Here is a 68,853-nt window from a genome sequence, read left to right as displayed (position 1 = left end):
CCTTGTGTGACAAAGGGATCAAAGTAACCCAATAAGTCTTCTATATTGGGTTGGGTCGACATCATCTTCATCTGAATCTTTCGACAGTTGTAATCTGGGCTCAGCTGGAGTCGAAGTTGGGTTGAAATCTTGTATCTCAAATTTCTTGAGTATTTCGCTCGCATACCTTCTTTGGTGCATCATCAAACCTCTACTACTCTTGTAGAATTCGATACCAAGGAAATATGAAATGTCACCCAGATCTGACATATCGAATTCCTTGTTGAAATCACCTTTGAAGTCTTCAATCTCCTTCTTGCAACTACCTGTTATCAACAAGTCATCGACATATAGGCATAGTATAAGCAATTCGCTCTTGCTTCTTATTACATATACTCCATGTTCGGATTTGCATTTCACAAATTCCTTCTCCCTTAAAAATCCATCTATCTTCTTGTTCCAAGCTCTTAGAGCTTGTTTAAGTCCGTACAGGGCTTTATGCAACATGTACACCTTTCTTTCTTCGCCTTGTTTCACAAATATAGTTGGTTGTGCAACATAAACTTCTTCTTCTAAGGGGACATTAAGTAATGCACATTTCACATCCATCTTACACATCTTCTAGTTGTTCATGTTTTCTAGACCAACAACCAACATGATTGTTTCGATTCTAGCAACAGGTGCAAAATCTTCGTCGAAGTCGATTCCTTCTTTCTGAAGAAATCCTTTCTCCACAAGTCTCGCCTTGTGTCAAGTCACTTCTCCTTTGGGATTAAACTTCACCTTGTATACCCACTTCATATTGATTGCCTTCTTGTCTTGGGGCAATTCGACAAGTGACCAAGTGTTATTGACTTCGATTGACTTCAGCTCTTCTTTCATTGCTTTCATCCATTTCGAATCTTTCAATGCCTTAACTGCATTGACTGGTTCGACATCTACGTAGAAAGAATATCGTACTAGCTCACCTTCTTCATAGACCACATCATCTTATGTAATCACACATTCTTGCAGCCTTGCAGGCATGTGTCTTGTTCTTTAAGGTCTGCTTGGGCTTGCTTCACCTATGACTTCTTGTCGAACTTCTCTTTCGACGTCACTAGCTGGTTCATCACATAAGATTCTCACTGAATCCTTATTAACATTATCATCCAATCCCATTCCTTAAGCTCATCTATGATCACGTCCCTGCTGATCACCACTTGCTTATTCACTGGGTCGAAAAACTTGTATCCTTCAGTCAAATGATATCCTATCAGGATCATCTGACTCAACTTGTCATCAAGTTTTCTTCTCAACTGATCTGGCACATGTCTAAGTGCTATAGATCCAGACACCTTCATATGACTCAAGCTAGTACACCTGACCAACATTCTTCTGGCGTGATTCCTTCTAGCTTCTTCGTCAGGCATCTGTTCAGGATATATGTCGCAGTCGACGCAACTTCTCCCCATAATTCTTTGGGTAGATGCTTGTCTTTCAACATACTTCTAACCATATTCATAATGGTTCTATTCTTCCTTTCTGCGACTCCATTCTGCTGTGGAGTGTAGGGTGGCACCACCTCATGCATAATCCCTTCTTTCACACATAATGCGTCAAAGTCTTTCGACACATATTCTCCACCACCATCAGTCCTAGAAATCTTGATCTTTTGGTCGCTTGTATTTCGACCATAGATTTAAACTTGGCAAATACCTCGATCACTTCACTTTTTTTCTTGATCAAGTAAGACCACAGTTTTCGACTGAAATCATCTATGAATGTAACAAAGTATTTGTTACCTCCAATTGAATCCACCTGGAGAGGAGCACATATATCAGAGTATAGACTTCAAGAATTGCCTTCGACCTACTTCCTGCATCCTTACTAAAGTTGTTCTTATGTTGCTTCGCCTGCACACATTCTTCACACACTTTGTTTGGAATGTCAATTTCTGATAATCCTGAAACCATATTTCTTCTCTTCAAATCTTTGATGTCTTTGAAATTGAGATGGCCAAGTCTATAATGACATATTCATTCATCTATGTTGGATGCTATTGCAAGGCACTTATGCTCCATCACATTAAGCTCAATCTTGAAGGTTCTATTATGGGACATTGGAGCCTTTAAGATCAGCCTTCCATTTGATTTAAGAACTCTCATCATCTTGTCTTCGATCGATACTATGTAGTTCTTTTCGACTAATTTCCTTATGCTGAGCAAATTGCTCTTCATGCTTAGTATGTACAACACATTTGAAATTACTGATCTCTTGCCATCTTTCCTCATAATCAGAACATCACCAACACCTTCAGTTGCTAGAGTATTATCATTTGCAAATTTCACCATGTTCTTCATTGAGGTCTTTATGTTGACAAACCAATCTTTCCTTCCAGACATGTGTGATGAGCATCCTAAGTCCAAGTACCACTGGTCCTTGAATCTCTCTTCATCTCTTATTGTAACCATCAACAACGTCTATTCTTCTTCATGTTTCGCCAACTTTGCATAAGTTTCTTGATTCTTCTGTTTTTATGGACAATCACTAGAATAATAACCATACTTATGACAATTGTAACACTGAATGTGACTCTTATCTGACTTTTGACCATGACCTCTTCCTCTACATGCAACACCACCTCTTTGGTTGCCTTGGTTCCAGGGTTTTCTTTGATTCGACCAGTTTCCTTCTTGCTGATTTCGATCGGTCGGATTTTTGTAGCCTCCTCTGCCTTTGTTGCCATTCCAGCTTCCTTTGCCTTTCCTTTCTTTTGCTGATTATGTCTTCAAAGACATATCACTCTTCAACTTTCCTGCAAATCTTTCATCCATTCTTTGTTCATGAGATTCAAGCGTTCCTTGAAACTCTTCCTTTGTCAGTTTTGACAAATCTTTCGACTCTTCTATGGCTACTACCATGTGGTTGAACTTTGGAGCCAACGACCTTAAGATCTTTCCAACAATAGATCTTGATGTCAACACTTCTCCACATACCTTGATTTGATTCACCAGTTTCGTAACCTTGGTGAAGAAATCAATTATACTTTCATTGTCTTCCATCTGAAGCAATTCATACGTTCTTTTGTGAGTTTGTAACCTCACCTCTTTCACCTTCTCCGCACCTCCAAACGACTTCTCCAGAATTTCCCATGCTTCTTTCGCTGACTCTGCATCACTAACCTTTTCAAAGTTATCTGCATCAACACATTGATGGATTATAAAGAGAACTTTATAATCTTTCTTCTTCAATTCTTTATGTGCATCCTTTTCTTGATCTGTCGTGTCTTCTGCAAGCGTTGATACTCATTCCTTCACAAGATCCCAAAGATCTTGATAACATAACACAATCTTTATCTGCTTGCACCAATTCTCATTATTATTGTTCTTAAGGATCAGAAGATTTGTTGAAAAATACCCGTTTTGATGATTCGTTGCCATGATGATTTTCTTCCCATGAATCGTTTAAACTGGAGCTCTTGATACCAGATGTTGGAAATCCATCACAACCTATGGAGAATTTCAATCAATCTTGATGAACAAGATTTTTATCACCCACACAATAACAATGAAAAGAGAAGAACAACGGAGAAAGAAAGAAAGTAAAGAACAATGAAGGAGAAGAAGAATTAAAAATCTGCAGAGTTTCTCTCTGCCCACAAATTATGAAAAACTTCTTATTCACTTTGTAACTGTAAAATACTATGAATACAATGTTATGAATACTCTATTCACTTCATTACAAGAATTAGAGTTACTCTCTCTATTTATAGATTTAAGTTAACTTATACCCCAAGACAAAATCCAAAATTATAAAAGCCAAAATAGCTAACACTACTAAAATAGGCATAAGTCAAAATTCTGTGTGAAACAACATACTTCGAGACTTCGACACACTAACACAACTCAACACTATAGGTGATTCGACATTTTCTTGTTCTGTCGAGCAACCTGTTTCGACATAAGAAATTAGAATTTAACAAAAATCTTAAGGTAATATGTGTGTGGATTTTCCCACTTATAAATATTTAAGTATTTATATTCTTAATCAAAGTGAGACTTCCTTACCTTACTTATCCTTATAGTTGTAGTTCTTTTTCAACAAAGAGAAACAAGAAGATTAATTTCACCAAATCATAGCAGAGACAATGGATAGTTATAGAGATAAGAACGACTACAAGAATGTAGAATTATGAGAGATATGCTACAATGGGTATGAGTCTAATGATGGTTGTAAGAATCCTTAGGCGTCATGTTTTTCCATAGAATCAATATGAACTCATTGATATTACAAAATCGAAACACACTCATAATGATATAGAGATGTGAATTTACTTTTGTAATTAAGTAGCTTCTCTATAAGGTCGACATTGGTCATAAGAATACGCCTACAAGAGAATCTAACAAGCCCCAAAGCATCAAGGGCATCTTTGCAAACCAAGTACCATTATTTTAATACTATTGTATGTAATTTAAACCAACATTTCCCAGGAGATAAAACACTGAAATTAGAAATGTTGTTGTGAAGAAATCTAGTAGATATACCATGATATCTAATAAACCTAAAGGGTTTGGGGGCAGATCAACATTTTGATCACATTCTGGAAAGGTATGCCAAATGCGAACAAATTATTAATTTATGACCATTGTTTAATCTCAAAAATGCTGCAATAAACAGAGTCTAGTAGTCTACCCAAAGTTTTTATACTACCGAACAAGTTTTTTATATCTCGCGGTGGAGTTTGCAATAGTGAAAATATTGAAAAGGGAATAATGAGTATGAAGTACACAAGTAATGTATATAGTAGCCATCAATTAAAACTACAACAATGTTATTCTTAAGGTATCATCGTACACTACAGTGAGTATTGTTCGATGGTGAAGAGTGATATGAATAATGAACATGATATGCAAGTGATAGTACCGTGAACAATTTTCATGAATAATGTATAAATAATGATTTTTAGTAGTAAAATAATATTGATTAATAAAATATAAAAAGTTGATTAATTCAGTAATGAAATTGGTTAGTAAACTATCGGATATTAAACTTCAAACATTTCAAGTTCTGACAACAAAACAAATTTGAACATATCAATAAATCAGAACTTCAAACATTTCAAGTTCTGACAACAAAACAAATTTGAACAGATTATACGTTGACACTAATTTGTTTATCCTCGTGCTTTCAATAAGCCATAAACTAATATATATATATATATATATATATATATATATATATATATATATATATATATATATATATATATATATATATATATATATATATATATATATATATATATATATATATATATATATATAAATAAACTCCTATTCTATAAGCACAAGATAAACTTCTAAACTATAAACACTTATATGATAAGCTTAAGAACTTGACTCAGTTGCATATGGCTTAAGGAGGAAACCTTCTGACCGATCTTTTTATTAAATTCTCAAGAATGGAAGAAAGCCTTCAAAAATGTTCCGAATATGAAATGACACATAATATATGGCAATTGGAATATATTCTAATAAAATTTCTTCCACTAGAGTGATGAATAAAAATATGTCTAAGAATGTTTCAATTCCACTTGCTTTTAGAAAAATCCATAAAAAGATAAATTAGTTTGCCCAATATGGATACTTGAAGAATAAGAGCTGAATTTGGGACAATTTTGGTATTGAACCAATAACTAATGAAGATGTTTCCATTACATTACAGAACCACCAAAAAAGGTGCTCGATGCATCTACAAAGAATCAGTTTCTTTTAATGTTAAAGAGATTTACCATTGATAATGTTATTTTAAATAGATTTATAATATATTTTTCATATCTATAACAATAGTAAACTAATTTAATTATAAAAAAGTTTTACAAGACGACTTTTTGTTATCCTTGCTTCATTTCTTTGTTACCTGTTGGGGGCAGGTTGACAGAGGGTGGTGGTCAATGACTAGTGGTATCGATGTTCAAAATAATATCTAATGGTTAATTGGAGAGAGAATGAAAAAAAATAGCTATTGTTTTGTTGTATGAAATTGCTGTGTACAAAAAGGAGAGATGGAGGTATACCATGAAATCACAGATAATTTGGTTATTTAAAAAGATGTTAGATGATGAGTATGAACATAGAATTTGTTTTTTCATTAGAGGAGATGGTAGCAGAAAATGAATTCTAAGAAAGGGAGAAAGAGCCACTTATAAGGATTTACTACGTATAAGGAGTTAAAGAGACGAGGAGAAGAGAGTTTGTTTAGGTTATTTTTTAGTGTAAGGAATACTTCCCTCTTCCCTTCCACTAAGATACAAGGATAAATGGTTCAAATGCTGGGATACAATTACATTTTTTTTTCAAAATACTTAAACTTTGAAATTTTTAATAATTTAGGTTTATATTTACTATATATAAAGAACTTTTTTTTAAAAACATATATTTTTAAATTATTATAAAATTTTATTCAAAGAATATTATTTTATTTGAGAAGTATAAACAAATTTAGGCTGACATACTTTTTGTAGTAACTACCATCATAAATCATTTCAATGTAACCTATTATATATATTATATATGTGATCATTTCAATGTAACTATTATATATGTGATGGTGCACATTTATTCAAAATATTCTTTTTATAAAAAAAACTAATAGATGTGAATACAAAATCTTTACACTTAGTATTTTAATAAAGCTAAGGTTTCTTTACCTCTTCACTTCAGAACGGGAATTTGATTTCTAAAATTTTGTTACTTTTATTTTTAAATTTTGTAGAAACTAAAAATATATAATTTAATTTTATAAAAAATTAAATTTGATAATTTTATTAAAAATCAAGATATTTAATCCTTAATGATAATTTGAATCATTTTTTACTTTTACTATTTAGTATGATAAATTAGTTCTTAAAAATTAAATTATCAAATAGATTTTTTATTATCTCATCCCTAATTTTCTTTTAAAGTTATCTTGCTAAATATTTTTTTTTATTCTAAAATAGTTTTAAAAAATTATATTGCAAATTTTTTTATTATCACATTAACAATAATTATTTAAAATAATTTTTAAAACTAATTTTTAAAAAAATTGAAATTAATTCAAACAAACTTAAGTTCACTCACGAATAAATTTAATCGAAAATATCCTAACCTTTAAAAGATACATTTTTATCTATTCAATTCCACTCATTCAGTGTCCAATAAAAAAACGAAATATAATTTAGACAACAACCAAAATGACTCCAAATATATCTTTATTATCACTCAATATTAAAGTAACATGTGAATCAAAAACATATGTATAATCCAAATTTTCTAACCACTCTTATTTTCTTTTCTCTCTCTCGTTCGTATAAAGACTTTTTTTTAGGAGAAACCTTTTTTTACTCAATAATACTCATTCTAAAATTTGTATTGTGCTGATTATTTATAGAGAAAATGATGTGTGCTTGATGTGAGTTGAATTTCATGTTAAACTGATGGACAATTTCGTGTTAAACTGATGGACAATAGTGGTCGTTGGTAGTACACAGGAGGTGTGGCCAGAAACACAGCAAAATGCTGAGACACAAGAATTAGGCCTCCGTAAAAATGCTCCATCTTAAACTTACCTACTTCTTTTATCCCAAACTAAATGATCTTGTTTTTATCAATTCAAACAAAATAAAATATACATAAAAGTAAAGAGAGAAAATATTAATATTATTAGATTTAATTCATATTTAAATTGTGATATTTTCTTAGCCCCTAAGTTTGTTAGAGGGTATTTTAGTATTTTATCCTATTGTAGTAACCCTAGTTTTTAGCTTATAAATAGGGTGTCAATCATTGTAACTTTTAATCCTGTTTGTAGCCGTCATTCTCTGAATAAGAATATTTCCATTCATCATATATTCTACCTTTGCACCAACAATTGGTATCTAGAGCTCCGGTTCGGATTCATTGGGAAACACGGGAAACACGAGTGAACGTGAGGTCTTGTGTGTTTGATTTTGATTCTTAGATTCGTGTTGAATCTTGAACAAAATCTGATCAGAATTTTAATTCTGTGGGTTGGGAAACACTGTGTGAGAAATCTGAGTGTACTGTGCAAGGTAGAAAGATGAACGGAAACGGCAACATGAACACCAAACTTCCAGTATTTGACGGTAAAAACTGGAATCGTTGGATGATCCAAATGCGTGTACTGTTCGGTGCTCAAGATGTTCTAGATCTTGTCACTGATGGTTATGTTCCGGTAGCAGCAGATGCGACGGATGAACAGAAAAACGCGCAGAAGGAAGTAAGGAAGAAGAATCAGAAAGCATTGTTCTTCATTCATCAATGTGTTGATGTAAATGTGTTTGAGAAGATTGCAGATTCAATGACAGCAAAGGCTGCGTGGGACACACTAGTTAGATGTTATGGTGGTGACGCATCAGTGAAGAAGGTGAAGCTTCAGTCCTTGAGAAAGCAATATGAGAATCTCAACATGAAGAATAATGAGAAAGTTTCTGAATACATCTCCAGAGTGATTCTGATCACTAATGAGATGAAAGCGTGTGGAGAAACTCTTTCTGAAGAAACAATCATGGAGAAGGTATTGAGATCCCTTACCTCTCAATTTGATTACATTGTGGTAGCAATAGAACATTTTAAAGATCTGAGCACCATGAGAATTGAAGAGCTGCAGAGCAGTCTAGAAGCGCAAGAGTTGCGTTTGACTGAGAGAACTTCTGAAAGGGAAGTAGAGCAGCAGGCTCTGAAAGCAACTTCTGATAGGAGGTATCAGAAGCAGTCAAAAGCCAGGAGAAGATCTGATGGTGGTCAGAAGTCAGAAAGCTCAACCTCTGATAGACAAAAGAATGCTCAGAAGGGAAAAGAGAAGTATGACAAGAAGAAAATCCAATGTTACTGCTGTAAGAAGTTTGGTCACTTTGCTAGAGACTGTTGGTCAAACAAGGAAAGAAAATCAGAAGAAGCAAATATAGCCAGAAGTTCTGATGACGAATCTGTGCTATTAATGGCCTCTGAATCTGATGATATGGATCTGACAGACTGATGGTATATGGACACTGGTTGTTCAAATCATCTTACTGGAAACAAGAAATGGCTGGTTGACTTTGACTCTGAAAAGAGGACAAAGATCAGATGTGCTGATGACAAATATCTTAATGCAGAAGGTATGGGAAATGTCAGAGTGACTCTGAGCAATGGGAAAACAGCATTGATTCAGAACGTGTGGTATGTACCTGGCATCAGAAGCAATCTGATGAGTGTGGGATAATTAATTGAGAAAGGTTTTTCAGTTACCATGAAGGACAATCTTCTGAAGCTGTATGACTGCAATCAGAAGTTGATTATGGAGTCAGAACAGGGAATGAATAGAACATTCAAGGTGAATGTCAGAACTGCAGACTCAGAATGTCTTAGTGCAACAAGTGCTGAGAAGGAGAGTGAGCTGTGGCACAGAAGATTTGGTCATTTGAATTTCAGAAGCTTAAAACATCTGAATTCAAAGAAGTTGGTACATGGAATTCCTGCAATTAAGAAGCCTGAAAAGTCATGCAAAGTTTGCATGGAAGGAAAACAACCACGATTGCCATTTGCGTCAGAAAGTGCTCCAAGAGCAAAACATGCCTTGGGAGTTGTACATTTTGATGTGTGTGGTCCATTTCCAGTAGCATCGATTGGAGGGAATAAATACTTTGTGTTATTTGTTGATGAATTCACAAGAATGACATGGGTATCCCTTATTAAGTTTAAACACGAGGTGTTTGATGAATTCAAGAAGTTCAGAATGAAGGCTGAAAATCAGAGTGGTCAGAAGTTGAAGATTCTTAGAACTGACGGTGGAGGTGAGTATAACTCCAAAGAGTTCCAGAAGTTCTGTGAGGAGAATGGAATTGAGCATGAGGTTACTGCTCCTTATACTCCTCAACACAATGGTCTTGCTGAAAGAAGAAACCGCACTTTGCTGGATATGGTGAGAAGCATGCTAAAGGAGAAGAAGCTTCCTCAGAAGCTCTGGGGAGAGGCTGTTGCCACCGCAACGTATGTACTCAACCGATGTCCTACGAAGAAGTTGAAGGAAATAGTTCCAATACAGAAGTGGACTGGAGATAAGCAAAGTGTTAGTCATCTGAAGGTGTTTGGTTCTGTTTGCTATAAACATGTTCCAGGAGCCAGAAGACAGAAGCTGGATGATAGAAGCAAAATGATGATTCTGATAGGGTACCACAGTACAGGTGCATACAAGCTCTATTGTCCAGAAACCAATAAAATTGAATTCAGCAGAGATGTGATTGTGAAGGAATCAGAAGTTTGGAATTGGGATAAGTCTCAATCTGATTCTGATGTTAGAACTTCTGAAGAAAGGTCAGAGTTCAGAACTTCTGAGGTTGGAGTAAACTCTGACGTTGATTCTGATTCTGATAGTGATTCTGACTCTGGAGAAGACTCAGAAGATGAAGGTGACTCTGATGATCCAGACTCTGATGGTAATCCAGATTCTGGTGGCAACTCAGACTCTGGAAATATGCCAGACCCTGAAGATGGTCAAAGCTCTGGAGGAAGTCAACCATTTGAAGCTAGAAACTCTGAAGCTCAAGACTCTGAACAAGTTCAGAGACCACAAAGAATCAGAAACATCCCCAGAAGATATGCAGAATTTGACATGCTGCAAGACACTGAAGTAGACTCTGAAGGAGAAGTTATTCAGTGTGCCATGTTAGTAGACTCTGAACCCATAAGTACAGAAGAGGCTCTTAAGAAGAAGCTCTGGCTGAAGGCCATGAAAGAAGAACTTGATGCTATAGAGAGAAACAAGACTTGGAAGCTGACAGAACTTCCAAAAGACAAGAAAGCCATCAGCGTCAGATGGGTTTTCAAGCAGAAGTTAAAGCCAGATGGTTCAATTGGCAAACATAAAGCAAGGTTGGTAGCCAGAGGATTTCTACAGAAACCTGGGCTGGATTACTCTGAAGTGTTTGCACCTGTAGCAAGACATGAAACAATCAGAATGGTGATTGCAATAGCTGCTAACAGGAATTGGCCTCTGATGCATTTAGATGTAAAATCTGCATTTCTGAACGGTCCATTAGAAGAAGAAGTTTACGTGTCACAACCTCCTGGATTTGTGAAAAAGAATCAGGAAGGGATGGTGTACAGATTATACAAAGCTCTATATGGACTGAAACAAGCGCCCAGAGCTTGGAATAAGAAGATTGATTCATTTTTCAAGAAGCAAGGCTTTCAGAAATGTGAGATGGAGTACGGTGTCTATGTTCAGCATACTTCTGAAGGAAATATGACTCTGGTATGTTTATATGTTGATGATATACTGCTGACTGGAAGTTCTGAACAGGAGATAGCCAAGTTCAAGAAAGTTCTGATGAATGAATTCGAAATGACTGATCTAGGCAAAATGACATACTTTCTAGGGATGGAGTTTAGATACTCTGAGAAAGGTATTATTTTGCATCAGCTCAAGTATGAATTAGAACTTCTGAAGAGATTTGAACTAAAGAATTGTAAGATTGCTGTCACACCTTCTGATACAAATCAGAAACTGGATTCTGACTCTGATGGAAAGGATGTGGACGCTACAACCTTCAAACAGTTGGTTGGTTCTCTGAGGTATTTGTGCAATACCAGACCTAATATTTGCTATTCAGTTGGGATGGTTAGTAGGTTCATGAGTAAACCTAAGTGGTCCCATTACCAAGCTGCAGTCAGGATTCTGAGGTATATCAAGGGAACTCTGAAGTATGGAGTATTATTTCCTTCTGGAAGAAAGGATGAGTCAGAACTTCTGAGCTATTCAGATTCTGATTGGTGTGGAGATAGAGTTGACAGAAGAAGTACGTCTGGGTACTTATTCAAATTTCTGGGAGGTCCCATTTCTTGGTGTTCCAAGAAGCAACCTGTTGTGGCGTTGTCAACTTGTGAAGCTAAATACATTGCAGGTGCTGTTACTGCGTGCCAAGCTGTGTGGATTCTGAATCTATTGCAGGATCTGAAGATTAAAGTAAACAAACCTCTGAAGCTGATGATTGACAACAAGTCTGCAATCAATTTTGCCAGAAACCCAGTGTTGCATGGGAGAAGCAAGCACATTGAGACCAAGTATCATTTTCTGAGACATCAAGTTCAGAGGGGAGTGTTAGAAGTTGTACACTGTAGCACTCAGAAGCAGTTGGCAGATGTTCTGACGAAAGCTATCAAGACTGATCAATTTCTCAGATTAAGGGATGGAATTGGTGTTACAAGTTTTGATGGAATATGAATTAAGGGATGGTATTAGATTTAATTCATATTTAAATTGTGATATTTTCTTAGCCCCTAAGTTTGTTAGAGGGTATTTTAGTATTTTATCCTATTGTAGTAACCCTAGTTTTTAGCTTATAAATAGGGTGTCAATCATTGTAACTTTTAATCCTGTTTGTAGCCGTCATTCTCTGAATAAGAATATTTCCATTCATCATATATTCTACCTTTGCACCAACAAATATCGTATTAAGTTTGAAATGAATGAATGAATTCAAAAACTATTTCTTATAAAATAGATCAGCTATTTTAAAATAGAATATTTTACAATAATTTTTACATTCAACAAACTTTTTTTGACTTCACGTATTCACATTTTATTACTTAAACATATATTAATAAAAAAAATTACTTAAATATAAATAAACACCAATTTATACATTAATTTATATATATTTATATTTCCTCTTCTATTGAAAATTTCTATTAACTAGAGATAATTCAATACAAACACAAGTTTGAATCGCATATAACAAATTGTGCAACATATGTGAAAACTGTTGGATGAGATGTGCAAATTTTCTCTCTAAATCCAACAATTTTCACAAGCACTATAAAAAAAAAGTTCTCCAACGCACCTAATTTAGTGACATGAAATTCACGTGGTTAAAAAATAGCACACTGATGTGAAAAACATGTCATTAATTATTTAAAATAATAAATAATAAATATGAGCTTGAGGAACATTGAAGTTTCCAAAAAAATTCTTTGTGTGGCGGTCCATATCAGGTAAGTTATTCAAATTTTAAAAAATAAAATTTGAATGTCACTGATAGATGATAGAGTAGATTTGACTGAAATTTTTAAGGTAGTTTCATAGTTCCCACGTCACTAATAACCAATTATATTTTATGTCGCAACTCCAACTTTAAAAAAACTAGTGACCTGATCTTAATGACGCAATAGACTCAATTTATGAAACAGCGGAAGCTCTGCCATGACAGGTATAGTTACATGAAATTTACGTCACAAAACCAACAATTAAAAAATTAACAATAGTTAAAAAATTAACAACATAAATTTCATGACGCAATAGACTATTTATTAGAGTTTATCGTTTTCCCCCACGTTATGCTTCCAATGTCATTTCTTCTCTCCATTTTTTCAATCCTCTCACTCCTTCCTTACACGTTTTTTCCTCCCTATTTTCTTCTTCCTCCTACTTTTTCTCCCCTCCACCATTATTCCTCCACGAAAAAGAGTGTCTTTATTCCCCTTTTCCTCCACTCCACCATTTTTTGCAAAGTTTAATCTTATATGGGTTTCATTAAGGTATTATTTTTAATTATGTTAAGGTTAAACTGTACTTTTATTTTTTCTATCATTTGATTTTTTTGTTTATTTATTGACATAGACTAAAAAAAATTGATCAATACTTGAGCTCTATTGACGGATGAAAACTTTTTCATTTTTATTTGATTTCTTCACTAAAAGAAGTATGAATTATTTTTTATTCTCATATATATATATATATATATATATATATATATATATATATATATATATATATATATATATATATATATATATATATTTTTTAATTTTTAAAATAAAAAATTATTAAATCTATTTATATATTTTATTATATATATATATATATATATATATATATATATATATAAATATATATATATATATATATATATATATATATATATATATATATATATATATATATATATATTTATATATAAATAATCAGAATAAACAATATATACTATTTGTTTATATTAATTTTTATATATAATTAAAATCTGAAAAATATTTAGTTTCTTCTATATTTCAAAACAGAAATAGATATATTATTTTACGTTTAAATATATTTGATTATTAAATATTTTATTATAAAAAAATAATATATATTAAGATAGAGTATATAATATATTATTTTTATTATTATTTTCACAGTTAAAGAAAGAATATATATAAATATATTAAAACATACAATTTTATATATTAAAAACATATAAGTAAAAATAGAATATAAAGATAATATTATATAAAGTTTCACCTCAATCAAAAATCATGAAGCTTTGTAGGACGTTAGTTTTTATGTATATCGTTGATATATCAAATGATTTTCGATTGATATTAAATTTTATATGCATGATCTATATAATAATAGGTTTCAATTCAACTATGAATTTTGTTATACGAATATGCGATAAAAAGTTATCAGAGGTGTTATGTTAATAAGTTTGACATCCTCTTATATATACTTGTTCACATTGACTCACATGCTATTTATACGTAGACACTGCAATATATGCTGTCTCTTTATTAACGACGTGAATTTCATGTCATAAATTAGTGACATGTTTTTCACGTGGCAGTGTTGCACAATTAATTTTATATGTAGCGACATGAATATCATGCTACAATGAGAAGAAATAGTACTTACTTTCCAGTGTCGATAAAATCATCGAATGTGATACTATTGTTTCTCCAACAAGTGAGCCCATGAAGATTTCAATCAACAACACCATGAACTTCTCTTGAAACACCGAGTGTTTTTCGATGTATGATCCATCAATATCTCAGAAATAGATCAAGCAAGTAAAGTTAACAGTCAAACTAATAGAAGAAGAAGAATTACCAACTTGTGCATGTTCAGGTTCAAAATTTGGTTGAAGTGTATTCAAGACAAATAGGATCATGTCTTGAAATACATTATGTGTCCTTCAATTTTTAGCAAGAAAGCATTGTAACCTTGTTCCTTAATAAGTTATTTGTTCGGAATATGACGATTTATATCACAACATAGTTATACCAAAATTCATACTTATCGTTTCACTTGCATATTTGTTTTCTTTTTAATTATACAAATAAAAAGATACAACACTTATCAAATAGCTAATCAACAAAAAATGGATTTAATTTAATTAACCTAATCACCTAAGCAAAACATGCCAATGATAAAGAATTTCAACTGAAAAGAATATTCAATAGAGATCCTACTAAAAAACAATACAAAATCAGTTTAAAATCAATTTGTATTGACTGAAAGTTACAACATGCTTAGGGAAAAGAAATGAGATAAGAAGAATCAGGAAATCAAAACTCCAAGGTTGACACTGAAACATACCATGAATTAAAAATCTCTAACTCATCTATGCCTAGGCGGAATGGATATGGTGACTCATGGAGTTCAGGAAATCACTAAGTTACAACACTTAGTGATGATGCTGAGGAAATCGCAGAATGCAACGGAAGCAACAAAATGGATACAGTGACTAACAAAGTTTAGGGTTTGAGAGAGAAATTTTTGGAATAGTGAGATACGGTAAACGAAATAACTAGGTTTTTAGGAAATATTCAATACGGAAAAACAAATAAAATTGTGACAAATTATCTTAAAATTGGATTAAGACACTTTACATTAAGAGATCATTTTTATATAAATATATATTTTAATGATTATAATAATAAATCAAAAGAAGAAATTCAACAAAAGAATGTGAATTTTTTTAAAAATTGAAATACGAGAAGGAATTAATATCCTAAAAAGAGAAAGTTAAAAATTGGATGGGAATTACTAACTTAATAAAGAAAAATAGAAAAAAGGTATTAAAATTAGTGACCGAAATTTCAGTCGATAGTATTTTTTATATTAATAACTATGTGTATATCAGGCTATATATCATTGAGCTCCCATGATGTCGAACTTTGGTGGATAATTTGGTGGCTAGAGTGACCAAAATATTTCAGTCTCTAATTCGGTCACTAATTACAAATTTTCTAATACTGTCAACCACAACAACAACAACATCAACAACATCAACAACATTCACTTATCAACAACAACAACAACACAAACCATTTATGAACAACAACATAACACATCAATATTTATCAACAAAACGACATCACCATACCTTTTATTGAAAAGATTTGTGGAATAATCTGAAGTTGATCTACTTTGTATTGCTATGAAGGAAAAATACAAGTCAGATGAAGCTTCTAAAATAGCTTAATACTTCCTATAGTATGAGTTCTCTTGAACCAGATTTTGAAATATAAATAACTTTCAGAATGTTAACCTGTTTTGAAACATGACACAAAAAGGAAGTAAATCATACCAAATGAAAAAAATAGTTTTTAAGAAGAACTAGTGTCATACATGGAAGAGAGAAATGTTAGGGTTTTGTTTTGAGAAAAAGGAAGAAAAACGTATCAATAGCATGGAAGAAAACATATGAAGAAGAAGACGAAAGAGAAAGCGTATGAACTTGATTACCTTTAAGTTTCAAGATGCTAATGAGGACGAGTTCGCTGCATGTGGAAAACACAAGAAAAGGGGGTTTGAATTGGGTTTTACAAGCAAAAGCTTTTTCCAAAACAAGAACATCACTTAACAAGTTAATAACAAAGAGATAAAAATGCAAGTATTTTTATTCTGGTTCACTTGAAACTCAAAGCTACTCCAGTCCACCCGTCAAGGTGATTTTGCCTTATACACAAGGACTTAATCCATTATAATTAACATGTTACAATAATCACAAAGAATAACTTTCTTTGTCTTTTCAAGGATCCAACTACACCCTAGTCTCCTTAAGGACTCACAAAGAATAATCTTCTTTGTCTTCTCAAGAATAACCTTATTAAGGAATCAAACAAACAGTTTGAATAATATTTTGTATTTTACAAGTTGCTTCTATACAAGTAAATTTTACACAAATGATAAACAATTACTTAAAGAAAAACTGTGTACAAAAGAGTGATAGCTTTTCACGAAGAAACAGACTTGTCAAAATGTTGTATCACCGGCATTTTCTTCAAGTCTCCAAGTCTCACTTATATGGAATAAGAAGAAGACCGTTGGAGGGAAAAATAGGGAAATCTCATTGAGTGGTTGTCTGCTATTGGATGGTGAAAGGAGTGATATTGCGAACTGTCCTTCGCCCACAAAATCAGTGACATGTGTAATGTGTAGTACTTTCCCTTGCCCACGATATGAGGTAGTGGAGATATTTAATTTGTACTATGTATTATTTTGATCATGTTCTCATTTGATCTTATCTTTAAGTTCATTGGCTTCTGATGAAAGTTGATGAAGCATGAAATGAAGAAACATAGAGTTGGATTCAGAAACTTCATAATCTTTGGTCAGAATCTTGACAACGTCAGTAGTCTGGCTTGAGATCTTCAGTATCTTTAGAATCTTCAGAGTCTTCAATATCTACAGTCAGAACCTTAATAAACTCAATTGTCTGGCTTGAGATCTTCATAATTTTCAATTATGTAACATAACTTCAGAAGCTTTCCATTCTTCAGAAGTTTGGTGATCAGAGTCACGTCCAGAAGCACAAACTGAGAGAAAGTTGCAACAACAACTTAGTGTCTCCTCAGAAGCTTCTCAGAAGTGAATTAGCATAGAAGTAGAAAGATCATTGCAGCAACAACATTGAACATATTTCAGAACTTCTAAAAGCTGGCACAAAAACAGATGTAGAACTCATTGTTCAGAAACTGATGACGTTGTACGTCATATACTCAGAATCAGAATTGGTTGTTAAAGCTACACAATAATAAACCATTAGGGTACCAAAATTGTTCTCACACAAATACAATATTGTTATCATCAAATTTCAAGGTATAAATGCAGGATTAAGCCTTGTTATAACAATCTCCTCTTTTTGATGATGACAAAACATGTATTTTGATGAACAGTTTTGTACAGGGTAATCATAGAAGAATACATCTTACAGAAGCACAAATCTCCCCCTGAGATGTATAATCCTAAAAGGATAAAATCAGAATGAAAGAACACTTTCATGATTAAACTTTTTGAAGTACCAGAGTAAATTTTCAATCAGAATCTGGTTTATCTTCAGAAGTTGATTGATGTTGTCCAGATCATTGGTTTGTTAACATCAACATTCTGATGAGCTTCACTTCAGAAGCTTGATTGATTTCTTTTGAGAAACTTTAAAGCTATTATATTCAGTAAGAACTTGAAATCTGGTTCTCTTTAAAATTCTCTTTAAGACCTAGATTGCCTTTGAAGAGCGGAACTCTTGAAAAGAACTTTCAGAACCTGGTTGAGAATTCTTCTCAAGAACTTGATTGCCTAGTCTGATTACTATGGAGGAGACTCTTCCTCGTAGCTAGATGCCAATTCCAAAATTTTCCAATTCTTCAGAACTTGATACCAAGTATCCAATGTTCTAAATTCAGAACATGGTTATTAATTCCTTGAATATTCATGCGCTTGAATATGATTCTCAATCATCATCATGAAGGTTTTACAAACTCAGATAGAAGACCATTTCATCAAAAATTGGTAACTTGTATTCTGATATTTGAAATTTCATAAGAACTTATGATGTTTGAACATAACCATTTTGATTTTTGAACATAACCCTGCAAAACATTTAACAGACTATTCTTCGAAGTAGTTATTAGCAGAAAACATTAAACAATGTTTGGGTGCTTAGTTAGGAATTTAGGTATGTCAAAATAATTATGAATGTTCCCCATATATATGTTCCCCCCCCCCCCCCCCCTTTGTCATTAATCAAAAAGACATAGACAAAATAATAAAAGAATTAATGAGAAACAAACACACTTTTCATTGATAAATGCCAACCGGCAGAAAAGCTACAAAAACTTTAAAAAACGAAAATACAAAGGGAAAATAGTAAACAGGAAACAAGTATTATAACTAACATAAAGGGCACACACATACACACACACACATGCGAAGACTATTTTAGAAAACTAAGGGTTTTGAGAAGGATGAGGAGGCAGCGAAACAACTGGGTAGTCACCCGGTAGATTGAAAGGATATATCAACGGATCAACATCATCTCCGAGACAGATCTCCATGTAGTATGCCAAAACTTCAGGTGGATCGATCTTTGTGAAGATAAGATAGTTATTCGACGGGATATGACTACCACTGGTTTCTTCTCTTTTGGATGGAGTAGTGTTTTCACTGGTAATACATCTAGGAGGAGATTGAGAATGATTCAGTTGCAGTTGTTGAAACTGTTATTGAATTTGTTGTTGAGGAGCAACCATTGTTGAAGATGAAGGAGATGATGAACAGTTACATAGAGATATTTTAGTTTGAAAGATGAAAGTGTGGGAATAGTGTGCGCGTAGTGTGAAAATGTGAGTGAAATGGGTTTATATATTTTTTTTTTGCAATGATGACAAGGTAAACAATACCCAGTCATAAGGGGAAGCGTAAGAGTTTTTAACCTAATTCCAATAATTGTGAAACCCAATGTGTCACACTTTTATCACGCATGCTCAGAAAGTGGGACAACTGTCACCACTTAGAACCACATGAACTCAAACAATATGACAACTGTTTAATGCAACAATTGTTCAGAATCAGGAAGACAAATCAATAAGATTGCTTCTGATCAGAACCTTTATAATTCATGAAACTTCCTTACTTAGGAAGCTCATGTTTAAGAGTCAACAAATACATTCTTAGAATCTAATATAGAATCCTGCTTAAACATTCTGAATTACATCCTTTCATTCTGGACAAAAATCCATAAATAAGTTTTTCAGAATGAAAATGAATCTATCTTCAGCAATGGGTTTTGTAAAGATATCAGCCCATTGATGGTCTGTATCAACAAATTTTAGATGAAAAATACCATTCTGAACATAGTCACGTAAAAAGTGATGTTTAATTTCATTATGCTGAGCCCTAGAATGCAAGATAAGATTCTTAGATAAACAAATAACAGAAGTATTATCACAGAGAATATGAATGTTACTCTCAAATATCTGATAATCTTCCAGCTGACTCTTCATCCAGAGTATCTGAGTGTTGCATCCAGAAGTTGCAATATATGCAACTTCAGCAGTTGAAAGCGCAATTGTTGACTATCTCTTGCTGGACCATGAGATCAGATTATCTCCCAAAAATTGACAACTTCTAGAAGTACTTTTTCTTTCTATTTTGTCTCCAACGTAGTCAGCATCACAATAGCCTACTAATTTGTATTCACTTGATTTTCTATAAAACAAACCAAGGTTAATAGTACCTTTCAGATACCTAAAGATTCTCTTAACAACAGTTAAGTGAGTTTCACTTGGATCTGATTGAAAGCGAGCACATAAGCAAACACTAAATAAAATATCAGGTCTAAAAGTGTTTAGATAAAAGAGAGATTCAATCATACCTCTGAGTAGCTTCTAATTTACCTTACTGCTTACCTTTTCTTTCTCTAGAATACATGTAGGATGCATTGGAGTCTTTGCTTGCTTGCATTATGTTAAGTTAAACTTCTTCATAAGTTCCTTTGTATATTTACTTTTATGAATGTACTTTCCTTCTGATCATTGATCAATATGGATTCCTAGAAAGAACTCGAGTTCTCCCATCAGACTCATTTCAAATTCTGCTTGCATAGACTTAGCAAAATCCTTGCACGACGAAGCATTAGCAGAACCAAAAATAGTATCATCAACATAACTTTGCACATCCAAAATATCATTCTTAAAGCTTTTGCAAAAGAGAGTTGTGTCCATTTTCCCTCTGGTAAAATTATTTTCCAAAAGGAAGTTACTTAGTCTATCATACCAAGCTATATGAGCTTGTTTCAGACCACTTAACGACTTTTTCAGTTTAAAAACAAAGTCGGGGTTTTGAGAGCTTTCAAAACCAGGAGGTTGATACACATATACTTCTTCAAAAATATATCCATTTAAGAATACACTCTTAACATCCATCTGATTAAGGATGATGTTATGATTGACAACAAACGAAGTTAAAAGACAAATAGACTCTAACCATGCAACTGGAGTAAAGGTTTTTGTATATTCTATACCTTCTTGCTGACTATAACCTTGTGCTACCAGTCGAGCCTTGTTTCTAACAACCTCATGCCTTCTCATTGAGCTTGTTTTTGAAGACTCATTTGGTTCCAATGACATGGAAGCCTTTTGGTTTCTGAAGAAGATCCCAAACGTCATTTTTGGTGAATTGATTCAGTTCTTCTTGGATAGCTAGAATCCATTCATTATCCAGAAGAGCTTCATCAGTTAAAGTGGGTTCTATCAGAGATACCACACCTAGAAAAGTTTCTTCAGAAGGTTTGAATGAAGATCCAGTTCTAACTGGAGCATTTTTATCTCCCATAATCAGTTCTATAAAATGAGGGGTTCTTGATCTATTCTCCTTCTGATGAGTTGGACCAACGAAAACTTCTGGTTGAGTCATTTGCTTCAAATTCTTTAGCTTTTCCTTTCGAGTCTTTTTCTCCAGAATCAGTACCCTTGGATTCTGATAGATTGATCTTCAAATCTGAAGATTTCTCAACTAGCTTTGACTTTTCAGGGTCAAGTTTATCATTGAATCTAACATGAATTGATTCTTTAACAATTCGTGTTTAAGTGTTAAAGGTTATGTAACCTTTGGAGCGTTTAGAGTATCCTAATAGTAAACACTTTTGTGCTTTAGAATCAAACTTGTCAAGATTCTCTTTAGTGTTCAACATAAAACATTCACATCCAAAGGGTAAAAGTAAGAAATGTTGGGCTTTCTGTTCTTCCACAATTCATAAGGAGTCTTACCCAGAATGGGTCTAATGGAAATCCTGTTCTGAATATAACATGATGTGTTAACTGCTTCTGCCCATAAATGCTTAGCCATGTCAGTCTATTGAATCATGGTGCGAGCCATGTATTGGAAAGTTCTTTTCTTCCTTTTACAACCCCATTTTTCTATGGAGTTCTAGAACAGAAGAAACCATGGGAAATGCCATTTGAATCAAAAATATTTTCAAAATGTTTATTTTCAAATTCGTCACCATGATCACTTCTAACTCTGACTATTTTGAAGTTCATTTCTGTTTGCACTAATGAGTAAAAAGTGGAGAACTTGAATGTGACTTATCCTTGTGTTTCAAGAACTTTACCCATGTCCAACGACAAACCATTAGGGTACCAAAATTGTTCTCACACAAATACAACATTATTATCATCAAAACTCAAGGTATATATGCAAAATCAAATCTTGTTCTAACAGAGAGCGTTATTAGGGTTTTGTTAAGAGAGTGACGACTATTATGAGGAAAAGGTTGATAACTTTATTATATCTACACACACACACACACACACACACACACACACACACACACACACATATATATATATATATATATATATATATATATATATATATATATATATATATATATATATATATATATATATATATATATATATATATATATATAAAATTGATGATAAGATAAACCGTGATAATATGCGAGTAATATTCACAACGATTTCTGGTATTAACCGTGATGGTAAAGATTTTTATTTTAATATATTTATAAGAGTATGATGACAACTCTTTTTTGTAAAGAAAATAAGAAAAAAAAATTGGTGCTGAGAATCGAAGGAAGTAAGCTTTAATATATCACAACGATTGTGTTGATGGACCGTGATAAAATGTATTTTAATAAAATATTAAAAAATTAAGGCGAGCGAATATCAGTTATTACTACGGTGATTTATGAGACCGTAGTAATATGTTTTTTTCTAAAGGTATATTTTATAGTAGTGTATTGTTTTACTTTCAAGAGTGTGATATTCTTCAAGATTTGAGTTTAGTTCTTGATATCAACCATTGAAAATCTTTATTTGGCTATAAAAAAGCTCTTTTATTGTTGGGGGATAAGACAATGTAAAATTTCTCGATTTTCCTGTATCATGGTTTATGGGCATAATCTATAAAAGCTCAATATTACAATGAAATATCAAGAATATCATTTAGGAGTAGGAGTAGGAGTAGGTAAACGTTTGGCCGAACCTAGATAATTCTATGATGTCATCTTTCTAACCTTGTCACTTTAAATCATGTCATTTAATTTATTGTCTTATTTTCTATCCGCTTCTTTTCTCTCTGATTTTTGTGGATACTAACACATTTTTCTTTTTAAGTAATAAAATCCTTTAAGTAAATCACGAATTTTCCTCGATGCAAATGGTTAAACAAAACAAAATTCAATGTTGAAGGTTTATTGGATAAATACAAGGCTCAATTGATTTTCAAAGGGTACATTGAATAACCATGCCTAGATTTCATACACATTTTCATTAAGGGAAAAGCTCACATCTATCAGAATTCTACTTAGTCTAGTTGTTGCTCACAAATGGAAACTTACTCAGCTAGACATAAACAATGCCTTCTTAAATGGTGATTTAGTTGAGGAAATATACATGGATTTTCCATTTGGCTAACCAATTGAGGGGGAGAACATGGTGTGTAAACTCAATAAATCATTATATGGTTTAAGGTAAGCTTCAAGTCAATGGTACCACAAGTTTCCACAATAGTTATAGAATATGGCTTCACACAATCATCAACTAATCACTCACTTTACACAAAAGTAAGTGGTACATCTATAGTTGTCCTTTTGGTTTATGTAGATGACATTGTACTTGCAAGTCCTAACTTAAAGCTAGTTTAAGACACTGAAAAATGCTTCAAAGTGACCTCAAATACTTTCTTGGATTGGAAATAACATACTCAAGCAAAGGAATTCACATATGTTAGAGAAAATATACACTGCAACTTCTTATAGACATTGGTTTTAAAAATGCTAAACCATATTCCCTACCTATGGACGCTAGTGCAAGTTTCAATGATGAAGAACGACCCTTGCTTGAAGATCTATATCAATACAGGAGAATCATTGGTAGATTATTTTACCTAACCATCTATAGACCCGACATTTCCTATGTTGTAAACAAACTTAGTTAATACATGTCCAAACTAAGAAAACAACATTTAAATGAGATTAATCAAATTATGCAGTACCTAAAAGGTACAATAGGTCAAGGAATAATGTTCTCATCAAATCCTTATCTACATATTTTTGCATACTCTGATGCAGATTGGGGCAGTTGCATTATAACAAGAAAAGCCACCACAAGATTTTGTGTTTTCAATGGATAATTCTTTGTGGCTTGGAAGTCTAAGAAGCAGGGAAAAGTCTCAAGGTCATCAGCTGAAGCCAAATACAGAGCTTTAGCATCTGTCACATCTGAGTTGTTATGGCTAAAATAACTCCTAAGAGAATTCAACATAAATATTCCTTATTGTAAAGTTTTTCGTGATAGCACATGCATAATTCAAATGGAAAATAATCATATGAGCCATGAAATAGCAAAACATATTGACATATATTGTCACTTCATGAGAGAGCATGTGGTTGCGGATTTTATAAAGTTGATACACATCCTTTCCAAGTATCGGTTAACCGATCCTCTTACTAATGTTTTACCTAGAAATTTGTTTCATTACCTCATTGCCAAGTTGAGATTTTGCAACATATACCTTGCAACTTAAGGGAGAGTATTATGAACCATTGGTTCAATTAGCCAGAAGTAGGTTGCTTGTACTTCAAGTTAGGTGTTAAGTTGCTAGTTGATGTTGTTGTAACTATTTAACTAGAAGTTATTGAAGTATGTATGTATGTATATATATATATATATATATATATATATATATATATATATATATATATATATATAGGATCAAATAACACCAATATGTCAAACTTAGTAACATGACACCTCCGATAACTCTTTACCACACATCCGTATTACAAAATCCACCGTTGGATTGAAATTCAGAAATAGGTCAAACAAGCCAAGTTAACATTCAAACTAAAAGAAGAAGAAGAATTACCAACTTGTGCATGTTCTGGTTCAGAATTTGGTTAAAGTGTATTAAAAAAAATAGGGATCATGTCTTAAAATACATTCAATGTCCTTCAATTTTTATCAAGAAAGAATTGTAACCTCGAAATATTTCCCCTAATCTCTTCTATTCTTCCTAAATACATTATTTGTTCGAAATATGGTAATTTAGATCCACAACATACTTATACCAAAATTCATGCTTATCGCTTCACTTGCATATTTCTTTTCCTTTCAATTTTACAAATCAAAAGATATAACACTTATCAAATAGCTAATCAACAAAAAAATGGATTAAATTTAATTAACCTAATCACCTAAATAAAACATGCCAATGATAAAGCATTCCAACTAAAAAAAATATTCAATAGAGATCCAACTAAAAAACAATACAAAATCAGTTTAAAAACAATTTGTATTGAGTGAAAGTTACAACATGCTTAGGGAAAATAAATGAGATAAGAAGAATCATGAAATCAAAACTCCAAGGTTGGCACAGAAACATACGATTAATCAAAGATCTCTAACTCGTCTATGCCTAGGCAAGAAGTGACGATGATGAGGAAATCGTCGAATGCAACAGAAGTAGCGAAATGGACATGGTGACTCACGAAGTTTAGGGTTTGAGAGAGAAAGTTTGGGAATAGTGAGATATGGTAAACAAATTAACTAGGTTTTTAAAAAGTATTCAATACGGGAAAACAAATAAAATTATGATAAATTATCTTAAAAGGGAGTTAAGACACTTTACATTAAGAGATCATTTTTATATAAATATATATTTTAATGATTAGAACAATAAATAAATAAAAGAAATTCGACAAAAGAATGTGAATTTTTTTAAAAAATGAAATACGAGAAGGAATTAATATCTTAAAAAGAGAAAGTTAAAAATTGGATGGGAATTAATAACTTAATAAAAAAAATAGAAAAAAGGTAATAAAATTAGTGACCAAAATTTTAGTTGCTAGTATTTTATATATTAATAAATATGTGTATATATCATTGAGCTCACATGATGTCAATTTTTGGTGTTAATTTTGTGGCTATAGTGACCGAAATATTTCAGTCTCTAATTCTGTCACTAACCACAAAGTTTTTAGTACCGTCAACAACAACAATAATAACAACAACAACAACATCAATAACATACCCTTATCAACAAAAATAACAGAAATCATTTATGAACAACAACAACAATAATAACATCAAAATACATCAATATTTATGAACAAAACGACAATAATATACCTTTTATTGAAAAGATTCATAGAATGATCTGAAGTTGATCTACTTTGTGTTGGTATGAAGAAAAATACAAGTCGGATGAAGCTTCCAAAATAGCTTCATACTTCTTATATTGTTTCTCCATAGCAACACAAACTAAACAATTTATGAAACATACCCATACTATGAGTTCTCTTGAACCAAAAATTGAAATATAAACAACTTCCAGAATGTTAATCTGTTTTGAAAATATAAACTATCATTAACATAAATGGAAACATGACACAAAAAGGAAGTAAATTATGCCAAATGAAAAAACACTTCTTAAGAAGAACTAATGTCATACATGGAAGAAATATGAAAAGTGTAAGAAAGCTAATGAAAAATATTACCTTTTAGTTTGAAGAAGGTTATTAGGATGAGTTCGCTACATTGGAAGAGAGAAATGTTAGGGGTTTGTTTTGAGAAAAAGGAAGAAAAAAGTATCAATAGTTTCGCACCTCGAAAAAATGAGAACAAGACTTAGCGAAGTGCAATCGCACGCTCGCATGATGGACTAAACAGAGTCGCCACCAAACTTTATTTATTCCTAAAGAGGGAAAGGGAAAATATAGATAAAACCCCTAAAAGAAATAATAAGATATGGTCATCGCAACCAATATCTGGGTTCGGAAGTCGGTTATGTAAGGGGAATGTATTAGCACCTCTCACGTCCGTTGTACTCAACGGGAACCATTAGGTTAGTTGTGTGAATTAGTGTTAACTTAGAAATGTTTGACTTTCTTGAGTTATTATGAGGGAAAGAATAATAGGATCAAAATAAAAAGAGTTGTTTTTTGGATATTTTACAACGAAGGGGACTAAACCTAAGTTTTTTACTAATGGGCCTGACAAGATTTTGCAATCCTACTCCTGCGTATCTCAATAGAGAATTCAAGGCTTACGTAGTTCTAGGTAGAAAATGTTTGTTTGTTGGTCGATTTTAGCGAAAGCTATATTGTATTAATCGACGAAAATATTGTTTTACCCAAAACAAATGAGGAGCGGACGTATACCATACATCGAATGGATTTACAAATCAACATTCGGAAAAACGTCACTTATCTCAACTCAACAATTATGGCCGAAGCATCGCTTTGCATCATCTTAAGACAAGATGTCTTTCGTTTATGAAAAGGGTTTTCTGATCAATCGCACGGCGGCAAAAAATAGTTTGATTGGTTGGATGTATTTTTGGGCTTGAAAGACGAGTATTTATGACTTGCAAGCTCTTACAACTTGGGTCTAATACTCGAGACTACGTCTGGACCTTTCACCCATGTGCTCTTTTTCTTTCAATTTTAATAAGAGAAGACGTTTGAATATTTACAAATATTTTTGAAGAGAAGACGAATACATATGACTTACAAGCTCTTACAACTTGGGCCTAATATTCGGGATTACGACTAGATATTCCATCCAAGTAATCTTTTTCTTCCAATTTTATTGAGAAAAGAAGTTTGAATAATTATAAGTGTTTTGAAAAGAAGACGAATACATAGGGCTTACAAGCTCTTACAACTTGGGCCTAATATTCGGGATTACGACTGTATATTCCATCCAAGATAATCTTTTTCTTCATATTTTATTGCAAAAAATGGTTTGAAAATAATTTGAGTTTGTTAGATTTTGAAAACTAACTTGATATTGATCAAGAATTCATAGTAAGAAGGCCTAAGAGTAAGTCACAGGACTGAAAGCCAATCGAAATCAAGAGCAAACTGAACTTAGCTCTAAGCTAATTTAGGGTGGATTCATGCATGAATCACTCTATAAAGAGCCGTACAAACAAATATATGCATCCGAACGATTCTCGAAAGCCAAATTGAGTTTTAACTCCGAAATCACAATGCAATAAAAGGTAACAACAACCAAAATATTATTATAGCAATGTTACAATTTTTTTACATCAACTCAAAGTAATTGAAAAATAAAAAGCTATACACAAAACACTCGATATCCACAATAAATTTGTATTGCTACAAAATAAAAAAATTAAAAATAAAATATAATAAAATATAAAAATTAATATTAACACATTATATATATATATATATATATATATATATATATATATATATATATATATATATATATATATATTATTTAACCGAAAATAAAGTAATATATATAAAACATGATAGAAATTAAATTAACATATATGTATAAACTATTGAACTATCAGTACATTCCTATAAAACTTTAAATAGACCGTATATATATTTTTAACTTATAAACAAAAACTATATAAATATACAAAACTTAAAACAAATATGTCTATAAATTTAAACTAAAAATAATATATTTATATTCATCTTATTTTGTTTTTCCCTTAAAAAAAAGAAACACTAAATTATTTAGAACAAATGCAAAAATGGTTAATGAATTTAATATAAAGATTAATAGTTTAAAACTTAACTTAAAGTTACTATAATAATAATAACATATACTAATCATAAAATAAATTAGAAATGAAATAATAATTAAAAAATGAGTTTGCATTTACATGGAGTATGTGCTGAAAATAACCGATGTTGTGAGGGAGTATATGACAGAGGGAACAATGAAAATAATAGACAAAAAAAATCACATTGCATTTGAAGAAATAAAAAGGTTAGCTAGTAGTATTTTTCAAAATGAAAGATGTGGTTGGTTATCAAGTTTTTAGTGGAAAAACAAGTGAATTTTATGTGTGGGATGTGGGAGCATATTATGTGAAAGTAGGTATGTGTTATCAAAATGAAAGGAAATGTTCCTATTGGTGTGGTAGTGTGTATAGAAGGAGAGGAATATGAAGAACAATGTTAAGATAACATGTTCAGCCAAGAATAATGAAGGGGTATGCTTTCTTTTTTGTCAATTGAAAAAAAAAACTAAAAGATTTTAAGATTTGAAAATTAGAGGCGCAACAGCTAATCCTGTTCAGCGGTTCCCCTCTTCAATGTCAAGTGTAGCTATATATACGGTGACAAGTAGGGTTTTCTAATTTTAAATGTCAACAATGCCCTTGATGTTTATTTTAGAGACAAAATTAAATTAAATAATTAAAACTAAAATAAAATCCAACACTTAAATATAAATAAAATAAAAATAAACACATTATTAATTCTATTTAATCATTTTAAATATTTTGAAAAAAATAAAAATAAAAAGACTCTAAATGAATAAAAATCAGATGCAAAAGTGCTCGAAAAATTAAAATGAATGCACCACAATGGTCAGTGCGAAATAAACTTATTGGAAAAATACAACGTTCCTTTTAATTTTGAAATAATTTTTGACCGGTTAAATAGGCTCGAGCTAATAAAAAGTGGCCGAAAAATTAGCTAAAAAATAAATCGAGCATACCAGATTAAACTACACGAAACGTAGATTAATAAAGCTGATGTCGGGAAGTTTGATTTTAAAAAAAAATCGTCCACTGATTTGATGTACATCCGTCGATTAATTCAATCGGTTTGTCTGTAGATCCGAAAAAATTATTTCGACTGATATTCTAGGCACTATGCGGTATGGAATGCATGGTATGCTATTTAGAGATGTGACAACTATGATGTAAGTACGGAATCCGTGATTAAGGTTCAAAATCAGGGTGTGACAGTTGCCCCTATTTAAGTATCTTCAACAAGAGAATATGAAGTACGACACTCTTCATATTATCATAGTGGAAGATAGTTAAATACTAAGAAGACCCGAATTTTGATCCTGAATCCTTATGACATGATGTGATATGATATGCGCTGATGCAAGACTCTCTCCTTTTTTATTTTGATCTGCTAGGGATATGATCAGACATAAGATAAACCCTAGCAGGATGCTTTATTATGGATGCAGAATAAAATAAAGATCTATGGGAATGATGTAGACATAGAGTAAAGGTGACCCACATAAAATAAAAAACGAGGGTAGAAATTCACTAGAGATAACAAACCTATTAGAGGAAAGATAAATGGGGAATATGCACAGAGATTTTAACAACAGGTTCATGCATGACCTGATAAAGCCGGAATATTCAAAGAGTGCTCAATTAACAGGTTCAAACATGACCTGGCAGCATTTGGGAACATGCAAAGAAGGTTTGAATGACAGTTTCAGACATGACCTGATGGCAACTTGAATATCAAGGAAAGTTTAGTCAACAAGTTCATACATGACTTGACAACACTGGAAAAAAATCAAAGAATTCCATCAGTTAGTTCATACATGACCTAACAACACTGGAAAAAAATCAAAGAATTCCATCAGTTAGTTCATACATGACCTGACCATTGGGATATTCAAAGAGTTTCAATAACAGGTTCAAACATGACCTGACTATGTTGGGGGATATCAAAAGGTTCCATCAACAAGTTCAAACATGACCTGACAATACTGGAAAACATACAAAGAAAGTTCCATCAACAAGCTCATACATGACCTGACATCGTTGGAATATGCAAAGCATTTCAACAACAGGTTCAGACATGACCTGTCAATACTTGGAAAATTCAAAGTGTTTAAACAGCAAGTTTAGACATGACCTGTCAATACTTGAAAATCAAGGAAAGTTTAATCAATAGGTTGATATATGACCTGACACTTTAGAATACATCTGATAATTCTGGAGATTTCTCATAAGAAATTCATCCGATCAAAGATTTTGGAGATTCTTAATACGGAATTTATACAAAACAAAGATAAACGGGAGTCTTCTTATAAGTAGATCATCCACGCAAAAGGCTAAGATGATTCTTTACAAAGAAATCAAATAAAACCAACATCATTGGAGTTTTCTAACACGAAAAACCTCCAAGCTTCTGGGAATTCCTCAAGATGATGAGTCATACATGACTTTCACGGAACCATCAGGAAAGACAGGGTAATCAAACTCTCTGTACGTGCCAACAACAATTGGACTTTGGCTGTAAGCAATGGATTACAACCAAGTTTTAACAGATATGTGCCAACAACAATTGTACTTTCATCGTAAGCAATGGATTACAACCAACTTTTAACGGTTTTTACCAAGAACAATTGAACTTTGATTGTAAGCTTTAGTAAAACAATTAGTGGCTACAACGGAGTTTGCCAACAACAACTGGACTTGAAATGATGTTGGCAACAACCAAACTTCAGATACCAATCACGATTATATTTACAAACAAAGTGACATTGATGCCAACGACAATTGGGTTTAAAATGAGTTCTAGTAACGACTGAGCTTGGAAAAATGCCTAGTGACAACTGAATTTTAGGAGACACCAATAATGCTTGAAATAATGCCATGGAATGACATAGAGGTTCTGGAAGTGCGTCAGAACAAAAATGACACGTCCGGGAATTCATCGGAGAGTAAAAGAAACAAAGTCAGGAAATGCATCAGAATTACAAGTGATATTCTGGAAATACATCAGAATACAAACACATTCAGTAATACATCGAGGAAATTCTGGAAATACATTAGAATATAAGCAGACATATTTGAGAATACATCAGATAGGTATGCAAACATCTGGAAACACAACAGACAAGTTATGGAAACACATCAATAAACAAAGGAGTAATCCGGAAATTCATCGGATAATCCCAAAAGGAATTGAACCTCATGGACAAAATTGCCAATTGAGTTGGACTTGAAAATGACTGCGAAAACCGGATGATGGTTTAAGGGCACCAAAGACAAACTAGAATTAGAGGTTAACGAATATAGGATCAACAACAAGACCTGGCTCAATACAAAATGAGCACGGAGTACATTTCAGCTATGCATGATTTAGATTTTTTTTATGCATGGTGTATGAATGATCATGATATGAGAATGTTGACACTTGAGTGGAATGGGAGTTTGTAAAGGCTTTTTATGGAAGTCATGATTCCTCAACACCGAGAACTCAACCAAATATTTTGTGATAGATGTTGTCAAAGGAGAATTCTATCAAATCTTGACAGCCACAAACTTAGCCAATGGGATCCTTTTTTAGGATTAATCAATCGTGCTAGCATAATTTTCGGGCACTCATCTTGAACTCAATAGTCATTGACGTATATGGCAGAATTTATTTGGGTAGTTTGAAAGCATAAAGGGGGGTTGCCCCCTCTATGGCTCATCTTGCCCCATTCTGTTGGATTTTTGTAGATGTTCATCTTGAAAGTGAGTTTGTAAATAGCTTTCCATGATGGTACCGAGATGGCTTACCCCAAGTGTTTGAAACTTGCAGTGGTCTGCCCCTGATTAACCAAATCTTGGAATGGTAGACTTCTGATTAACTGTCCTTAGATAGTTGGACTCAATGAGCTTCTGAGATGGCTTGCCCCAGTTTGAGTCTTGAAGCAAATTACTCTTGGCTAACTGAACCTTGGAGTGATTGGCTCGGATTGACTGATACTCAAAGTGATTTTCCCCTGACTGGACTTCTTTCACTTTATCAAGTTCTTTAACTGTATATTTTTGAAATTTCTTTGATGCTAAGTGATGACTCACAAATAAGATTGTTCATTCAAAAATGGTAATTTTAATGCAGTAAATATGCAAAAATTTGAAATCAAAATTTATTGATATGAATAGGTGAAATATAGTGAAGGGTCACCGATAAGAACACAATCGTGATCCAGTCATTCATAGTATGCAAGTTGGTTCCATCAAATGATTAACAAAAATCGTTTGGAGTCAGGTTAACACAACCTTGCTGTAACATGCTTTCAAAATAGAATCTGCCTCAATTAGGTCTTTTAAGGATTGTAACATGGTCTGGTTCACAATTTTTTGAAACAAAAGGATATAAGGCTCAAAATTTAATTCTTACCCACCCCTTCTTCTTGATGATCTCTAGTTCCTACGTTCAGTTAATTCAATACACGCAATCGACTTTGAAGGTGCGAAAGTGAAAATGAGGATTCAAGATGAGATTTTCTTGAAATGACAGTCACCTTATTTTGTTTTTGTTGAGGATTTTGATGACCTATTTCGATTGATTTTCTTTATCCCTAACTTTGCCTGGACCGCTTCTTTGAAGCTTTCGGTCCATCAGAATGCCCTAACTTTTGCCCAAGTCGTTTTGGGGTATTTGACTTAGCGAGCTTTTTTAATCTTTTTTTGAGGTGTTGACTGCCACATTATTGGTGGATAAGGATCAACTAACACTAATTTTAGCTTTTCTCAGCTTATTTGACACTTCAACATGTGCGCGGAGGATAACATGTGGTTGAACCTAATTTGAGGGTGTACAGATGGACGAATTCTTTTGAAAGATCGAATGCACGGTCAAACTATCTGAACACAACTACCCTGCCCCAGGTTAAGAGTAAAGGTTTTAGATCCTAAAGAAACACCAACTTCTAGGCTCAAAGTGGTTGACTAGGGATTAACTCCTTATCTCTTCAGTGTTTGGGGATTTGAAACAAATGCCTTACATCATTGACAAGGTTTAATTCAAAAGCATACCACGACAATTTCAGGTGTTTCGTTTTCATCATCCTCCTTCCAATGTTTGTTACCACAACAATTTGATAAACAAAAGTGAATGAGAGAAGTATTTTTTTTTGTTTTTTTACCATAAATGAAGAACAAGTGAATACTAATGAATTAATTCAAAAGATGCATAAATACTTCATTAATCTTACCAATTCAAAGAAATAAACAATGCTTAAAAGAAACTAACAACCAACATGCAAGGAAATCACAAAAGAAATGTTGAAACAGCCAAATGATTGCCAGCTGTAGGGAATTGACTTCTTCAAACTTGATCCATTAACTTCAGGGGACACCCCTTGAGATCTTCGCACTTATCCGGGAGATAGGTTAATATTCACCACCAAGCTTCCTTCTTGAAAGGCTATGTACCTGTTGTCAATCAGTTGTTGTACTTTGGCTTTGAAAGCATTACAGTCTTCAGTTGATGCCCTTCTGATCCAACATGATATCCACATTTCACATTTGGGTCATACCCGGGCGGGTAAGGTTGTGAAATCGGCTTGAGATACTTGGGAACCACCAACGAGTTTTGAATTAGAGGTTGTAGAAGTTGGCTATATGTCATGAGGATTGGATGACGAGGAACATTTCTTCTTTCCAAGTTATTTTGAGGCCTAGGCTGATTTTGACGTTGATTTCGATATCTCGGGCCTTGGGCTTGTTGATTTGGATAAGGAGCAAACCAAGATTGTTTGTAATAAAGACAAAAAGGTAGTGGTTGTTGGTATGGCACTTTGGGAATTGCTAACTTCTTATTTTCATCCACTTGAAGGTTGGGATCAACAAGCTTTTTGACATTGGCACAACGATCTTCAAATTCTTTTCCTTCAATATCATCGTTAGACGCAACCCTCTTGGATCCACTACTCACTTCTCCTTTACTTCCATTGGCATGGGTGGTGACATTAGAAATCCAAGGAGATATTTGAATGCTCTTACCAGGAAATGATGATATCTCGTTATCCACATCACTGACCTCTTCCTTGTGGTACAAAACCTTGAGGGGTTTCAGGGGTCATTTGCCTTTCTCATTACTTGGCCCAGAAATCAAGATATATATACTTGAGCCTTCCTCCTTGAGTGTTGATGACCTTATGTCAATAAATCTTTGCAGCTTGAACTTATAACTCTTGCATTCCCCGATGGAGTGCCCCATTGTCCCAGTATGGTATCCGCACTTGACCTTCGGGTGATCTTTTTCAAAGACTAAGCTCTTTTTGTTAATCAGTTCTCGTACCAAGGCTTTTAGCGCTAAACAAGAATCTAGGTCATGTCCCACTGCCCCTTTATGAATTCACATTATGCATTTGGATTGTACCATGGCAGGTATGGTGATGTAGGTGTGAGAGCTCGAGGGGTCACCAAAGCATTCTGGATCAACTGCGGGTAGAGCTTGCTATATGGCACCAGAATCAGGTCATTGGGATCTTTGTTCCCCTTATTCTGATTCTGATTTTTGTTTCGAACCTGACTTCGGTGATTTTGAGGAGGAATAACAGAGGATGTTGATGATGACATCCTGAGGGAGGGCCATATATCGGTAGATGAGGAGTTGCCACATAGAATTTCCCTTGACTTGGGGGAATACCAGATGGATGTGGAGCAATAGCTCCCTCTGTTGCAGCAATAGGTATGGGATGACCCTCTTTTCTCAATAAGGCTTATAGGGTTTCCACGACCCATCTTATTTGGATCTTCACAAGATTGAGTTCCTCTTTCAATTCTTGTTGACTTTTCCTTAGCTCGTCCATCATCTCCTAAGACATGGTTCTTTGTTCTAAACGTGTGTCGAGAATCACTTTGTTGATCATGGACAAAGCATGGATGAGTTTTTTTGTATTTTCTCTGGAAAATGACATGCATTCTAATGAGATGCAAATGCAATGGAATGTGAATGAATGCAATGCAAGCCATGCATATTTGTTTTTTTCTCAATACACGGGTTCAAAAGTCTGAGGTACTGATGAATCTGATTGATTTCCAAGAACAGGTTTTCACCGGGTATGATCTAGGGTTTCAAAAAAGTTCCTAGAGTCATGGATCCATTAGACTGTTTGCTGCCTATGGTAACTTACTTTCCGGGCATCAACTTCATCCAAATAATATACTCTAAGTGAGGTTCTCGCATCGATCCAACGAGAAATTCATCTCGCAGACCCACACTACGCAACCATTATCCTAGTTGGCCAAAGGATTAAGGTTTTACAAATGTTCCTCAGAGTCATGGATCCTAAAGAAAATATCGAAGCTTACGACAACTTACTTGCCGGGCGACAACATCCTCCCAAGGATCTACTCTTAAGTAAGGTTCTCGCACTGACCCAACGAGAAATTTATCTCGCGGACCCGCACTACTCAACCTCATCCTATCTTGTGTTTTTACTCGAGACTCGGGTAAAAAGTCCTTCCCACAAGGTTTACAATCAGAGTATCCAAGTACCAAAGCATAATGGAACCAATACAATAGATTTTATCAATATGACAATAAAGATAGCAAAAACAATAAAGAAAAGCCACACAAGTAAACAAACAAAGGCACACAAACGACCTAACTGGGCTTGACTCACTTATGGAAACACCATCATTTCCCAACAGAGTCGCCATCTGTCGCACCTCAAAAAAATGAGAACACGACTTAGCGAAGCGCAACCGCAGGCTCGCATGATGGACTGAACAAAGTCGCCACCGAACTTTATTTATTCCCAAAGAGGAAAAGGGAAAATATCGATAAAACCCCTAAAAGAAAGGATAAGATATGGTCATTGCAACCAATATTTGGGTTCGGGAGTCGGTTACGTAAGGGGAAGGTATTAGCACCCCTCACGTCCGTTGTACTCAACGGGAACCATTAGGTTAGTTGTGCGCATTAGTGTTAGCTTAGAAATGTTTGGCTTTCTTGAGTTATTATGAGGGAAAGAATAATAGGATCAAAATAAAAAGAGTTGTTTTTTGGATATTTTACAACGAAGGGGACTAAAGCTAAGTTTTTTACTAATGGGCCTGACAAGATTTCGCAATCCTACTCCTACGTATCTCAATAGAGAACTCAAGGCTTACGTAGTTCTAGGTAGAAAATGTTTGTTTGTTGATCGATTTTAGCGAAAGCTATATTATATTAATCGACGAAAACATTGTTTTACCCAAAACAAATGGGGAGCGGACGTATACCACACATCGAATGGATTTACAAATCAACATTCGAAAAAACGTCACTTATCTCAACTCAACAATTGTGGCCGAAGCATTGCTTTGCATCATCTTAAGATAAGATGTCTTTCGTTTATGAAAAGGGTTTTCTGATCAATCGCACAATGACGAAAAAGAGTTTGATTGGTTGGATATATTTTTGGGCTTGAAAGACGAGTATTTATGACCTGCAAGCTCTTACAACTTGGGTCTAATACTCGGGACTACGTCTGGACCTTTCACCCAGGTAATCTTTTTCTTTCAATTTTATTGAGAGAAGACGTTTGAATATTTACAAATATTTTTGAAGAGAAGACGAATACATATGGCTTACAAGCTCTTACAACTTGGGCCTAATATTCGGGATTAAGACTGGATATTCCATCCAGGTAATCTTTTTCTTCCGATTTTATTGAGAAAAGAAGTTTGAATAATTATAAGTGTTTTGAAAAGAAGACGAATACATAGGACTTACAAGCTCTTACAACTTGGGCCTAATATTCGGGATTACGACTGGATATTCCATCCAGGGTAATCTTTTTCTTCATATTTTATTGCAAAAAATGGTTTGAAAATAATTTGAGTTGGTGAGATTTTGAAAACTAACTTGATATTGATCAAGAACTCATTGTAAGAAGGCCCAAGTGTAAGTCACGGGACTGAAAGCCAATCGAAATCAAGAGCAAACTGAACTTAGCTCTAAGCTAATTTAGGATGGATTCATGCATGAACCACTCTATAAAGATCCGTACAAACAAATATATGCATCCGAACGATTCTCGAAAGCCAAATTGAGTTGTAACTCCGAAATCGCAATGCAATAAAAGGTAACAACAACCAAAATATTATTATAGCAACGTTACAATTTTTTTACATCAACTCAAAGTAATTGAAAAATAAAAAGTCATACACAAAACACTCGATATCCACAATGAATTTGTATTGCTACAAAATCAAAAAATCAAAAATAAAATAAAATAAAATATGAAAATAAATATTAACACATTATATATATATATATATATATATATATATAATATATATATATATATATATATATATATAAATTATATATATATATATATATATATATATATATATATATATATATAATATATATATATATATATATATATATAAATATATAAATATATATATATATATAAAATATATATAAATATATATATATATATATATATATATATATATATATATATATATATATATATATAAATATATAATATATATATATATATAAAAATATATATAAATATATATATATATATAAAAATATATATAATATATATATATATATATATAATATATATATATATATATATATATATATATATACATATATATATATATATAATATATATATATATATATATATATATATATATATATATATATATATATATATATATATATATATATATATATATATATATATATATATATATATATATATATAATTTAACCGAAAATAAAGTAATATATATAAAACATGATAGAAATTAAAGTAACATATATGTATAAACTATTGAACTATTAGTACATTCCTATAAAACTTTAAATAGACAGTATATATATTTAAACTTATAAACGAAAACTATATAAACTTATAAACAAAAACTATATGAATATACAAAACTTAAAACAAATATGTCTATAAACTTAAACTAAAAGTAATATATTTATATTTATCTTATTTTGTTTTTCCCTTAAAAAAAGAAACACTAAATTATTTAGAACAAATGCAAAAATGGTTAATGGATTTAATATAAAGATTAATAGCTTAAAACTTAACTTAAAGTTAATATAATAATAATAACATATAATAATCATAAAATAAATTAGAAATAAAATAATAATTAAAAAAAGAGTTTGCATTTACATGGAGTATGTGCGGAAAATAACCGATGTTGCGAAGGAGTATATGACAGAGGGAACAGTGAAAATAATGGACAAAAAAAAAATCACATTGCATTTGAAGAAATAAAAAGATTAGTTAGTAGTATTTTTCAAAATGAAAGATGTGGTTGGTTATCAAGTTTTTAGTGGAAAAACAAGTGAATTTTATGTGTGGAATGTGGGAGCATATTATGTGAAAGCAGGTATGTGTTATCAAAATGAAAGGAAATGTTCCTATTGGTGTGATAGTGTGTATATAAGGAGTGGAATATGATGAACAATGTTAAGATAACATGTTCAGCCAAGAATAATGAAGGGGTATGTTTTCTTTTTTGTCAATTGAAAAAAAAAAACTGAAAGATTTCAAGATGTGAAAATTAGAGGCTCAACAGCTAGTCCTCTTCAGCGGTTCCCCATTTAATGTCAAGTGTAGCTATATATATGGTGACTAGTAGGATTTTTTAATTTTAAATGTCAACAATGCCCTTAATGTTTATTTTAGAGGCAAAATTAAATTAAATAATTAAAACTAAAATAAAATTCAACACTTAAATATAAATAAAATAAAATAAAAATAAACACACTATTAACTCTATTTAATTATTTTAAATATTTTGAGAAAAAATAAAAATAAAAGGACTCTAAATGAATAAAAATTAGATGCAAAAATGCTCGAAAAATTAAAATGAATGCACCAAAATGATCCGTGCGAAATAAACTTATTGGAAAAATACAGCGTTTCTTTTAATTTTGAAATAAATTTTGACCGGTTAAACAGGCTCGAGCTGATCAAAAAGTGGCCGAAAAATTAGCTGAAAAATAAATCGAGCATACCAGATTAAACTACGTGAAACATAGATTAATAAAGCTGATGTCTGGAAGCTTGATTTTAAAAAATTTTGTCCACTGATTTGACGCACATCCGTCGATTAATTCAATCGGTTTGCCTGTAGATCCGAAAAAATTATTTCGACTGATATTCTAGACACTATGCGGTATGGAATGCATGGTATGCTATGTAGAGATGTGATAACTATGATGAATGTACGGAATCCGTGATTTAGGGTCAAAATCAGGGTGTGACAATTAACATGCAAGAAAGAATATGAAGAAGAAGACGAAAGAGAAAGCAGATGAACTTGATTAGCTTTAAGTTTGAAGATACTAATGAGGACAAGTTCGATGCATGAGGAAGAAAGTCTTATTAGAGTTTTGTTAAGAGAGTGACGACTATTCTGAGAAAAAGATTGATAACTTCTATATATATATATATATATATATATATATATATATATATATATATATATATATATATATATATATATGTGTGTGTGTGTGTGTGTGTGTGTGTGTGTGTGTGTGTGTGTGCGCGCGCGTGCGTGTGTGCGTGCGTGCGTCGTGTGTGCGTGTGTGCGTCTGTGTGTGTGTGTGTGCGTGTGTGTGTGTGTGCGTGTGTGTGTGTGTGTGTCTGGGTGTGTGTGTGTGTGTGCGCGCGCGTGTGTGTTTGTGTGTGTGTGGGTGGGTGTGTGTGTGCGTGCACGTGTGTGTGTGTAATATTCACAACGGTTTCTGGTATTAACCGTGATGGTAAGTATTTTTATTTTGATATATTTATAAGAATATAATGATAATCCTTTTTTGTAACGAAAAGAAGAAAAAATTGTTGGTGCTGAGAATTGAAGGAATTAACCTTTAATATATTACAACAATTGTATTGAAGGACCTTGATAAAATTTATTTTAATAAAATATTAAAAAATTAAGGCAAGCGAATATCAGTTATTTCTACGGTGATTTAGGCGGCCGTAGTAATATGTTTTTTCTAAAGGTATATTTCTTAGTAGTGCATTGTTTTACTTTCGAGATTGTGATATTCTTGAAGAATTGAGTTTAGTTCTTGAGATCAATCATTGACAATCTTTGTTTGACATAAAAAATCTCTTTTATTGTTGCGGGGATAAGCTAGTGTAAAATTTTTCGATTTGCCTGTATCAAGGTTTGTGGGCATAATCTATAAAAGCTCAATATTATCGTGAAATATCAAGAAGATCATTTAGGAGTAGGAATAGGCAAACATTCGGCCAAACCTAGACAATTATGTGGTGTCATCTTTCTAACCCCGTCTCTTTATATCCTGTCATTTAATTTATTGTTTATTTTCTTTCCGCTTTTTTTCTCTTTTATTTTTTTTTCGGATACTAATATGTTTTCCATTTTAAGTAATAAAATGCTATAAATAAATCATGAATTTTGAATACCACAACTCACTCCCCTTGTGCTTGGAGTCACTTATCCAACAAGTGACATCAGAGTCCAACTCTTATTAAAAGAATAATTGTACCAAGAAAAAAATGACTTCAAGTTATTCATTAAACAAACTTCCATTCTTTAATGGAGAATGGTATAATTTGTAGAAATACAAAAATGATGTTTTTCTTGGAAGGGATGGCTCATGGTATTTGGAAGGTTGTGAAGGAAATTTGTTTGTAATATCCCTTATCCTCTCAATAACTCACTATCATATGACAAGTTGTATGATCCATATAAAGACTTTATCATGCATGTTTCCTCAGTATATGAGCCTCAGTTTTATCATCAGGAAGCCTAAATCCGTGAATAATGCAAAGCTATGAGTGAGAAGATAACTACTCTAGAAGAAAACAACACTTGGATAATACAACCTCTACCTCATGAAAATAAATCTATTGGATGTAGATGGTTATACAAAACAAAATTCAATGTTGATGGTTCATTAGATAAATACAAGTCTCAATTGATTCCCAAAGGGTACACTCAACAACCTGGCCTAGATTTCATAGACACATTTATATTAGTGGCAAAGATCACATATGTCGGAGTTCTACTTAGTCTAGTTACTGCTCACAAATGGAAACTTACTCAGCTAGACATACACAATGCCTTCTAAAATGGTGATTTAGTTGAGGAAATTTACATGAGTTTTCCATTTGGATAACCAAGTGAGGGGGAGAACATGGTGTGTAAACTCAATAAATCATTATATAGTTTAAGGTAAGCTTCAAGTAAATGGTGCCATAAGTTTACACAACAATTATGTAATATGGCTTCACACAATCATTAACTAATCACTCACTATTTACAAAAGTAACTGGTACATCTATAGTTGTCCTTTTGGTTTATTTAGATGACACTGTACTTGCAAGTCCTGACTCAATACTAGTTAAAGACACTCAAAATTTGCTTCAAATCCAATTCAAATTGAAGCTTCTAGGTGGCCTCAAAAACTTTCTTGGATTGGAAATAACATACTCAAGTAAAGGAATTCACCTATGTCAGAGAAAATATAAACTACAGCTTCTTATAGACATTGGTTTTATAAATGCTAAACCATTTTCCCTACTTATGGACGCTAATGCAAGTTTCAATGATGAAGAGTGGCCCTTGCTTGAAGATGTATCTCAGTACAGGAGAATCATTGGTAGATTGCTTTACCTAACCCTCTATAGACCTGCAATTTCCTATGTTGTAAACAAACTTAGTCAATACATGTCCAAACCAAGAAAACAACATATAAATATGATTAATCAAATTATGCAGTACCTAAAAGGTATACCAGGTTAAGGAATAGTGCTCTCATTAAATCATTCTCTACATATTTTTGCATACTCTGATGCAGATTCGGGGAGTTACATCACAATAAGAAAATCCACCACAAGATTTTATGTTTTCAGTGGAGAATTCTTTGTGGCTTGGAAGTCTAATAAGCAAGCAACAGTCTCAAGGTCATCAGCTGAAGCCAAGTACATAGCTTTAGCATCTGTCACATCTGAGTTGTTATAGCTAAAACAACTCCTAAGAGCATTCGACATAAATATTCCTTATTGTAAAGTTTTGCGTGATAATGTTGGTGTAAACCCTAGAGGCAAATACTTTTGGTACTTGTATCGAATTATTTATTAATAATAAAAGGCTTTTTCTTTATTATATTTGTTTAATAAAGTCTCTAGAATATCTAGTCCTTTTAATGTATCAAGTGTGACTTAATCATGAGATCCCATTAAACATAAGGACACTATTCTTAAAGTATCCGTAGTCGAGCTTTGTTGTGAAGTGGGATAACATTAAAGTATTAAGACTATTATGTATATAGACTGATGATCACATATCATGGATAAGGAGTTATCAAGTCTTAAATATAGGTATGAATATTAGGAGTAATATTTATACTAGATTGACCCGCTATGAGAATACTACATAGAATGTTATGCAAAGTGTCGTAAGTTATTCTCATGGTAATAATGGTGTATACTGTTGAATTGTAGTTCCTTGTGTTGAATCAGGTTGCTCGACAAAGTAAGGAAGTGTTAAACCACCTAGTGTGTTGAGTTTTGTTAGTGTGTCGAACTGTCAAAGCATGTTGCTTCACACAGGATTTCGACTTAGGCATATTTTAGTAGTGCTAGCTATTTTGGGCTTTTATAGTTTTGGGCTTTGGATTGAGGTCCAAGTTAACATAAACCTATAAATAGAGTGAGTAACCATTATTCTTGTAATGAAGTGAATATAGTATTCATAACATTGTATTCACAATATTTTTCAGTTGCAAAGTGAATAAGAAGTTTTCCACAGTTTGTGGGTGTAGCACCTCAAATTTGCACCTATCATTGTACATACCATTTCATATTAGGTCATAGCATATCATGGTCCATTGCATAGCATTGGCATAGTCCTCAGTTGCCTCAAGAGCAAGCAAGCAAGAATTAGGTCAAACTGATCAGGAGATCAGTCAACCAGTCAAGCAAAGGTGTTTCTCAAGGAATCAAGGCCTTAAGGTTTGTCCAACAAGTTCACATGACTTGGGGGTCTATTTGAAGTGTTCAAGTCAAGGGTTTGAAGGCTCAAGGGTCATCAGTCAATGCACAGCCAGGCAAAAAACCCTAGACAATCAACAATCAGTCAAAGCAGTGGATGGTGGCCATTCTTGTGGAATTTGGGCACCATGATCAATAATCAAGAGTTCATACAACTTGGGACATCATTTGAAGTCAAGGTCTCAAGGAATTAGGGTTTGGAATTCATCAGAAGTGCACAGTCAGTCCAAAACCCTAGAAAAGTCAAAGTTGGTCAACTGTGGTTGATTTTTTTGGTTTTGATGGATGGAAATAGTTTGAGAGAGCTTATTCATATCCTAATAGGCCTCATGTGTCATGGAAATCAACATCATGGAAGAAAATCAAGTCAAACAGAAAATTTCCAGAAATAGAAAGTGGACCTGTAATTTCAACTGCCAAAAATGGAAACTTCTTGATCCTCATCTTACATCATGATACAAGTTTCAAATGAATTTTTGCCCAACATGAAAGTTGAAGATCTTGTTCTCCCATTTTCAAAAAGTCCAAGAACTCTCAAATCCCATGTGTGGTTGTCAAGATATGATCAATTCATTTTCATCAATTTGTGAACTTCAAAGAGGCATATCTCTCAAACCATAAGGCCAAATTTGGTGGGGTTTTTTCCTACAAACCACATTTTTCATCCTCTTTCCAAAAATATAAATTTTATGAACCAAAACCTTGCCAATCAAAATGGCATTTTTTGACCTATTTCATTAAAAATCAAAGTTTGACCCAAAGTTGACTTTTTGATTCTTTGACTTTTTCTCACTTTGGCCAATTGGAAATGCTTGGAAACATCATTTGTGATTTGCCTAGAGCTTAAAATCATGTTCATTCCACCATTACACCACCATTTTGGATTAAAATGTAAATTTGGCAAATGTGCAAAATAGTTGGAAACAAGCAAGGCAATGTAGCATTTCTTTAACAGACTTCAAACAGCAATTTATTTGGTCGTGTACAGCATATTTCCAAGCCCAATTGCACAAGCATACACCCTCTCTTTCCACTCATGCCAAGATTAGCAATTTGCATTTGGTTTGATTTAAGTAAAACCAACTTACCACTTGATTAGAGGACTTAAAACAGATGAATATAAGGCATTTTTCTGCCAATTCCCAACCCTAAGAAGCAGCAGCCACAGACCAAAAAACACTCACTCTCTCATTGTGCATTTTTGGCCAAAAGAGAATTTCTGTAGAATCCTTCAAACCCTCGAGCTCTCTCTTGTTTTGTTCATCATCCATCATCATGGCAAGCTTTTTCCAAGTGTGAAATCTCACCTGCACAGCCTTTCCTTGCTCTGTTTTCTTCGAGCTCCAACAATGGCAAGATGAGATTTGGAAGTGGTTAAGCATTCTTGAGCTAAAAAAGTTTCATCATCCATCATTCTAAAGCACTCTCTGCATCTGTTTCAAGCTGAATCCATCAAAACACCACTGCATCTCCATTGCTTCAAAACCAAGTAAATTTTCGAATACTTTCTTTCTCCATGCTGTGCTATGTTTATGAAACGCCTTAACATGCTGAAGCTTATGCACTTTGTCTCACATGAATTGGTTGATTAATTTGTAAGAAATCTGTGATTTAAGTTTTATGCACATATGATTTTTTGTTCGAATCTCACTCCATGATGTGTTATACTGAAAACTATGCTTGGTTTTGTCATCACCATGTTTGAATGAGGCTATTGGTTTGCTTGATTTCATTTTCTGGACATTTCGATTCTTCATGTTTGAATGAAGTTATGCTGTTCATGTTGAAACCTTAGTGCATTTCCCAGAATTCTCCCTTGATTATGTTTGTTTGTTGTTGGCTAATGTTGCATGATGATGATGTTACATTGCTTTGTTTTGATTGTTGATGTTGGATACGGTTGATGCTTTGATGATGAACATTGAATGATGAATGCCATGGCTTTTGCTGCATAAACCCTAGAGCCATTTCCCATATTTTCTTGTTGGTTGCTGTTGTTCTATGTTGCATGAATATTACATTTGTGTTACCATGTTGGTTTGCATGATTGTGTTTGAGTTTCATTTGGCCATGACGATTGATGAAGATGAACAATTGCCCAGCTGTGCTAAAACCCTAAGGGTTTATGTTAAACCCAGAAATTCGTGCATCCATTGGCTGGCTTACTGTTTCATTGGGCAACAGCCAATGAAAACATTCCGTTGCCTAGACCAAAACGCAGAGTTTTGGATAAGTGAGCCCTGATTTACAAAAATGCCATCGTTGACCTCCTGTTTGACTCCATACCATGCTATCTTGTTCATGCTTCATCCAATTTATTCCTCAACTTGTCAAATTCATTTTTAATTCATTTCAACTCCAAAAATTCTGATTTTTTTTGCATCATGTTCATGAATGTGTCTAGTATTTAATTATGAATTTTAATAAATTTTTCGTTGGCTGGATTTTAAATGATAATTGGTTTCCTAACATGTATGCCAAATTGATACATTGTGCCATTCCTTTTGTGAAATACTCATGACATATCCATTGCCCCTGAAATTTTTTGTGATGAAACTAGACTCATTCACCTTCATTTCCATATAAAGTTTGTGCATTTATCATTTGTGGATTGAGAGTTATGATTTTATGAAGTTGTGTGTTACATTTGTTGCCACATGAATGATATGCATTTTCCCATTTTTTGTTCACATGCTTCCTTACATCCAATTGACCCCAAATTTTGCATGAATCATCTATCATATGTCTAGTTTGTGTATGAATTTTCTTGGAATTAATTGTGCAATTTTCCATTTGATTGTGATTTTTCTTCCCTGCCTAGTCCATGGTTGACTTTTTGTGCTACATGTTGCCAAATCATTTGGGAAATTCTCATAACATATTGTATGACCATGAAATTTCATATGTGATAACTAGATATCTCAAGCTTTGCATTGGTGTTAATCTCATTCATTTCTCTTCTGTTTTCAATTTGATATGATTTTTTGAAGTTGACCCATGCTTGTTGACTTTCATTGTGCTTACTTGAATTTGGTTTGACTTCATGATTTTAATTGACTGCCTTCCTCTCATCCAAATGCCATGAAATTTTACATGTATACCATGTTAGATGTTAGGATTGAGTGTGATTTATTTGATGATTTTTGAGATTGTTTAGGTTGACTTTTGATGCAAGTCATTCTGTTGACTTTAGTATGCTTTCCTTTGCCTTACTTTGACTTCAAATGTTCATGAAATGATCATAATACATGATTTGAATGTGGGCCCAATTGTGATAGCTTCTCAAATGTTTGACATTGGTTTTGGTTGACTTTTCCTTGCTGCCTTGACTTTTTCTTTCATCCTTGACCCTAGGCTAGTCCTAGTGGTCTTCTATGCTTACTATTGAGTTCCTGTTTCAGGTTAAGCACCATTGCCATTGAGATCATACAAATGTGATTGGATTTGTTTACATATGAACTAACCTTTGTTTTGTAGATGGTTTGACTCATGTGTTTGAGTCTTGCTTTGCACAGTTGACCTTCTGTGGTTGACTGTTTATCCATTCCTTTTGCTTTTAATTGTTTAATTGCATACTGATTTGTTTGGTTTTTCTCAGGTACCCTTTAGTTGCTTTAGTTGCTTGCTTTGCTTTTTAGCAATTGCTTTGAGGTATAAACCTTTCTTCTTCATGTAGTCTGGAGACCCGGTCTGTTATTTGACCGGGCAAACTGTCTGAAGTCCTCCTTAAGAGGCAATGCCTGTGTTTGTTTAAAATTGTCCCAAGCAGGAAAAGTCCTTCAAGTAAGGCAATTGGTGGAAGGTAGGGATAAGTAGCCTATCCCCCACTATTCAGTGTGTCCTCTCTTTGCTCCCATTACATGGTTGAAGCATTGAGATAAAAACCCAAGATCTATCGAGTCAATAATGGGGAAAGAGTTCCATCTTTCTGAACTCCCCCACTTTCTATTATTTGATGCTCTCCCTGATCAGGGATAGAAGCAATGAGGCACACCCCTCATCTCCTATTCATCTGCTTCACCTTAGCCCCTCAATGGCAAGGTTAAGAGCACCCTTCACCCCATTACGGAGGTTTGTTTGTTGAGGTTGATATGACCCCTCGACTAAAACCTAACCCTTGTATGAGCCTCTTGTATGCATATAGAGTGTGCTTCTTGTGATTGTGATTGCCTGTTTGCTTTGCCTCTTTAGGTTTAGCTTAGACTTGCCCTTGTGCAAGGTAGGTGGTGCTTGACTTGCTTCCTGTGCAAGTCAGGTCTGTGTGGCTTGCTTCCTGTGTGAGCCATGCTTAGAGTTGTTTGGCCGAACTACGGCAACTCTGATTCTCATGTTCAGGTGAGATACGTAGGCACAAGATGCGATGTCTTGCCGAGTTTGACTAACCACTAACACTGATTTCTTTTCTCTCACCCATGTTGTGATTGAGATATCCCTCTTCTCTTGCCCTAGTTGCAATCGAGACTTTGCTTTTTCCTGTGTCTGTCCAGGATAGGTTGGCCCTTGTGCCATTTAGCTAGAAACCTTAACTTAGGGTTGATTTTTGCATGACAACATCTAGGCTCGAGTCGTAGTCTCCCTAGAGTTGTGTCTCCCTCTGTTATCTGGTTAGGCTAGGTCCTTTATCCCTCTGTAGGGGAACTACATCGCCCTGATCTTCATACCAGATGAAGTATGTAGGCAGGAGATTGAGCTGATCTCTCCGGGCGCCCTTTTTCTTTTTTGTGTGTGTTGTTTGACAGTTGCTAGGCTCGAGTGCCTGACTCCTTAGCAATTTGTCGCCTGTGTCTTTGTTTTGCCTTGTTGTGTGCTTGGAAGTTGATGTAAGTCCATCGAGTGGCATTTGGGTTCCAGTGTGCGTGTGTTTTGGTTCGGATGCTGATGTAAGCCCAGTGATTGGCATTCAGGCTCCACGTTTGCCTTCTTGTGTGTGTTTTGGTTCGGATGCTGACATAAGTCCAGTGATTGGCAGTCGGGCTCCACGTTTGCCTTTGCCTTTGTTTGTTTGTGTGCGTGTCAGCCGAGCTACGAATGCTCTGATTCTTCTCTCGTCCGAGAAGATACGTATGCATAGGATGCGATATCCTAGCGAGCATGTGTCGTTTCCCCAGTCCGAACTACTTCGACTCTGATGTCTATGCCTGATAGACTAAGTAGGCCCAGGATGCGACATCCTGCCGAGTCAGTTTCAGTCAGTTTCTTTTGTCTCTTTCAGCCAGTGTGTGTGTGTTTATGAGCAGTGTTTAGCAACCAATATTCCTTCCTTTTGTGCGTGGATCCCGTAGAGTACTACGGATGCGTAGGGGTGCTAATACCTTCCCTTCGCATAACCGACTCCCGAACCCATACTCTTTGGTCGCGAGACCATGTCTTTTTCTAGGTTTACTCTGAGCGTTTCCTTTCCCTCTTTTTGGGATAAATAACGCACGGTGGCGGCTCTGTTGTTTCTTTGTTTTCCCGCCGGTTTTTCGCGCGATGCGACAGCTGGCGACTCTGCTGGGGAAGTAGAGAAGTTGACCTGTGCTGGTCCATCTTCCCTGAGCGAGTCTCTCCTAGCGCTCTCTAGGATTAGGGTTTTGGTTGCTTTATGCTGTGTGTATTTATTGCTTTCATTAATTGTTCATTTCATTTATTGATTGCATTGATTGTGTGCATTGATGTTTGCATTCATATTCTTTATTCATTACTGGCTGGTTGTCTGTTTTCCCTGTGTGGGGGGGGAGTCAGTTGAGGTAAAAGGTCCAATACCCAGACCATGAGTGAAATCTAGGATACCTAGGAATAGAGTGATTCATGGGAAGCGGGTGGTGTACGCCACTTAGCGGAACATTGATATCACGAGCAGTTCAGACTCTGATGGGGTATTATCGGTGCATACATCGGGTGTGCACAGGATGATATTTCTTGAAAGGGTTGTTTATCCTGCGTTTCTCTCAGCTTTACCCTGGCCTAGACTACACCCGTGAGTGGGGAAGGGTTAATCATTACAGGTACCGTTGGTGACTCGGTTCTGTTGGTGATCTGGTTCTGATGATCAGACAGTGTTCAGTCGACCATAAGTTGGATTTATGTTCTGATTTTGACTGAAGCTTCGTACTGATCAGAGTTTGCACAACCAGCCAGTCCAGTCTGCATCATGTGCATCATAGCATATTTATTTTTCAAAAGAAACGCAAAAAAAAAAAAAAAAAAAAAAAAAAAAAAGAAAAAGAAAAAGAAAAAAAACTAATCTCTGCATGCATATCATTCCTCAGGTACATTCCCGAGCTTGTCTACTGATAGAGATGGCAACAGTCCCAGAGCCGAAGCGGAAGACCTGTGTCTACGTTTTCCATCGTGAGCCGTTGACTCCACTAGTTGAGTTGGGCAGCCTTGTGACAGATGACCGTCTGAGGAGTTTTGTTGGGCAGTATGGAGATATCCTGACAGTGTTGAAGACGGTAGTAGATCCAGTACCTCTGCAGACCCTTCTTCAGTTCTACGATCCAGAGCTCAGGTGCTTCACATTTCAAGATTATCAGCTTGCACCTACTCTCGAGGAGTATTCTATCCTGTTGAGCATCCCAGTACAGCATCAGACTCCCTTCTTGGACGTCCCAAAGGAGGTCGACTCCAGGTTGATTGCCAGAGCTCTCCGGTTGAGTGTTGAGGAGGTTGGTAAGAATTGGAGACCCTGTGGGGAAGTAGTAGGTCTGCCTTTGAAGTTTCTGTTGAGAATTGCCAGAAGTGAAGCAGATAAGGGGAATTGGGAAGTGTTTCACGCTCAGCTTGCTGCCATGATCTATGGGATCATCCTATTTCCCAGTATGCCGAATTTCATTGACCATGCTGCCATCAGCATCTTTATCAGAGGGAATCCAGTTCCAACTCTCTTAGCAGATACTTACTATGCCATCCACAGTAGGCATGGTAAGGGTGGAGCCATCAGGTGCTGCCTACCTCTCCTGTTCAGATGGTTCATGTCTCTTCTGCCAGCCAGTGGACCATTTGTAGATGCCCAGAGCACTCTGAAGTGGACTCAGAGGGTCATGTCGCTCACTTCCTACGATATCAGATGGCAGTCGTACCGGATGGACGTGAGAGATGTTATCATGAGATGTGGTGAATTCCCGAACGTGCCACTTGTGGGGACCAGGGGTTGCATCAACTACAACCCAGCTCTCTCCCTTCGCCAGTTAGGGTTTGTTATGAGTAGAAGACCGCTCGAAGCTGAGATAGTTGAGAGTGTATATTTTGAGAAGAAGGATGACCCTGTTAGGCTGGAACAGATAGGGAAAGCTTGGAGGTCTGTGGGAGTGAAGGATGGGTTCATCTTGGGGAAGAAGTTTGCCATAGCCATGCCCGATTACACCGATTGGGTAAAGAAGAGAGTGGAAACTTTGCTGCTACCCTACGATAGGATGGAGTCGTTGCAAGAGCAACCACCCTTGATCCTTGCTGATAGTGTGTCTGCCGAACACTATAAGCAAGCCCTGATGGAGAGTCGTCGTCTGAGGGAGAAGGAGCAAGACACTCAGATGGAGTTGTACAAAGCTCAGGCTGATAAGCTGCACTTGGCCCATCAACTCAGGGAGGTGCGAGGAGAAGATGCTAGCAGAGCAAGGAACAAGAAGAGATCATATGAGGAGATGGAATCCCTGATGGATGCAGAGCATAGGGAGTGTCTGAGATTGCAGAGAGCAGAAGTCAACTACCAAAAAAGATCAGAGACTTGGAGAAGCAACTCAAAGACAAAGACGCTCAGTTGAAGAAAGAGATGGAGTTGAGACGGAAGTCAGAGGTTTATCTTGGAGGAGAAGTCTTGGAGCTGAGGAGACAGTTGAAAGAGAAGATCACCCCTCTACCAGATTGTTCAGAATGCTCACTGTTGATAGACCAGTGTCATTACCTGAAGACCCTCATTCCAGAAGGCCGTCTGCCGTAGACTGTATCTCTGTTTGTATTTTGTTGAGAATCACCCCCAGGCTGGTTGGGTGGGATTCATTTGTGTGTAATCCATCTCTTGGATCTTTTTGTTGAGAATCACCTCCAGGCTTGTTGGATGGGATTCTTTTTCTTTGTACTCTGATTATTCGGATTTTGTGCTGACTTGGCTGTATGACCTTCTTACCCTTATGTATGTATAAGGTTGTCAGTATTTCTTTGTTGCTCTCTTTCTCCCTGTATTTGTATCATTCTCTTGTTGCTGCAGGTTGCCATCTTTTGAAGACGAGTCAGGCTCTTTGAATGCCTGAGAAATGAGCATCTCATGTGCATCATGCATATCATTAAAACATCATAATCATATCATTTGCATAACAGGTGTTCTTGTGCCGTCTTCTTACTGTGGGTTCCTGTGTCCAGGCAGGATAGCTGATCAAAGACCACACCGCTACTCAACGAGGCTCAACCATCAACGCAACATGGATCAAGTACAAGCTGAGTTGGCAGAGATGAGGGCTAACATGGCCCAGTTCATGCACATGATGCAAGGGGTCGCGCAAGGCCAAGAAGAACTCCGAGCAATAGTTCAGAGACAAGAAGCTGCATTGCCACCGCCCAACCAAGCTTTGCCAGAGGGAAACCCAGTTCCTGATGTTCCTGCCGCTGCTATTCCCGTCAACAACTATGCTGTAGGTGAAGAGTTGAGGGGTATCCGAGTTGACGGTCAACCTATTGTTCCTGATGTTGCCAGTGCCAGAGTCATCCATGCTCCGGCCCGTAACCGAATTCCGATTGTTGACAGACAGGAGGATTTGTTTACTATGCTCAGTGAAGACGACGACATTTTGGGTAGAAATGATGCGAGAGATCGCAAAGTTGAGGCCCTTGCTGAGAAGATCAGGGCAATGGAATGTCAAAACTCCCTCGGTTTTGATGTTACAAATATGGGATTGGTTGAAGGACTGAGAATCCCGCACAAGTTCAAGGCGCCGTCATTTGATAAATACAACGGTACCTCCTGCCCTCGCACTCACGTGCAGGCATACTACAGAAAAATATCCGCATACATAGACGATGAAAAGATGTGGATGTATTTCTTCCAAGACAGCCTATCTGGGGCGTCTTTGGACTGGTATATGGAGTTGAAGCGGGATTCCATCAGATGCTGGAGAGATCTGGGTGAAGCGTTCCTCAGACAGTATAAGCATAATATGGACATGGCTCCTACCAGGACTCAGCTGCAGAGTCTATGTCAGAAGAATAATGAAAGCTTTAAGGAGTACGCCCAGAGGTGGCGCGAATTAGCTGCAAGAGTTCAACCCCCTATGCTGGAAAGGGAGTTGACTGATATGTTCATCAGTACTCTTCAGGGTGTATACATGGACCGAATGGGAAGCTGCCCATTCGGAAGTTTTTCTGACGTCGTTATCTGCGGCGAAAGAACTGAAAGTCTGATCAAGGCTGGGAGGATCCATGATGCTGGTTCCTCATCTTCTTCCAAGAAACCTTTCTCTGGGGCACCTCGCCGTAGAGAAGGAGAGACCAATGCTGTACAGCACAGAGGGAGTGCGTACAGAGCTAATGCAAATAGGGACCAGTATCGTCCAGTGGCTGCAGTGACTATTCCTGCACCTCAACCTCGTCCGCAACAACAGAGAGTTCAACAACAACCGCAACAACAGCAGCAACAGCAGCAACGTCCCTATCAGCCGAGACAGGGTTTGCAGCCTAATAGAAGATTTGACCCATTACCCATGACGTATGCTGAGCTTCTGCCTGAGTTGCTCAGATTGGGTTTCGTGGAGTTGCGTACAGTGGCTCCTCCAACGGTTTTACCTCCTGGATATGATGCAAACGTCCGATGTGACTTTCATTCTGGGGCACCAGGCCACCATACAGAAAGATGCCGATCTCTGCAACATAAAGTTCAAGACTTGATTGATGCTAAAGCAATCAATTTCGCTCCAGTGCCAAACGTGGTGAACAATCCTATGCCTCAGCATGGTGGGCATAGGGTTAACAATGTTGAAGAAGGAGAGGTTGAAGATCTGATTGACAATGTGGAAGATGTTCAGACTTCTCTGATGATAGTAAAGGTTCGTTTGCTGAAGGGGGGTGTTGACCCAGGTTGTCAAGAAGAGTGTTTGGGTTGTTCAGAAGCCGACAATGGTTGTGACCAGCTGAAGGCTGGTATTCAAAGATTGATCGATGAGGGCTGCCTGCAGTTCAGCCGGGCCGTTAAGGATGATGGGGCAGTGTCTACTGTCACCATATTTTACAAGCCGTCTGAAGGACGAGGGCGTGGGACTGTCAGTGCACCCACAACAAGCAATACTCCGGTTACCATTCCAGCCCCGGTAACCATCCGTGCACCGACTACCATTGTTGCTCCGGCCAGAGGGGCTGTTAACAGTAATGCTGTGCCGTGGAGATATGACAACGCCTATCGCCGAGATAGAAGGGCTGGTAACCAAACAAGACCAGCTGTGCAAGCACCAGTTACAATCAGTGCTCCTGTGAGAACTCCTGTGGTTGCAAGTCCAATAGTGGACAATGTTGGAGGACCAGGAGGTTTTACCAGGAGCGGACGACTGTTTGCTCCTCAGCCTTTGAGGGATGCTGCTGCTGAGGCATCTGCAAGGGCTAAAGGCAAACAAGCAGTGGTTGACGAAGAACCGGCTCAGAAGGAGGCTGAGGGTTCTTTTCAAAGAGATGTTGAGGAGTTCATGAAAATCATTAAGAAGAGCGACTACAAGATCGTAGATCAGCTCAACCAAACTCCGTCAAAGATTTCGATACTCTCTTTGCTGATGTGTTCTGAGGCACATCGGGACGCTTTGCTGAAGATGCTGAATATGGCATACGTCCCGCAAGAGATATCGGTCAACCAGCTGGAAGGTGTACTAGCCAATGTGAGTACCAGGCACGGTGTGGGTTTCACTGACCTAGACCTAACGCCTGAGGGTCGCAATCACAACAAAGCCTTGCACATCACTATGGAGTGCAAAGGCGCTGTTTTATCTCATGTGCTAGTGGACACCGGGTCGTCCCTGAATGTCCTGCCCAAGCAGATATTGAAGAAGATCGATGTCGAGGGAGTCGTGCTCACTCCCAGTGACCTGATTGTGCGTGCATTCGACGGATCCAAACGTTCTGTGTTTGGTGAAGTCACTTTGCCGGTAAAGATAGGTCCGGAGGTGTTCGACATCGTGTTCTACGTGATGGACATTCAGCCTGCTTATAGCTGTTTGTTGGGACGTCCTTGGATACACGCCGCTGGAGCAGTCTCGTCAACTCTCCACCAAAAGCTCAAATATGTCTGGAACGGTCAGATCGTGACCGTCTGTGGCGAAGAGGAAATTCTGGTGAGTCATCTCTCCTCATTCAAATATGTTGAGGTGGATGGCGAGATCCACGAAACCCTGTGCCAGGCATTTGAGACTGTAGCTTTGGAAGGGGTAGCTTGTGCTGAGCAGAGGAAGCCAGGTGCTTCAATTTCGTCGTACAAGCAGGCCAAGGAAGTTGTAGACTCTGGCAAAGCTGAGGGCTGGGGCAAGATGGTCGACTTGCCAATCAAGGAAGACAAATTCGGCATTGGGTACGAGCCTCTCCAAGCAGAGCAGCATGTACACGCGGGTCCGAGTACTTTTACCAGCGCTGGGCTGATGAACCATGGGGATGTCTTTGCTACTGATGGTGAAGACTGTGACTGTGAGTTGGATGTCTGGGTCCGCCCTTGTGCACCAGGCGAGGTTATCAACAACTGGACAGCTGAAGAAGTGGTCCAAGTTACTCTACTGACAGAGTAATTTTCTTTTGTTTTTCATTTTGCATGAAAACCCTACGTTCTGCCCAAGACGTAGTGGTTCATTGTAGGGCCACATCATGTTCACAATGTTTATAAATAAAGGACGTTTTTTCAATCAAATTTTGAGATCTTTGTCTTTCTATTTTTCTGTTTTCCACTTTTTCAAAACAATAAAACTGGCAATGTTTTTGTTTTTTTGTGACTTTTTTCAAACTCTTTTTCTAAAACAAAGCATTAAACATGCAGAAGTGATCTTTTGGCATCCACTGTGAACGACTCTGTTATGGCTCAGTATGATTTCAACAATCCCATCTACCAGGCTGAAGAGGAGAGTGAGGAAGACTGTGAACTCCCTGCAGAATTGGTCAGACTACTGAAGCAAGAGGAAAGGGTCATCCAACCTCATCAGGAAGAGTTGGAAACTGTGAATCTGGGTACTGAGGACGCCAGAAAAGAGATCAAGATCGGGGCTGCTTTAGAAGACTCTGTCAAGAGGAGGCTAATCGAGATGCTAAGAGAATATGTGGAAATATTCGCCTGGACATACCAAGATATGCCTGGGTTGGATACCGACATTGTGGTGCATCGGTTACCTCTCCGAGAAGAGTGTCCGTCGGTTAAGCAGAAGCTTCGCAGAACTAGTCCTGATATGGCAGTCAAGATCAAGGAAGAGGTTCAGAAGCAGTGGGATGCAGGATTTCTGGCTGTAACAAGTTACCCACCGTGGGTTGCCAACATTGTTCCCGTGCCGAAGAAGGATGGCAAAGTCAGGATGTGTGTCGATTACCGGGATCTGAATAGGGCGAGTCCGAAAGATGATTTCCCATTACCTCACATTGATGTATTGGTTGATAATACGGCTCAATCCTCGGTATTCTCTTTCATGGACGGTTTCTCAGGCTATAACCAAATCAAGATGGCGCCGGAGGACATGGAAAAGACGACATTCATTACACCTTGGAGCACGTTCTGCTACAAAGTGATGCCATTTGGGCTGAAGAATGCCGGTGCTACCTATCAGAGGGCAATGACGACTCTCTTTCATGACATGATGCACAAGGAAATCGAAGTGTACGTGGATGATATGATTGCGAAGTCGCAAACAGAAGAGGAGCACCTGGTAAACCTGCAGAAGTTGTTTGACAGACTGGTCAAATTCAAACTGAGGCTGAATCCGAACAAGTGTACGTTCGGGGTGAGATCAGGGAAGCTGTTGGGCTTCATTGTCAGTGAAAAAGGGATTGAGGTAGATCCAGCAAAAGTTAAAGCTATTCAAGAGATGCCTGAACCGAAAACGGAGAAGCAAGTCCGTGGGTTTTTAGGGAGGTTGAACTACATTGCAAGGTTCATATCTCATCTAACTGCTACATGTGAACCAATTTTCAAACTGCTCCGAAAGAATCAGGCGATCAGATGGAATGATGACTGTCAGAAAGCTTTTGACAAAATCAAGGAGTACTTACAGAAACCTCCAATCCTGATTCCTCCAATTCCAGGAAGACCACTGATCATGTACCTTTCAGTCACCGAGACTTCGATGGGGTGTGTATTGGGGCAGCATGACGAGTCTGGTCGAAAAGAGCATGCCATATACTACCTAAGCAAAAAGTTTACCGACTGTGAAACAAGATATTCACTGCTCGAGAAAACTTGCTGTGCTTTGGCCTGGGCTGCTCGCCGACTAAGGCAGTATATGTTGAACCATACTACTCTGTTGATTTCTAGGATGGATCCAGTCAAATACATCTTTGAGAAGCCAGCTCTCACCGGACGTGTTGCCCGTTGGCAGATGATCTTAACGGAATATGACATTCAGTACACGTCACAGAAGGCCATCAAAGGTAGTATTTTGTCCGATTATCTCGCCGAACAACCGATCGACGATTATCAGCCTATGATGTTTGAATTCCCTGATGAAGACATCATGTATCTGAAGATGAAAGACTGTGAAGAGCCGCTTGTTGAGGAAGGACCGGATCCTGATGACAAGTGGACACTGATGTTTGATGGGGCTGTGAATATGAACGGTAACGGTGTTGGGGCAGTGTTGATCAATCCCAAAGGTGCTCATATACCTTTCTCTGCCAGGTTGACTTTTGATGTCACCAACAATGAAGCTGAGTATGAGGCTTGTATCATGGGGATAGAAGAAGCCATTGATCTTAGGATCAAAACACTTGACATTTTTGGAGATTCTGCTCTAGTGATCAATCAGGTCAATGGAGATTGGAATACAAACCAGCCGCATTTGATTCCGTATAGAGATTACACCAGAAGAATACTGACGTTCTTCAAGAAGGTGAAGTTGTATCATGTCCCCCGGGACGAGAATCAGATGGCTGATGCATTGGCTACTTTATCTTCCATGATAAAGGTTCATTGGTGGAATCATGTGCCACATGTTGCGGTAAATCGACTCGAGAGGCCTGCATATGTGTTTGCAGCCGAGTCCGTTAATGCTATTGATGATAAGCCGTGGTATTATGACATCAAGAACTTCCTCAAGACTCAAGAGTATCCTGAGGGTGCGTCGAAGAATGATAAGAAGACCCTGAGAAGGCTGGCTGGAAGTTTTTATCTGAATCAGGATGATGTGCTGTACAAGAGAAACTTTGACATGGTCTTGCTCAGATGCGTGGATAGACACGAAGCAGACATGTTAATGCAAGAAGTGCACGAGGGTTCGTTTGGTACCCACGCTGGTGGTCATGCAATGTCGAAGAAGTTGCTGAGAGCCGGATATTACTGGATGGCTATGGAGTCCGATTGCTTCAAATACGCTCGGAAATGCCATAAGTGTCAAATCTATGCTGATAAGGTGCATGTACCACCAAGCCCGTTGAATGTCATGAACTCGCCTTGGCCATTCGCCATGTGGGGCATCGATATGATTGGGAAGATCGAGCCTACTGCTTCTAATGGACATCGCTTCATCTTGGTTGCGATCGACTACTTCACCAAGTGGGTGGAAGCAGCTTCTTATGCCAACGTCACCAAACAAGTGGTTGCCCGGTTCATCAAGAAAGAAATCATCTGTCGTTATGGAGTTCCCGAGAGAATCATCACTGACAATGGTTCGAATCTCAACAACAAGATGATGAAAGAACTGTGCAGAGATTTCAAGATCGAACATCACAATTCTTCTCCTTACAGACCAAAGATGAATGGTGCTGTAGAGGCAGCTAACAAGAATATCAAGAAGATTGTGCAGAAGATGGTCGTTACGTACAAGGACTGGCACGAGATGTTGCCTTTCGCTTTGCATGGATACCGTACCTCAGTACGTACGTCGACCGGGGCAACCCCTTACTCCCTTGTGTATGGTATGGAAGCAGTCCTACCAGTTGAGGTGGAGATCCCTTCTCTGAGGGTATTATTGGATGTCAAGCTGGACGAAGCCGAGTGGATTCGTACAAGGTTTAATGAGTTAAGCCTTATCGAAGAAAGACGGTTAGCAGCTGTTTGCCATGGGCAGTTGTATCAGAGAAGGATGAAGCGAGCCTTTGATCAGAAAGTGCGTCCTCGGACATTTCAAACTGGCGATCTAGTTTTGAAGAGGATCCTTCCTCCCGGTACAGATAACAGGGGCAAGTGGACTCCTAATTACGGAGGTCCATATGTTGTGAAGAAGGTCTTCTCCGGTGGAGCCTTGATGCTTACAACTATGGACGGTGAAGATTTTCCTTCCCCTGTTAACTCAGATGTAGTCAAAAAATACTTCGCATAAATTGACCCGCTGGACAAAAAGAACAAAAGAGTCCAGGCAAAAATGGGCATCCCGGCGAACCAAAAAACAGAAAGAAAAGGTTCGGGCAAAAGTTAGGGATAAAAATGAAAAAATTTTGTACACCCGGTAAGTCGAAAACCCGCAAGGGTGGCTTAGGCAAAAATGGGTATCCCGGTGGATTGAAAACCCGAAAGGGCGATCCAGCCAAAAGAGGGATTAAAGCGAAGACTACAGTCTGAGTTATCTGTACTTCACCATGCTTCGTCAGCTGCCATCTCGACAGATGTGATCGGTCCAGTCAGTCTTCTCAGAAGGCAAGGAATTGGGAGGAAACTGATGATCTATGGGTTATAACAGAGTTGGGAAACAGTGGATGCCGTGTTCACATTGCCATTAGGATAGTTTATTTTTTTCCTTTTGTGCGCAATTACCTCTTCCTAGGAATTGCTCCCCAATGTATTCGCCTCTTCAGGCACACTTTCAATCAATAAAAGTCGTTATTCAGATAAATTGCTCTCTTGTTTTTACTTTTACTGTTTTGTTTGCAAAAACGTCCGAATTTTTGATAAACATTGCATATAAAAACATGAAGGCTAAACAATGACGTGCAGAAAGATTAAAACATTTGAAAATCATTTTGAATGTTGAGGACCCTTGACCGTATCTTGTCCATGTACTCCCTGGGGCATCTGTTTGTTCCGATTTGCAGGTCGTCACCTGTGTATATTTTCCCCAGTAAGGTCGTCACCTGTGAGCATTCCCCAGCAGTGCTTTCCCCAGACGGAATCATTCTCCTAACTATGGTTTGCTTAAGCCTTCCCCAGTGAAGCAGTTATCTCTCCAGCAGGGCTTATCCTACCAGTGGATTGGACAGGTGTCCATGGCAGACGGATACCTACATCCCTAGCTGAGTCGTTTCTACTTGTGAACATTGTGGGTCGTCCCCGGCAGAGTAACAGTTATTCCCCAAAAGCAGGGCCAATTTCATCTGAGGTTTGTATGAGACTTACCCCCAGAGAGTTGCCTGGTTTAGCTCCCCCCAGCGGAGCATTTATTTCCCCAAGCGGAATTTTTGAGGGTTGATTGGGTTATCCCCAGCAGTTTACCGTTGTTTTCCCCTAGCGGAGTTGCTTTATTACTCCCCAGCGAGTTGCCTTGTCCTCCTCTAGTGGATTCGCGTTGTTGGTTCCCCGGCAGTTATTTTGTTGTCCCCCAGCAGTGGATTTATCTTGAAGATTCCTCAGCACAGTCGTCCTGTGTATTTCTCCCGCAGAGTTCTTATCATATTGCATTGCATATAGTAATCATTGCATCCTCAAAACTGCGTAGCATTTCCATTCCATATGGAGCATTACGCCATAGAAAAATTCAAACATATGTATTCATGTGTTCGGAACCACATCAGACCGTATCCCCGACGGAGGCGGATTATTTTGTTCAACATCAGCACAGCAAATCAGCTACAGTTGCTTCGACAGCATTCAGAATTGTTTATCCCCATAGAGGTTTATTTCCTCACCCGATGGTGACAGAGGTTTATTTCCTCACCCGATGGTGACAGATAGTTTGTTTCTCCCCAGTGAGATCCTCCAGCAAGTGATCAGTCTTGCCTTGATATATCCCAGATATCGTTCTTGTGATACCAGTAAGTGTCATGTCAACACCCACGTGTGTCTTCATTTTTTGGTGTCGGTAAACGCCATTGCTTCGGTGTCGGTAAACATCGAGTCTCACCCAGTCATCGGTAAATGTCTGGTCATTTTTTTTGGTGTCGGTAAACGCCATTGCTTCGGTGTCGGTAAACATCGAGTCGTTCCACCCAGTCATCGGTAAATGTCTGGTCATTTTTGGTGTCGGTAAACGCCATTGCTTCGGTGTCGGTAAACATCGAGTCTTTCTTTCAGTCATCGGTAAATGTCTGATAAATCCCCAGCTAGAAATCCCCAGTAGAGTCATCTGTAAATGTCCTACCCGGTTTTCAGTTGCAAATATTTGTTTGTCTTTCCCCAATAAATTTCTCATCCCAGTCATCGGTAAATGTCTGGTCATTCTTTTTGATGTCGGTAAACATCATCTTTCGATGTCGGTAAACATCGAGTCTCACCCAGTCATCGGTAAATGTCTGGTCATTCTTTTTGATGTCGGTAAACATCATCTTTCGATGTCGGTAAACATCGAGTCTCACCCAGTCATCGGTAAATGTCTGGTTATTCTTTGTTCTCCTGCTAAATAAAATCAAAATCCCCAGAAGTCATCGGTAAACGTCCTGTCTGGTATCACCACAAAGAGTTTGTTCCTCCCCAAGCGGAGATGCCATCGGTAAATGGCCCAGTTTTCTTCGATATCGGTAAATATCGAATTCCCAGTTGCAGCAGCCATCGGTAAATGGTTTTGCTGAAGTTGATATCGGTAAATATCAAGTTTTTAACCATCGGTAAATGGTTTGTTTTTCATCAATTTGTTTCCCAGCAGCCATCGGTAAATGGTCTTGCTGAAGTTGATATCGGTAAATATCAAGTTTTAACCATCGGTAAATGGTTTGTTCTACATCAAATTTGTTTCCCAGCAGCCATCGGTAAATGGTCTTGCTGAAGTTGATATCGGTAAATATCAAGTTTTAACCATCGGTAAATGGTTTGTTTTTCATCAATTTGTTTCCCAGCAGCCATCGGTAAATGGTCGTGCTGAAGTTGATATCGGTAGATATCAAGGTCCCAGTTCTAACCATCGGTAAATGGTTTTGTTTTTCAGAAATTTGTTTTCCCCAGCCGCCATCGGTAAATGGTCGTGCTGAAGTTGATATCGGTAAATATCAAGGTTCCAGTCCTTCAACCATCGGTAAATGGTTTTGCTTTTCTGAAGTTGTCATGCAGTTGTCATCGGTAAATGACGTGGTTCTCTTTGTATTATATCCAGTCGGTGCAAATTTCTACGGTTCGTTTGTATTCAATCCCTGTTTACCCTGAAAGTCTGACAGCCACTGCTATCATCCGTTCGGGTTCCCAGCTGATTGAATAGGGGCAGCTGTAGCACCTCAAATTTGCACCTATCATTGTACATACCATTTCATATTAGGTCATAGCATATCATGGTCCATTGCATAGCATTGGCATAGTCCTCAGTTGCCTCAAGAGCAAGCAAGCAAGAATTAGGTCAAACTGATCAGGAGATCAGTCAACCAGTCAAGCAAAGGTGTTTCTCAAGGAATCAAGGCCTTAAGGTTTGTCCAACAAGTTCACATGACTTGGGGGTCTATTTGAAGTGTTCAAGTCAAGGGTTTGAAGGCTCAAGGGTCATCAGTCAATGCACAGCCAGGCAAAAAACCCTAGACAATCAACAATCAGTCAAAGCAGTGGATGGTGGCCATTCTTGTGGAATTTGGGCACCATGATCAATAATCAAGAGTTCATACAACTTGGGACATCATTTGAAGTCAAGGTCTCAAGGAATTAGGGTTTGGAATTCATCAGAAGTGCACAGTCAGTCCAAAACCCTAGAAAAGTCAAAGTTGGTCAACTGTGGTTGATTTTTTTGGTTTTGATGGATGGAAATAGTTTGAGAGAGCTTATTCATATCCTAATAGGCCTCATGTGTCATGGCAATCAACATCATGGAAGAAAATCAAGTCAAACAGAAAATTTCCAGAAATAGAAAGTGGACCTGTAATTTCAACTGCCAAAAATGGAAACTTCTTGATCCTCATCTTACATCATGATACAAGTTTCAAATGAATTTTTGCCCAACATGAAAGTTGAAGATCTTGTTCTCCCATTTTCAAAAAGTCCAAGAACTCTCAAATCCCATGTGTGGTTGTCAAGATATGATCAATTCATTTTCATCAATTTGTGAACTTCAAAGAGGCATATCTCTCAAACCATAAGGCCAAATTTGGTGGGGTTTTTTCCTACAAACCACATTTTTCATCCTCTTTCCAAAAATATAAATTTCATGAACCAAAACCTTGCCAATCAAAATGGCATTTTTTGACCTATTTCATTAAAAATCAAAGTTTGACCCAAAGTTGACTTTTTGATTCTTTGACTTTTTCTCACTTTGGCCAATTGGAAATGCTTGGAAACATCATTTGTGATTTGCCTAGAGCTTAAAATCATGTTCATTCCACCATTACACCACCATTTTGGATTAAAATGTAAATTTGGCAAATGTGCAAAATAGTTGGAAACAAGCAAGGCAATGTAGCATTTCTTTAACAGACTTCAAACAGCAATTTAGTTGGTCGTGTACAGCATATTTCCAAGCCCAATTGCACAAGCATACACCCTCTCTTTCCACTCATGCCAAGATTAGCAATTTGCATTTGGTTTGATTTAAGTAAAACCAACTTACCACTTGATTAGAGGACTTAAAACAGATGAATATAAGGCATTTTTCTGCCAATTCCCAACCCTAAGAAGCAGCAGCCACAGACCAAAAAACACTCACTCTCTCATTGTGCATTTTTGGCCAAAAGAGAATTTCTGTAGAATCCTTCAAACCCTCGAGCTCTCTCTTGTTTTGTTCATCATCCATCATCATGGCAAGCTTTTTCCAAGTGTGAAATCTCACCTGCACAGCCTTTCCTTGCTCTGTTTTCTTCGAGCTCCAACAATGGCAAGATGAGATTTGGAAGTGGTTAAGCATTCTTGAGCTAAAAAAGTTTCATCATCCATCATTCTAAAGCACTCTCTGCATCTGTTTCAAGCTGAATCCATCAAAACACCACTGCATCTCCATTGCTTCAAAACCAAGTAAATTTTCGAATACTTTCTTTCTCCATGCTGTGCTATGTTTATGAAACGCCTTAACATGCTGAAGCTTATGCACTTTGTCTCACATGAATTGGTTGATTAATTTGTAAGAAATCTGTGATTTAAGTTTTATGCACATATGATTTTTTGTTCGAATCTCACTCCATGATGTGTTATACTGAAAACTATGCTTGGTTTTGTCATCACCATGTTTGAATGAGGCTATTGGTTTGCTTGATTTCATTTTCTGGACATTTCGATTCTTCATGTTTGAATGAAGTTATGCTGTTCATGTTGAAACCTTAGTGCATTTCCCAGAATTCTCCCTTGATTATGTTTGTTTGTTGTTGGCTAATGTTGCATGATGATGATGTTACATTGCTTTGTTTTGATTGTTGATGTTGGATACGGTTGATGCTTTGATGATGAACATTGAATGATGAATGCCATGGCTTTTGCTGCATAAACCCTAGAGCCATTTCCCAGATTTTCTTGTTGGTTGCTGTTGTTCTATGTTGCATGAATATTACATTTGTGTTACCATGTTGGTTTGCATGATTGTGTTTGAGTTTCATTTGGCCATGACGATTGATGAAGATGAACAATTGCCCAGCTGTGCTAAAACCCTAAGGGTTTATGTTAAACCCAGAAATTCGTGCATCCATTGGCTGGCTTACTGTTTCATTGGGCAACAGCCAATGAAAACATTCCGTTGCCTAGACCAAAACGCAGAGTTTTGGATAAGTGAGCCCTGATTTACAAAAATGCCATCGTTGACCTCCTGTTTGACTCCATACCATGCTATCTTGTTCATGCTTCATCCAATTTATTCCTCAACTTGTCAAATTCATTTTTAATTCATTTCAACTCCAAAAATTCTGATTTTTTTTGCATCATGTTCATGAATGTGTCTAGTATTTAATTATGAATTTTAATAAATTTTTCATTGGCTGGATTTTAAATGATAATTGGTTTCCTAACATGTATGCCAAATTGATACATTGTGCCATTCCTTTTGTGAAATACTCATGACATATCCATTGCCCCTGAAATTTTTTGTGATGAAACTAGACTCATTCACCTTCATTTCCATATAAAGTTTGTGCATTTATCATTTGTGGATTGAGAGTTATGATTTTCTGAAGTTGTGTGTTACATTTGTTGCCACATGAATGATATGCATTTTCCCATTTTTTGTTCACATGCTTCCTTACATCCAATTGACCCCAAATTTTGCATGAATCATCTATCATATGTCTAGTTTGTGTATGAATTTTCTTGGAATTAATTGTGCAATTTTCCATTTGATTGTGATTTTTCTTCCCTGCCTAGTCCATGGTTGACTTTTTGTGCTACATGTTGCCAAATCATTGGGAAATTCTCATAACATATTGTATGACCATGAAATTTCATATGTGATAACTAGATATCTCAAGCTTTGCATTGGTGTTAATCTCATTCATTTCTCTTCTGTTTTCAATTTGATATGATTTTTTGAAGTTGACCCATGCTTGTTGACTTTCATTGTGCTTACTTGAATTTGGTTTGACTTCATGATTTTAATTGACTGCCTTCCTCTCATCCAAATGCCATGAAATTTTACATGTATACCATGTTAGATGTTAGGATTGAGTGTGATTTATTTGATGATTTTTGAGATTGTTTAGGTTGACTTTTGATGCAAGTCATTCTGTTGACTTTAGTATGCTTTCCTTTGCCTTACTTTGACTTCAAATGTTCATGAAATGATCATAATACATGATTTGAATGTGGGCCCAATTGTGATAGCTTCTCAAATGTTTGACATTGGTTTTGGTTGACTTTTCCTTGCTGCCTTGACTTTTTCTTTCATCCTTGACCCTAGGCTAGTCCTAGTGGTCTTCTATGCTTACTATTGAGTTCCTGTTTCAGGTTAAGCACCATTGCCATTGAGATCATACAAATGTGATTGGATTTGTTTACATATGAACTAACCTTTGTTTTGTAGATGGTTTGACTCATGTGTTTGAGTCTTGCTTTGCACAGTTGACCTTCTGTGGTTGACTGTTTATCCATTCCTTTTGCTTTTAATTGTTTAATTGCATACTGATTTGTTTGGTTTTTCTCAGGTACCCTTTAGTTGCTTTAGTTGCTTGCTTTGCTTTTTAGCAATTGCTTTGAGGTATAAACCTTTCTTCTTCATGTAGTCTGGAGACCCGGTCTGTTATTTGACCGGGCAAACTGTCTGAAGTCCTCCTTAAGAGGCAATGCCTGTGTTTGTTTAAAATTGTCCCAAGCAGGAAAAGTCCTTCAAGTAAGGCAATTGGTGGAAGGTAGGGATAAGTAGCCTATCCCCCACTATTCAGTGTGTCCTCTCTTTGCTCCCATTACATGGTTGAAGCATTGAGATAAAAACCCAAGATCTATCGAGTCAATAATGGGGAAAGAGTTCCATCTTTCTGAACTCCCCCACTTTCTATTATTTGATGCTCTCCCTGATCAGGGATAGAAGCAATGAGGCACACCCCTCATCTCCTATTCATCTGCTTCACCTTAGCCCCTCAATGGCAAGGTTAAGAGCACCCTTCACCCCATTACGGAGGTTTGTTTGTTGAGGTTGATATGACCCCTCGACTAAAACCTAACCCTTGTATGAGCCTCTTGTATGCATATAGAGTGTGCTTCTTGTGATTGTGATTGCCTGTTTGCTTTGCCTCTTTAGGTTTAGCTTAGACTTGCCCTTGTGCAAGGTAGGTGGTGCTTGACTTGCTTCCTGTGCAAGTCAGGTCTGTGTGGCTTGCTTCCTGTGTGAGCCATGCTTAGAGTTGTTTGGCCGAACTACGGCAACTTTGATTCTCATGTTCAGGTGAGATACGTAGGCACAAGATGCGATGTCTTGCCGAGTTTGACTAACCACTAACACTGATTTCTTTTCTCTCACCCATGTTGTGATTGAGATATCCCTCTTCTCTTGCCCTAGTTGCAATCGAGACTTTGCTTTTTCCTGTGTCTGTCCAGGATAGGTTGGCCCTTGTGCCATTTAGCTAGAAACCTTAACTTAGGGTTGATTTTTGCATGACAACATCTAGGCTCGAGTCGTAGTCTCCCTAGAGTTGTGTCTCCCTCTGTTATCTGGTTAGGCTAGGTCCTTTATCCCTCTGTAGGGGAACTACATCGCCCTGATCTTCATACCAGATGAAGTATGTAGGCAGGAGATTGAGCTGATCTCTCCGGGCGCCCTTTTTCTTTTTTGTGTGTGTTGTTTGACAGTTGCTAGGCTCGAGTGCCTGACTCCTTAGCAATTTGTCGCCTGTGTCTTTGTTTTGCCTTGTTGTGTGCTTGGAAGTTGATGTAAGTCCATCGAGTGGCATTTGGGTTCCAGTGTGCGTGTGTTTTGGTTCGGATGCTGATGTAAGCCCATTGATTGGCATTCAGGCTCCACGTTTGCCTTCTTGTGTGTGTTTTGGTTCGGATGCTGACATAAGTCCAGTGATTGGCAGTCGGGCTCCACGTTTGCCTTTGCCTTTGTTTGTTTGTGTGCGTGTCAGCCGAGCTACGAATGCTCTGATTCTTCTCTCGTCCGAGAAGATACGTATGCATAGGATGCGATATCCTAGCGAGCATGTGTCGTTTCCCCAGTCCGAACTACTTCGACTCTGATGTCTATGCCTGATAGACTAAGTAGGCCCAGGATGCGACATCCTGCCGAGTCAGTTTCAGTCAGTTTCTTTTGTCTCTTTCAGCCAGTGTGTGTGTGTTTATGAGCAGTGTTTAGCAACCAATATTCCTTCCTTTTGTGCGTGGATCCCGTAGAGTACTACGGATGCGTAGGGGTGCTAATACCTTCCCTTCGCATAACCGACTCCCGAACCCATACTCTTTGGTCGCGAGACCATGTCTTTTTCTAGGTTTACTCTGAGCGTTTCCTTTCCCTCTTTTTGGGATAAATAACGCACGGTGGCGGCTCTGTTGTTTCTTTGTTTTCCCGCCGGTTTTTCGCGCGATGCGACAGTGGGCAGAGAGAAACTTTGCAGAATTTTAATTCTTCTTCTCCTTTATCATTCTTTACACTCTTTCTTTCTCCATTGTTCTTCTCTTTTCATTACTATTATGTGGGTAATAAAAATCTTGTTCATCAAGATTGATTGAAATTCTCCATAGGTTTTGGTGGATTTCCAACATCTGGTATCAAGAGCTCCGATTAAATCGATTTGTGGGAAGATGATCACCATGACAATGAATCATCCAAACGAGCATTTTCCAGCAAATCTTTCGATTCTCAAGAATAACAATTATGATAATTTGTGCAAGAAGATAAAGGTCATGTTCTGTTATTAAGATCCTTGGGATCTTGTGAAGGAAGGAGTATCAATGCTTGCAGAAGCCGTGATGGATCAAGAAAAGGCTGCACATAAAGAATTGAAGAAGAAAGATTATAAAACTATCTTTATAATCCATCAATATGTTGATGCAGATAAACTTGAAAAGGTTATTGATGCAGAGTTAGCAAAAGAAGAATGAGAAATTCTGGAGAAATCGTTTGGAGGCGCGGAGAAGGTGAAAGAGGTGAGGTTAGAAACTCACAAAAGGACTATGAATTGCTTCAGATGGAAAACAATGAAAGCATAACTGATTTCTTCACCAAGGTTACGAAACTAGTGAATCAAATCAAGGTATGTGGAGAAGTGTTGACATCAAGATCTGTTAATGGAAATATCTTGAGGTCGTTGGTTCCAAAGTTCGACCATGTGGTAGTAGCCATAGAAGAGTCGAAAGATTTGTCAAAACTAATAAAGGAAGAACTTCAAGGGACGCTTGAATCTCATGAACAAAGAATGACTGAAAGAGCTGAAGGAAAGTCGAAAAGTGATATGGATTTGCAGGATCAATCAGCAAAAGAAAGAAAAGGAAAAGGTATCTGGAATGGAAACAAAGGTAGAGGAGGTCACAACAATTCGACTGGTCGAAATCAGCAAGAAGGAAACTGGTCGAATTAGAGAAAACCCTAGAACCAAGGCAACCAAAGAGGTGATGTTGTAGGTAGAGGAAGAGGTGGTGGTCA

General features: G+C 36.4%; 1 protein-coding gene across 1 annotated transcript; it reads left to right on the top strand.

Annotated features, from left to right (window-relative positions):
* Nucleotides 1-38,875: 38,875 nt before the first annotated feature.
* Nucleotides 38,876-42,578, top strand: LOC127095273 (uncharacterized mitochondrial protein AtMg00810). The gene is made up of 3 exons (XM_051033986.1): nt 38,876-38,963; nt 41,923-42,345; nt 42,415-42,578. The coding sequence occupies exons 1-3, from the start codon at nt 38,876-38,878 to the stop codon at nt 42,576-42,578; spliced, it is 675 nt and encodes a 224-aa protein (XP_050889943.1).
* The last annotated feature ends 26,275 nt before the right edge of the window (nt 42,579-68,853 follow it).

Source organism: Lathyrus oleraceus, chromosome 6 (genome assembly GCF_024323335.1).
Source record: "Lathyrus oleraceus cultivar Zhongwan6 chromosome 6, CAAS_Psat_ZW6_1.0, whole genome shotgun sequence".
NCBI lineage: Eukaryota > Viridiplantae > Streptophyta > Magnoliopsida > Fabales > Fabaceae > Lathyrus > Lathyrus oleraceus.
The sequence above is the reverse complement of the archived record's forward strand: the minus strand, read 5'-3'. Positions and strand labels throughout refer to the sequence as shown.

Coding starts and splice junctions, on each gene's coding strand:
- LOC127095273 (XM_051033986.1), top strand. CDS start 38,876: ATGAAAGATGTGGTTGGTTATCAAGTTTTTAGTGGAAAAACAAGTGAA. Junction 38,964..41,922: donor AGCATATTATGTGAAAGCAG/GTATGTGTTATC, acceptor TGGTTTATTTAG/ATGACACTGTACTTGCAAGT. Junction 42,346..42,414: donor AATTATGCAGTACCTAAAAG/GTATACCAGGTT, acceptor ACTCTGATGCAG/ATTCGGGGAGTTACATCACA.